Below are 69,882 nucleotides of genomic sequence, written 5' to 3' on the forward strand. Positions count from 1 at the left end.
TATACAGTATATCAGTCTAGCAGGCTTCTATCACTGCAGTGCAAATGTATAATGAAAGCGACAGTCAGACATCCCATATTGAAATGTAATCGCTGTCTGACTGTAGGAGGGAGGCGTTCTCTCCCTCACCCACCATGCCCCTCTCCCTCTGTCTCTCTCTAAAAGGTCCTGTGCATTATTGATAGCGCCGCAGTCCGCGGTTTCAGCGCTGACTTCATTCAGGCTGTCATCTCTTTAGACTGGCGTTACTCTTTCATGGGGTGGTTTAAATCTAAGCTCCCCCTTTGCCCCCCTCCCGCCGGTGAACAGGCTGCCTCCATGGACAGTGGGGAAGTGTCTCAATGCCAGCACTCGTTCTGGCCTTGATCCCAGGATTCCAAACAAACGTCTCTATCTGATTTCTTAAATCAGTTGTTTATTTGCTGGTACACAAGGGGGTACTGTTCATACCCACCCACCCCTGCTTACAGCTCATCTTTATTTTTCATACAGAGATACTAATTTAATGCAGGGGCCAAAGCAGTCCCTTCCCGTCCTGGTCTTTGTTCCAACCCTGTTCTAAATATGTTTAATTGAACCAATCAAACCTCCACCCAGACCCTGAAGCAGCTCATTACTGTCTATCATTTTACCTGTTAAACCTGGAGAGGAATAGCCCTGCAGACCCCTGCTCTAATGGCATCTTCATGGATTTCAATCATTTTTCTTATGTTTGCAACCTGCTGCCTCGATACAGAGCTTTATCCATTTCCCTTCGATCTGTCTCTAGCCGTCTTCCAGCTAACTTCACACCTGCTGTCGAATGCTGAGTGCCCAGACTTTGATTTCCTCATGCTGGAACATCATTAGTGACATTTCAACTCCATCTGTTTCACAGAGCAGTATTATAGCAACAGAGCCAGCCCTGCTTTCCGGAATGAGGAACTCAAAGACCACACTCTTAACGCAACGTCACTGAATACAGCACAGCTCTAGTCAGGAAGAGTGCTATCATGAAACGCTAATAAAAAAGAATAATTATAACGGTAGAAATGTTATCTGAAGCTATTTCATCTTTTAATAACGTTTTTGTAGGAAAGGGTGCAAAGGCGAGGGTGGGAGGAGATCTAGAGGTTAGATTAGAGTCTGGGATTCAGCAGAACTGAAAATACGCGGCCAGTTATTTTCTCTGCAAGCCTTTTTTGAGAACAGACTTCCGCCAGCCAGAGTCTGACTCTCAGCAAGGCAGCAGGCGCAACGCACCAGCAAGAGAAACATCACATGGCAAGAACAAACATTCATTCCAGATTACCTTTCGAAATGGATTGATTCGTCTGACGAATGCATTGATTACAATCCAACGTCGTACTGAAAAAAAAAACAACAATGCAAAAAAAAGAATTTATTTTGAAACAAACGCCGATTCCAGAACCCTCTCCCCCTCCCCAGAGCTGTGATGAGACATCACACCCACAGTGCCCCCTGGCCGTGCCCCAGCGATAAGTAAATTAACTTTATAGCAATCCCATTTCACTGTCTCGATCGAAATTGCCTTTATAATTGAGTTTCTGTGCAATTGTACACCCTCCTTGTGCTAATGTGGATGCCATTGACCTGTATAAGACACTGTTAATCTTGTCAAGGATTTCAAAGTACCGGTAACAGTGTCTTTACCAGCGCGAAGGAAACGGGTCTCAACTATTCAGCACAAAACGCTGGCCCGGTGCGTAGCAAACACATCTGATCTTGAGACAGTTTGAAAGCTTGGGTGCAAAATGTAGAGAATTGGACAGTTGCCCCAGCTTCGCATTCAACCACCTTCGACACTGTCCTTGGGCAGCCAGCTGCATCCCCTTCCTTCAAAAGCAATAGCACAGAAGACTCCACTTCGACTGGAGAGAGGCGTTTTGTTGTTATTGCTGCTGCTTGACTGCTGTAGAGAGTGCCTTCCTGCCCTGCTCACCACGGTTTTAGCCATGATTACGATCTTAACTGCAGAGCAATAAACAAGACCAGTGTGCAGTCCCTATTGCCACAGTCGCACAGGAGAGCATTCAGTTTCGAAGGGAGGTGCAGCATCACCGGTCTGTAAAACAGAGGGCAGCGTTTTCTCAAAGCAGAAACAAATCCAGATTAAAACAAAGCTGTGCTTTTCTAGACTATGAGGGGGTATTTCAATTCCATTTCCAAGAAGCGTGCCCTACATGTGCAGTGTAGCTTTGCGTTCTGCTTTTCCGAAAATAAATTGTGAAACTGGGTCTCGAAGTAATCCTCTCATGAATCTGGATCCGGTTGGTTCACTGATACCTGGCAATGAAACTGGACCAGAACCGCACCGGAGGAGGTTTAGCCCTTAATGAAAAGCAGGGAATTACGTTGTTGAGAAAACAAGCAAACCAGAGTGGTATCGTGTAACCAAGACCCAACCATCCATCCAGCAGAGGCAACGCTATACCCACCGTCGATAGTACTGATCCTTCCTAAAGGACTCCTCTGATTAAAGCAGACTGCTACACGAGAGCTCCCACGATCCTCCCCAGCGTGTGCTTCCACAGACACAGCCGCAGCGCACAGCGATTGCTGAAACAAGGTGTAGCCTCTCACCTGGGACTTTATCCGGGGTCCCTGTGAGGCTCTGTTATCCCAACAAAGTGGTTTGGAGATGGGGCCCCTCCCTCTGCCCCCCCGTCCCCCCATCCCCGTCCCACCTCGCCGCGTCTCTTTGAAACCCTGATGACGTCTGTTTACTGTTTTGGAGTGGCAAGAGGGCTTAAGCAGAAACAAAACAGTGGCCAGTAGATGACATTTGACAAGCAAGCAAACAAACAAACCTGGCTCTGACCCTCGCTGCAGGAGCCCCCAGCTTGTCACCTGAGTTGACAACACAGACGAAGGTGTCCCCCAAAACATTTGTCTACTTTAAAGTTTTATTGCAGGTTTATAGGTGGTCAGGCTCTGTTCTGGGAACTATCAGGAAAAGTGTCAATTCGGAATCGATCTGCCGTATGCTTTCACTGGGGTTCCAAATGCTGTTATCTTGTCACAACAGTACCCTGTACAGACACAGACAGCGGCGAAGGCATGTCATGAAATAAACGACGCTGTATATTGGACCCGGAGCAGTTAGCTGTGAGTCAGTAAACAATGCTTCCAAGAGTTCTGGCAGTTTAGTAGGTAGGGGAGGCTTATATCTGCAGTGGTGCTGCAGGTGTGAGTTTAGATCACACATTGCTGCCTGTGTGTTTTCTCGTCTTCCCCATGTTATTAACAGTAGCTGAAGTCTGATTGCACACAGAGTCTCACTTCAAAAACGCACAGACCTGTAGGATTTGAAAAACCATGTTTACATAAATAACCCTGTGTTTGTTCACAGCCCAGTGGGGGTGTGTCTTGAAAGCTAATCCGGCCGAGGGCTCGGACCCATCCACACCCACCCTGCAGGGATGCCCGGAGAACAATCGCACTGCAACACCACCATTGCTTTATATGTTTATTTGAGGAATATGTATCCAGCGCATTGTGTTAACATGATATGGAATCTAGAAGTGGTAGTAAGCACCAGAAATTAGCTTGCAGGGGTGGAAAATTCATTTGGGAGAATTGCGCCAGTATGCAACATAATAGCATCTAACGCCTGACAAATGTGGCAAACTTCTATTCAGAAAATATACCTAGATTTTATACTTAAAAATGCATGTAAATGAGCGACTTCTTCAGTGGCGTCCGTCGTCCACTCGCGGTATGAGGGGGCTTTGAGAAAAACAGCAAGTGGAGCGTCCTGCTTTCCTGCCACTGTGAATCTGCACGGGAAGAGCCCTGATAAGTCAGCTGAAAGAACCGCGATTCCTGAGTGTCTGTCAGACAGCATCTGAGAGCTAGGCTGAAGCAGTGAAAGCTACAGCCCCGATCGCCCATTCAGATGAGCCACTCTCATTGCACAGCCAAGCAGCTAACAAACAACATACATCATACCAACACGCTTCCAATAGAAACGAGCTAACAGGACATCCATCTGGAGCTCCCCAGGACCAGGATTCTAGCATGCAAATATACAGTATATACAGCATAATATAATACAGCGCCCTGCAAACTGCAAACTACCTTCATTTCACACCAATCTGTCACTCTGTCCTGGTGCTTATTAGCATGAGGCCCCTCTGTGTAGGCCTGCACTGTGTTATTGTTGATTATTTTGTCTTTGCTAACTGGAATTCCATCTCTCCGTTGCCAGGCTGCAACGCTCCCACATACGGTGCCCCGTTCCATACAAAAAGCGTTCCAGTGGTGGCTGACTGCTTGATGCACCTGCGTGGCCAAAAGGAAAGCCCTGGAAGGGCTGTGTATCTGTTCAACGCTACCCAGTCAGTCTGTGAAAGGAAGCGTTTTTAAAAGCACGCCCCAGTCGAGGCGTTTCTCTTAACTTTGTTTCTTGTTCCGTGTGATTGAGTCCCTGGGGTTAGCTGTGCTGGTTACTGCCGCACTGCCAGCCTCCTTCACCTGTTACCAGCAGTTCCATTAAAAACAGCCTCTGCTTCTCAGAACTGAACCCTCCCCTGAAGGCGTGCCCTTACTTCTAACAACGCCCAAAAAACAAATGGGTGGGTTTGTTATACACAGCAGCTGAGAAAGAACAAAGACAGCTTCATCCAGAGAGAGTACACAGCTATTCAAGCAAATACAGATCCTATTAACCACTTACTGGCCGGTCTGGAGGTCAGCTGCTTAAATCATTTACACAACGGACCGCAGACCTCTTTGTTCTGTATTTGGAACTAGGGCCACACACTGCCTCCCAGTCCCACAGCTCGGCCACTAGGCCGCATCGCTTTCCTATGCTAGTCCCTTAGCTCTAATCGCAAAGCCACATTGCTTCCCTCTCCCAGTCTTAGCTCTAACCGCTATGCCACACTGCCTCCCTCTCTCCCAGTCTCTCAGCTCTAACCGCTATGCCACACTGCCTCCCTCCCTCCAGTCCCTCAGCCCTAACCGCTATGCCACACTGCCTGCCTCCCTCACTCCTGGTCCCTCAGTCCAAGCCTCTCGGACACACACAGCCTCCCCCTCTCCCTGCCAGTGCCTGAGCGCCTCCATCACTGATCTAATATAAAGCTGCTGTCCACTCCCCCACCATCAATCACTGTGGTCTCAGTTAATGTGGTGGGAACAGTTTCTCGGTTACAGAGAGCATTTGTATTATTTTTAAACACCCTTGTCATGAGCTTGTAAAAGCCACAGCTTCCTGCAGCAGTGTGCCAGCGAGAGCGGGGTCCGATCACATGCAAATATAAACGTCACGTTCTTTAATGTATACCTTCTCTCCGCACTGGAGAGATACAGGGTTTACTGGAAAACAACAACAACTCAAAGTCTCAAAGGCAGCCCTGTGCGATGTGAGCGTGGGTGTAAACCTCACTGTGCCGCAGCATGGAAAAAAAAAAAACTGAAAAGGGGTCCCTGAGTGGCTCACCTGGTATAAGCATGGTCATGTGGTGTGCAGAGTGAGTCATGCAGTCAGGGGAGCGCAGGATCACGTTCTGGCTGTGCCCAGTCTCTGGCATTGCTATAGGTTTCTTCACATTGCGCTACACTATACCAGCCTGGCACCTAGTGAACTTTGAGCGGGCACCTGCAGGGCTGGCCTTTGCCCTCCAGAGGCTGGTAGCTCGCTCTCAAGTTCCTGGGTGTCGAAGAGGAGGCTGGCTCGGTCGTGGGATTGGAGGACGCCCGCTGAACCTTCAGTTCTCCTGAGCGGTTTGGTGAGGGGAGCAAATAATGAGGCATTCTAAATTGAGATATGGGATACTTAGAAACATGTCTATAATCGCAGGTTCGTATAATACCTTCTGTGTTGTATATGCAGGTTATATTGCTTCAGTATAATGCAAAAAGAACACAAACATATTTTTTCCTTCCTTAAATACTAATAAAAATGAGAACATTCATTTTACCCCTGAATGTTCTGTGTTTGCATACAAAGAGATTAGAGCTGCATGCAGCCCCTGGGCTGAACATGGATCCTATTGTCCAGAAAAAAAAAGAGGAAGCACTTTCAGAAATGTACCTCTGTAAATTTGCATTGCGATGGTGCAGTTCACAAGCTCTCTGTGTGCTAAAGGAGCGAAAAAGCAAGGCTTCAGAATCCACAGTGTAAACCTTACCACTGACCCAGTGCAAAACCACGCAGGGCCAGGGAGAATGTTTCCCTGTTCACGAGAGTCCAGAGCGTGCTTTTAAAAAGCCGTGGTTAGCACTTCTGTCAGCAGGGCTGTAGAGATTCACTGCCTATCGATGAACTACCATCCTTTCTTTACTTGATCGCTCGTATCAGAACAGTGTATCGTTTGCATAGCAATACCTGACCAACAGCACAGCAGAGCTGTTTGTAATTCACCAGATGATTCTTAAATATAGAGCAAGTGTGTTTTATAGTTGGGATGAATGCAAACTCTCCCTCTCTCGTTTTAATTTTTAACCAAATGGTCCATCATTAAAATGATCATTTGATCTTATTACGCGTGCACACATGTAGCACACCAGGACCATCACGTGCATCGTGATGCATATCGTATCGCGACCTGCATATCGCGATACGTGTCGTGTCGTGACGGGAGTGTATCCTTACACCACTCTGTAACATGCATTTGTAGCATCCTTCGGACCCACCTGTGGGAGCTCCTGACTGCCTTTGGCTCACACAGTGACGCACAGCAGTAGGAACGGAGAGAAGCGTGTGTCCCTGCTTCCTTTGGGATAATGTAAACAAACAGTACTGTCAACAAGGCCCGTATCCAGGCATTACAGCAAGCAGACCCCCCAGGCATTATATTGCAGTGTACAATTAGATATGAGTGTGGGACACATCCGCAGGTCAATAATCAGGGGAAAGGAGAAAAGAGGAAGAGAGAAAATGTACTCTTCCAAGGGAATTCTCTCTCCAAACAATTCAGATCTTACTGTAGCGGGGAACGGAAAACTATTACTGGAAAACAAACAGCATCCTGCTTCACAGAACTTTGAGCCATTCCAGACTTTAAAAGGAATGTTCTGATTCCTAAGCTCTGTTCCATTACCCGCCCCCTCCACTCACACACACACACACACACACACACACACACACACACAATTCCTGTGTGACAAACACATTGACAAAATTGAACATCACCCGTCTGAGCAGGGCTACATTATTCCAACATCTCAGAGACAGCGAAGAGCAACGCTTTATCTAACAGGGCGGTCGAAATCAGCAGCTCTGCTATGTTATTTTCTAATAATCAACGCTGTCAAGGCTGAAATATCGCTGGCAGGAAGGTCAGTTCCTGGTTAACACGGACAGCAAAGCCAGCTTCAAATTTCCGATCTAAAAAAACGAAAACAAAACAATGTTTTGGTATATGAAGATCTCATCTGTTCCTCCAGATAAAAACTCCTTTAATGAAAAATACATGACTTTGCAGCAAAGAAATGGATTAGAATCTCTGACAGACACCTGGTCATTGATTGATTAGAACCCATGGTTTTTGCAATAAGCGACTCTCGTGGAAATGTGCTGTTGCAGATTGTTTTACTCCCTTTTGAAAAGCAATATTCAGTAACGAGTCACACAAAACACTTAAAGTACCTGCTTCTGCTTCTTATATATAATTACACATAGAAAAAATAAATGTGTTGCAGGAGACCAGGCCTCGTGTTTGAAGGAGGAGGAACAACACAAGTTTGTTGCAAACAGTATAATCATTTTGGGAGAACCAAATCAACTCAGTCATCCGCTACCCACCAACATGCAATGTGACAGAGGAATGGAATGGGTAGCTCAGAACCCTTCTGCACTGTGTGTGTGTGTGTGTGTGTGTGTGTGTGTGTGTGTGTGTGTGTGTGTGTGTGTGTGTGTGTGTGTGTGTGTGTGTGTGTGTGTGTAGCATGTCTTAGGACAAATCCATCAAACCCATCTTCAAATGCATGCAAAATACTGTAATGAGCAATCTTCTACCAGTGCAGAATGACTGGGTGGGACATTTGATCTTTGTTTAACCTCAAAATTGGGGGTGATATTTGGGGTACCACTACAGGTCAACGGAGTTGGATTCCTCATTGAAATATCTGGGGTAAAACCACAATATATAACAGCCCCACATCTTGTCCTTCTGCATTCACTGTTTCCCATTCAGTTGCATGCACCTCTGCAGTTTCCTATCTCAATATCCATCACTGAAAAGTACAGCTATGCTATATATTTATCATTATTATTTTTTAAATTCCTGTATCTTTTAAATGCGTATGAATGCACAACTCGTTTAAATACAACACTCATCATATTCATTGTTATGTTAATCACACACAGATCCCTACATCCTTACGCTACAGATGTGCTCGTCCTTACTATCGTGTATTGCATTATTAGAATTATTATTTTTCCAGCACAGTATTTGATCACGAATAGCGCAATAGAGAATACGGTATTTTTGCGGGATGCTAAAAGACTATATTCTAGATTGTTTTACTAAACGGGAAAGACGAGAATAAAAATATAAACACAGCACACATTTAGTAAATATTACTAAGCAGTACATAATAGCGCGTTTAGCTTACTATAGTGTAGTGTAAGAGCTATTGCAACCTTTTAATCCACCATCGACTCCCCCGCCTAGATGAAAAAATAGCGAGTACCAATGTGTTATTAACACGAACGACTCTAGCACCGACAGATCGACATCCGTACGGGACGAACACGCATATTCCAGAACAAAATAGCAACACAAATATCTATAAAATATATATCTTGGTTCATGTGACAATTGTAATACAAATTAGACAAATGCAAACTAGCATACTGTATACAGACTGCCGTGCGTGTTTCTCGAATAAAGGACAGCGCGTATAGTGTCATGGGTACGAATACAACACATCGAAACAAAGTAATGGCATATCATTGTAAAACAGAACACTTAAACCGCATTAATAATTGGCGCAGGTATGAATGGCAGTCTGTTGCACCCAATTGCGGGTGCAGCTCGGCTATGCTGTGTCGGATTGCAGCCAGTGTGATACTTGGCGTGGTGTAGTGTAGTATTCAGCATATGGATAGTAATAATGCTATTAAGATGTGTATTTACTTGAATTGCTCTAGCACTGACGATTTCATCAGTTCCTCGGATCTTCCCTTCTCGTTTAAGCGGACAGGCAAGCCCGGAGCGTGTTTTTGCAGCGCCGCTGCCAAGCCCCAGCCTGTCAAAGCGCGCTGGTATAATGCACCGTGCCACATACCTGCTCTGCAGCGGCCAGGCGCTTCTCAAGCTGCCCGGGTCTGTTAGTCCACACCAGGGAGTGCAGCGGGTGCTTACTTTCCAGAGTTGTCTTAGCAGAAATCATCTTCTATTCATGGTCTGGGCTCTTCTTCTGTTAAAATGTACGCACAGCACCTCGCATGCACACGAGTAAAAATAAATACATCAACGAATCAACCAGCTATAATGTTAATAAATGCATGTGTGTTAAAATAGACTCCGGGGCTGGTCCGTCTGACGTGCCTGCCTTTCTGTCTTCTTCTCAGACTCCCCTCTCTTTCTCTTTCACTACTATCTCTCTCTACTCCGCTCCACTCCTTCCCTATAGCTGTATGCCAGTGCCTGCCTCGCCTCGCCTCTCTCTCTCTCTCTCTCTCTCTCTCTCTCTCTCTCTCTCTCTCTCTCTCTCTCTCTCTCTCTCTCTCTCTCTCTCTCTCTCTCTCTCTCTCTCTCTCTCTCTCAACCAGCAGAGGCGAGTCCCAGCTAAACACACACATCACATACAAATGATAACAATAAGAGACGGTTTGGAGGTGGCACTGACAGTACGGGACAGAACAGCGCATCTATACAGGCAGAAGCCTCAGGCGTGTGTTTGATGCAGAACAACTGGAGCGGGGTGGGGGAGTTCCGCTGACACCTTTGTTAGCTGTCAAGCGCCAGGGGACCCCAGTCCAAATAATTATCAATACTGTAATAATTATACATACATCTATTAACTGGTTTGAATTTAGACACACACACACACACACACACACACACACACACACACACACAACACGTGTTAATGAAATGACATTACAGTTTAAAAAGATATATATATAAATATATATAAATACATTGTAAATGATATGGCGATTGAACAATAGCATTGTGATTGTCAGCTAACAATGCTGCTGTTCATTGTAATTGCTGGTGAGTGCGCTGGCTGCACACCTGCAAAGCAGACAGGTACTCGGGTGTTGCATTGTGCTGTGCGGAGAGTGAGCTAGGGGAGCTGTGGATAAGTGCACTGGAAAACCCGTCAGCCTGAGTGTGAGAGTGGGGGGTGTGCAGTGAGATCACTGCTTGCTCGAGTTTATTTTCACACCCCCAGGTGGAGCCGCTGTGCTGCAGAGAGGAGACTGGGAGGAAAAAAAACCACACACACCGTGACAGGAGAACACATCCCCCCCCCCCCCTACTTGAATTGCAGGAGCTTCGGTTCTCCTTTCCCTGTCCCTCCTCGATATACGCCGATTATAAAACACTAAACAATCTTTCACGTTGGAATACCAGGGAATATTCGCTATTAAACCGGAGGGGAAAGGCGAGGTCCACCGCGCCGCAGTCGGCAGGCAGTCTTCCGGAGGATAGCGGGTGGATTCGGGGGACTCTCCGCAATCAGGAGCCGCGGATACGGGCTGGGGGAAGGAGGGATGTCTCGGAAGTTGCAGAGGAGCGAGGTTTGCGCAGACTGTAGCGCTCCAGGTAAGCTAGTTTCATAATAACCACGGTGGGTTGTTTACCGTGTAAAAACCGGGGTATCAGTAGAGGTACTGTTTTGGGAAGGGAGGGTGGTCTGCGGGATTCCGTGTCACACGCCCGGGAGGAGGGCAGCAGGAAAGTGCCGGGGGTTGCGAGGAGCTCCGTGCGGCCTGCTGTATCTCTCTGCGGTTAAGGCTGCGGATTGCTATCTGCCTCTATCTTCTAGGAAAGGGTTTTGCATCCAAATTATTTCCTGTTTTATAAAGTGTTCTCCTTGAAAGTGTAAATACGTTTACACGCGTCGTTACCCGTATTGTCAATGGAAGGAGTGATGTTGTTAAAAATAACAAAAATAACAAATACAGTATTTAAGCATCAAATGAATCGCTGCTACTGTGGTGCCATTATTAAAATCCTGCCAACCCACTTGTATATTTACCAAACTCGCAATTGTATTATTTTAAAATTAAGAATTTGTATGTGTTGTTTTGTTTTTGTTGCTAATTTTGAAAAGCAACCAACTTTGAAATAATGTTATTAGATTTATGCAGTTTTATTTTCTCCACCGTGGGCCTGACTTAAAACCCGTAGCTTGCACAACCGACACACACACACACACTCCCCGTGCCTTCATTCTGCACATGTCGGTACATGCGTTTTAAATCGGCTTTTTAGCTTTTTCTGCGTTTTGTTTTAGCAGTTTGTATTACCTGGAAGTCGCTTCGCTTGATTAGTTGCACACGATACAGTTTGTAGCTGCAAAACGCCAAGTGATGTAAGTTTTCCTATATATAAGTTATATGTATATATATCTCCTATTAGTGTTTTTTTTGGGGGGGGGTCGAGGCGAGTGACGGATAGTTCCCCCTCAGTCAATACCATTTAAGTTTATTTCTAGTCAACTTCCTTAAATAAAACACTAATAATAAAACGGTGTCTTTTTAAAGATAATAAAGAACATTACTTTAAATACATTGAGTTTGAAGCTGGGGATTTCAAATGTTTCGTAACTGTATTTGGGGGGGGGGCTGACCCTACCCCTACCCCTACCCCTACCCCTGACCCATGGCTTAACACCTGCGTCGCTTCTCAATCTTTAAACCACATGTTCATGCTGTTGAATTTTCTTCTGGTTTCTTCCTCCTCTTCCCTGTATGGCATCACCTGTTTGTGGGGAGAGGAGAGAGACCCAGGGCAGCTGCAGGCTGCAGTGCAGCATGTAGGCTGCACTCTCCGCTGTCAATGCAGGGAGCTGCAGCGCAGAGCTGCATTAGAGTGTGTGCTGGGCAGGGCGGCCCCTCCTCCTGTCTGAGATACCGGCACATTTAATACAGTTGTATCTGGATGTATCCCAAGTTCAGCTCGAGCCGTGATGATGTATGAAAGGGAGGGAGTGATTCTGTTTCAGTTTACAAGCCCTGCCAAATGATACAACAGGGAAGAAAATAAGAGTCCAATTGCATTCCAGGTTTTACCTGGTAGATCAGCCACAGTGTGCAGGTAGCCAGCTCAGGTGTGTCCTTATTAAGCTGAACCAGTAGTGGATCAAGCCGCTGTGTAATGGGAGTCTTTTATTTTCATCGCTGTGCGTGTTTATTGTCGTTTTTAGTAATAGTTTCATTATCTAACTGTCCTCGATCGCACACTAAATTCACATGTTGAGCTACATCATTAAATGTTGCGGAAATGAAAGCAGGTTCTCTTCACACTCGAGCGCTAATGAAAGAAAAGGAGCGGAGCTGCTTGATCTGGAGATTACAGGCTCCAGCCCCGAGGCTCTGGTAATTTTCATTTGAACACGTCGGACGTCTCTTGCACCGAGCTGCTTGCCTTGTTTTAATGGGCGTCAGTCTCGAGGTTACATCTCTGCGCATCCCTCGACCCCCCTGGGGACTAATTCAGCCTCCCCCCCGCTCAGACTGTGACCCCTGGACTCAGAGTGTGAGGATGCAGATCTGCATCACGTGCAAAGCAGCAGCTATGCGCTGATGCTGTTAAAATGCATTAGTAACGGCTGCAAAAGACAGCATATCAGCAGCTAGCAGAAAGAAAAAACCAAACCATCAAATAGGTTGTCAGTTTTCCGTTTGGCTAAAGCAGAATAACAAGTACTGCCTAGTTTTGAAAGGGAAATAATATTCTAGTTACCTGGACCTGCTGGAGGCAGTGCACACTGAGTAATGGTCTCCATGTGCCCCTTCTGAATACTTAAACACCTTGCAGGCTCCCTGTTGCTTCCCGGCTGCTCCTGTGTGCCCTATTGACAGTGTTTTGGCAGGTGTTTCTAATATTCTGTCCAGCATAATACTTCAGGTGTGTTCCAGTCCAAAGCCCTTCCTGAGCTGTGTAGAAAGAAGGGCTTTTGTCTGAAACGTCCACAAATAAATAATATTTTAATCGTTTAAACCTTTAGTGTGCGTTGAAAAAACACTTAATTTTCATTCATTTTTGAACGCTGCAGCCGTACCCCCTCCTAATGTTTGAAATGCGTGGTGTTTGTTTGTGGAGCCTCTGTTAAAGTGTCAAATCCCTGTAAAGTAAACAGATGAAAAATGCTAAACCGTTTCTGTGAGAATTCCCTGGATAGGTCCTGGCTGGAAGCTGTCTGGCCCTGTCCTGGGAATGCTGGAGAAACTGGCTCCTGCTTCCCTGGGAGAGGCAGGTGGGCAGGGCTGACAGGAAGCCTCTGACACCGCAGAGGAAACTGGAACAAACGTCGTTATTTTTAACTTTGCTGGAGGTGAAAATGATTTGTTGTGATTCCAGATAAATAATGTACAGCCGCAGATTGAGGTAATTTCTGGTGAATTCTGGTCCAGTAAAATATATATGAAATTCTTACACAACCTGCAAGACATGACAAAGGTGCGTGCGGGAGCTCTTCTGAGTTACTGATTTTAATAATAAAAAAATAAAAAAAAATAATGAATATCAGCACAAACATTGAACCATAAAATGCTCCAGGAGCCAGAGTAAATGCCTTGTGAATATGGGCTTTAGATACGGTGCATTACACCCACACACTGACACACACACCAACACACACGCACACCCACACAGTGACACACACACTGACACGCACACTGTCACACTGACACACACCCACACGCACACACACACTGACACACACACACACTGACGCATACGCACACGCACTCACGCACACACACACTGACACACAAACACTTGCAAACAGCACTCTAATTAAGCCATGCGGGGATTAGCAGCAGCACCCTCCTCTCTCTCTCTCTCTTGTGTTTTGCTCCCTTGTCTCGCCGGCTGCCTCGGTAACGGCCCTTCTCCCCTGAGCACATCTGGACCAGGCCTGTAAACATCTGTCCCTGGTGGGTCCCCAGACCTGGGCGTTAACCCCTTCCTGACCGCAGGGAACGTCAGTGCGCTGTACTGTGCAGAGGGACGCTGCTCACAGAGGGGCATGTGGCAGTAATGCGTCTCCCAGCCGAGTGCCAGCCATCCGCTCTCCACCAAAGTCTGACCGATGCGGCCAGTCATGACTAAGGATGTAATGATACACCAGTGTCGTGATGCGTGTCACGATATGCTGGTCCTGATGGGCGCCTTTTGAGATGTACAAGAAGTGAAATGATCATTTAATGATATGCTGTGCTATTTTTTTAAAAGATGAAAATGAAATGTGTTCGGGAGAGTATGAATTCATACCAGCTGTAAAGCACGCTGACGTTTCTGGTCTTGTATGATGATACAAGGGATACGTACCGCTGTCACGATCCGATATGTCATGTGAGGAAAGCATCACTGATTCATCGATATATTGTCCCTGATCGGGACTGAAATTAAGCTGCAGCTTGTCTGTGGCGTATGACAGAATACAGGAATTCCGTGTTTTGAGTGTGGAAATGTGTGCGTGCGCTACGATGGCTGGCAGTGAGTAGCTGTGCTGTACATGTGGCAGTGCCAATCTTTTTTTTTTTTTTTCCCTTTGGACTGGCACAGAGCCACGCTCCAGCTGAACCGTGTGGAAGTCACGAGGAGACAGCTGGGGTCCTGGGGGCAGCAGGGGACTGGGATACATCGCCTCCAAAACGGACACACCCACACACTGCAATACTGACTCAGCGAGGCGATGCTCACGCGACTCACAGCGAGGCTACTCAGTAAACACCTCGGAGCTAGTGCTGCTGTGGAAAACATTCCTGCGCAATCCCAGGAATGCGCTTTACGAGAGCGGTGCGCTGTCACTGTCGGGGTCGCTCTGGCGAGATTCCAGCGTTTTCCCCGACAGTGTTTCCTGTCTGCCCCCTCGTGGTGGTGGCGGCGGCGGTGGTTCTGATCTGCTGTCTCTTTCATTTCTTCTTTTAATTTGGGACCGCGAGGGCGCTGCTGGGTAAGCGCACAGCGGCACGCTCCTCTCGGTCCCTCTCTGAGATAAGCTGAGATGCTATCTCTCCCAGTGTTTGGCGGCGGTAATTGAGTCTGAAATGACTGTGGTTTTGTCGGCTTTCATCCGTCCTTTCTTCCTCGCTTTCGCTCTCAAGCTGCCGTCCTGCTATCCACATCAGCAGCTCGTTTTCCTTTATATATCTGTGTGCAGGGACGGAAATGTGACTCCTATTGTGTAGCACTTTCACCTGTTCCAGGTTTTAGTATGTACTCGATTACAAGGTAACTTTTACAGGTAACAAGTTCTTAACAAGTGTGTCTTTTTAAACTCATAGAAAAAACAGTAATGGATCAAACTGCTATATAATGGGAGCGATTGTATATGTATATATAGGGAGCCTTATCCTCTGTGTGTGTGTGTGTATATAATATAAAATCTCACATTATCCTGCAACCCCCAATACAAAGGGCATTCTGTAGGCACTCGGTGTCGCAAGACGATACAGTCAGATAGATCTGTGCTGTAGTTTTGTTCAGCGTGTCTGTGTGTGTGTGTCAGTAACCCCCTGCCTCCTGTTGGTTCCAGACCCCGGCTGGGCCTCTATTAACAGAGGTGTGCTGATCTGTGATGAGTGCTGCTCCGTGCATCGCAGCCTGGGGAGGCACATCTCCATCGTCAAGCACCTCCGGCACAGCGGCTGGCCTGCCTCCCTGCTGCAGGTACTGGGGGGGGAGTGGGAGAGGCTGGGAGGGAGCTGGAACTGCGAGGGCTTGTGTATAAGCGAGGGGGATGGGAAAGGGGGGATACTGGGAGCGAGCAGTGTGTCTCTGACCGTGTTCTCTGTGCTGTTTCAGATGGTGCAGACCCTGGCCAGTAACGGAGCGAACTCCATTTGGGAGCACTCCCTCCTGGACCCCGCGCAGGTGCAGAGCGGCCGCAGGAAACCCAACCCCCAGGACAAGGTCCAGTAAGTGTCCGCCACCAATAACCTTCCCCTGGGTCCGGCACTCCCCCGATTTCTGTCAACCCGAACATGTGAAGTCTTTTGTTAATTCACTGTAATTCCATTTTATTTTATTTGACAAAGCGTTTTACATGATGGTGCAATATCAAGAAGTAGTAAAATTTAACAGTAAATAATAATAATATCATCAACACATAACAAGAGAGTAATACAGTAGTTAGCTGATTGCAAAGCTCTTCTGCTCTGACATGTTGTGCAGCAGATTAGAAGAGACAGCTAAGATGTTTGTATATTAGCAGCCTGCTAAGTGCCTGTCTGTCTGTGTGTCCCACAGCCCCACCAAGTCTGAGTTTATCCGTGCCAAGTACCAGATGCTGGCCTTCGTTCACAAGCTGCCCTGCCGTGACGATGACGGAGTCACAACCAAGGACTTGAGCAAGGTGAGGGACTGGGGGGGGTCATGGTGAGGGGGGAGGTGCGATTTAGGGGAAAAAAAAAACCCCGATAAGGAATCGTAATGGTTCTCCAGCTGTGTCTCCACACAGACAATTTGAAGCCAGAAGTTTTTGAACCCGTTTTCTGTGTATCCTAGGACTGAGAAGAATAAGCTAGTATTTTTAATTAACCTGTGTGGAGGAGAGATCCTATGGTTTCAAACGTATTATTATTATTATTATTATTATAATAACAATAAGCACTTATAGAATGCAGCGAGAGAGCAGGCAGATGAGAATGGATAATTACCGCACAAAAAGCAATTAAAAAAAAGAGGATTTTTGATAATTAACTTTTTCTTTCCAGAATGTGCATTAACACTAGCATGTTCAATTGCTTTGTGCATTCATCTTCTGCAAAATCACAAATTGGGTGATATAGGTTGTGTCACGTTCGCTACGCTGCTGTCGGGTAGTGCGATTCCCTGGAATTAAGTTTCATTACTGTGCGATTTTGTTCATCGGTTTTTCTGTTTGTTTCTCCAGCAACTGCACTCGAGCGTCCGCACTGGAAACCTGGAGACCTGCCTGCGACTGCTGTCCCTCGGCGCCCAGGCCAACTTCTTTCACCCGGTGAATACAAACTGAATGAGGACTGTGCTGTACAGGGGTGGAGACGAGGCTCCCGTTGCACAGCAGTTTGGTCTAGTGCTGGTTTTACTAGGAGTCTTATAAGACACACCTGAGCTAATCAAGCTAATGGTAAAACCTGGAATGGGTGAAACTGCTAAGCAATAGGAGTCTAATTCCCATCCTTGCTATCTCTCTCTCTCTCCCCCTCTAGGAGAAGGGCACCACTCCCCTGCATGTTGCTGCGAAGGCTGGTCAGGTGCTGCAGGCTGAGCTGCTGGTGGTGTATGGGGCGGACCCCGGGGCCCCTGATATCAATGGCCGGACCCCCATGGACTACGCCAGGTGAGTCAGTCAGTCCCCCGTCCCGCCCCGTCCCGTCCCGTCCCCATCGCGCTCTCACACCTTCCATATCCTGTACCACTTTTACAAACAGGGCTGGGGTCAGTTCCTTCTTAAAATCGATTCCCAATTCTGATTTCCCCTTCCTTTTTAAAATCAATTCCAATTCCTTTTGAAGGGCCAGGAATGAGAATGGGAATTGGGAACTTTCCCACTGCTCTGTCGTCACGTTGTACTGCTGTGTTAAAAGCCCAAGTTCAATCCCAGCCCTGGATCTCTCCAGGGCCTGTCTAACTTGGCCTCTGTTTACAAGGAACTTTAATTCTTTGCAGAGGGCAGTGTAAGAGTTTTGTACCTCAGGGATGGGAATAAGACTCCTGTTGCACAGCAGTTTCACCTATTCCAGATTTTACTACAAGCTTGATGAGCCACGTTTTGTATGGAACAAGCTCAGATGGGTCTTGTTAAACTCCTAGCAAAATTAGGCATGGATCAAGCCGGTATGCAGTGGGAGTCTTATTTCCAACCCTGCACCCTTCATTGACTGGGTGGTTGTGCATCCTGCATGATCAGTAGCGCAGCAGCCAGAATCACGACAAACCTGCAGCCAAGGCAGATGCTGCACGGGAGGCAAGGGGGTTGGGATATGATCAACAGGTACTCTGCTAGCATAAGACGCAGCTGGGTTTGTTAAAGCATTTTGCAGAACCAGGGATGCATTCGGGGTAATCTTAGGTTAACACTTCTGCTTTATTAACCTCTAAAGGTGTCCTTTAACCTCTCACCTTCACACCCCCCCCTCCCCGGCAGGCAAGCGGGTCACGTGGAGCTGGTGGAGCGGCTGGTGGAGTGTCAGTACGAGCTGACGGACAGGCTGGCTTTCTACCTGTGTGGACGCAGGCCAGGTGAGGCTCTGATTCTACAGTCTCTACATGTGTGGGTTGAGGCCAGGTTAGTCTCTGGTTCTATAGTCTCTACCTGTAGAGGTACCCAAGAAAAAAACAAATCAATTCGTACAGGTAAATCAGACTGGCAAACCTATCTTAATCAGCCAATCAAAAGGCTCTTCGGAATTGTTTTGCAGTAAGTGTCGCCTCGTACAGGGTATGCTGTCAGCTTGCCAAGAATTCTAAAGACCTGGATATGCTGACTGTGGCTCATGATGAGTTACTGTGTACAGCTGACCCTGTCTCTTGCAGAGTAAGAGTATCATCTTCACTGGTTTGTTTTTGTTTTTTCAGATCATAAAAATGGGCATTACATTATTCCTCAAATGGCAGACAGGTAAGCCTGGGAACTGATTGATCAAAGTAGATAAACTGTGGTGCCTGGGATATACAAAGAAAATAAAGCAAACCCTGCAACATCAAGAAATACTTCATTGGTTTAAAAAAAAAACCAAGATATGCGAGTTGCAGGGTTTGCTTGAACTGATTAGAAAGTGTGCCTTCCTGATCGCTTGCATGCTGATGGGAGCCCGTCTCCATCTGACATCCTGAACTGATCTGAACGTGACCCGAAATCCTTGTCACAACTCTGCAGACATGAATACAGGCAAAGGACAATCCCCACTCAAAACTGCAGACCGATAAACTAATCGAATGTACTTACTGATGTGCACAGCGGTTCCCATTTCTGTGTATTTTTCAGCATTGTGACACTGGAAGCTGAAAAATAAACGTTACTAACATGCTTCTTGGCTTTGAAATGGGATTGAGTTTTACAGCCAGTTTTGTATAGCGCACGTGGAAACACAGGGTCTGCCAGTGTTAAGAGATTACAATTACCCCATATGACCACACGAGAGAGCTGTTTACATTGTCTGGAGACTGCGGCTCCATTCACATCCTACCAGCAGAGAAGCCTGTGTAATAGATTTGAATGTGCTGCTGCATGTTTTACCACAAGGGGGAGCTGTGTAATCACAGATCACAATGCTGCCTGTCTGGTTTAAAAGTAGCTCCTGTCTAACTGGCAGCTATGTGCACTGTAGAACTTCTCTGCTTCTCGAGGAAGAGCTGCAAGAGAGGGTTAAGATGCATTCCTAGTGAAAGGTTATTAAGGTGCCTGAAATGGATTGTGACCTGTGTAAAGAACTGTACAGCGCTCCCTGTTGATTGAAAGCTGTGAACTAGTGAAGAGCATGTATTCTGTATTCCTGTAGCACATGGCAACTGACCATCAGCATGACCTAACCGTGGATTAATATCGAATTGAGAAGTAACGAGGGATCGAAGGTTTTTTTAAATGTTGTATGGTGAGGGTTGGGGTGGCGGGTTGTGTAGATGCTGGGTCTCTCTCCCTCCTTCCCTCCCTCTCTCACTCACTTGTTTCCTGTTCTCTCCGTCTTGCTGCGCTGGAGTCAGAGCTCGGCCTAAGTGCCCAACACAGAGGTACCTCCACACTGACTCACTCGCACCCTCCTCCTCCTTTGTCTTTGTCTCTCGCTCCCCTTCCTCCTGTTTTTATCTCTTGCACTGCAGTGTAACCAGCACACACCAGGCTTGAGTCCTACCCTGGGCTCTCCTGTGGCCTCTATGTTATGATTGTGGCCTGGTCGTGTGATGAGGATCTTTTTAATGTGCACAAACTGTTCCGCATCTCCCAGCCTCCTAGCGTTGTGTGTGCTTCTTTTATGTTTTATGTTTTTATTTAATGTCATATTTTTATTTGTAATGTGGAAGAAAAGCCCCATTCCCCGAACACATCTCCCCTTAGAGTACCTGCAACCCCCTTTCCACCCATTCCACGCTCCAGTGTGACAGACTTGCTGTTTATCTCACTCTCTCCCACAGCCTAGACCTCTCAGAGTTGGCTAAGGCAGCTAAGAAGAAACTACAAGCGGTGAGTCTGTAGCTTGAGAGGGGTGGAGTGGAGAGGGGTAGAGAGGAGAGGAGAGGGGTGGAGTGGAGTGGAGATGTGGGAGGGGAGGAAAGGTGGTAGAGTTAAGAGAAGGGGATGGGGTGGTGTTGAGAGATGGGAAGGGTAAATGAGAGAAGGGGGAAGTGGATGCTCAGAGGGGTGCTGGTGAAAGAGAGAGGGGAGGGGTGTGTGTGTTTTCCGAGCGGTGTTCCTAGCCTGCTCTGCTGTATAATAATCCTCCTCTCTCTCTCTCTCTCTCTCTCTCTGCGACTCCGCAGCTCAGTAACCGTCTCTTCGAGGAGCTCGCCATGGACGTGTATGACGAGGTGGACCGGCGGGAGAACGACGCCGGTGAGTCTGAGCTCTTCTGCGTTCATCGCAACGCTGAGCGCTCGAGGAATACTCGCAGGAACTGAATTCAATGTCAAGCACTTCGACACTTGAAGACACTGAAAAAGACTTGAAACGTTTATCATTGATTTGAAGTTTCTTTCAGTATTTTTTTAATTTTTTTTTTAATGCAGCACTGTTGTGTTTCTTAGTTGTGGAAGAATACCTTGACATTCGTGTTTTGATGGAGTCTTTAACTGGGCTTTATTACATTTTTAGCTTTTTCTTGTAGATTTCGAACGAATAGAAATATGAAAGGGGCAGTGGGGGTGGGGTGGGGGATTCATTTCCCAGAGTTCTTTCCAAATCAGACTGGCTAACCATGTAACAGATACTGTCAGTCTGTGTGGGTTTTTATTCTTGACCGACGTGCTCACACTCCTGGAAGGGTTGCTGTTCCTCTTTGCTTTCTCAGGTCTGAGTAGATCACAGCACAGCGAGTTGCTGCGGCTCCTGGTGTCCTCCTGCCCACGCACATTTTTTTCCATTTTTAGTCGACAGGAAATAAAAAAACTAAGCTGTGGTGGAGCAGCTTGTAACAGAGGGAGGAATGGAAGAGGAGGGGCTGAGACGAGGGAGTGAATTCCACTGGAGGCTTCCTCCCATCTCCCTTCCCTCTGCGTCTGCTCCCTCCCCTCTCTCTGCGTTAGTCTCACAGATCAGTGCAGGACTTCATTTTGACAGGCAGGGCTGCTTCTGTTGAGGAGCACATCTCGCTGCAGAGCTGCCGTTCGGCGTGTTAATCACTGAGGTAGGAGAGATCTCAATATTCATCAGCACTGTACTGCGACACTCAATATAGTATCGTCTAGAGAGCTAGTATAGGGAACTCAGTGCTGTACTGGGGATCTGAGAGCCAGCTAATTCAGTACTGTCTAATCTTATACTAAACTTGCAGACTGCCTCCTTCTGGTGATTTTCAGTAACCACCCAGTTAAGTCATGTGAAGCAGCAGTTTATTTTGTCATCAGGAAGAGGGGTCAGTAATGTTTGTTTCTTTTCCCCATGTGTGAAACGCCAGTTTGAACGATCAGATCGACTTGAAACGCTGCAGCGTGTTTGGCTGGCTTGCTCTGTGCCTTGGTTTAGGCAGAGATTTAGAAAGAAAGCAGTTCCACCCATAACTGTAAAACACTCGATAGACAGTGCGGGGAATTTAGCAATACTGAAAGAAAATTGAATTACAGACGTTTTGATCCAAAGTGTTTCTCACTGTCTTTTTGATAGGCTGGGAGATGCGTTACTGTGTGTTGGTGTCTTTGGCGATGAAGACGGCAACGTCGTGTTTTGTGTTGTCGAGAGGCAGATAGTTGAGTGCGTTCACACAAGTTAATATACAGTGAGCTCCAGCTGGAGAGATGAGGCGGGTGACCTTGTTCTCCCTCCGCTAGAATCACACAGACACAGGAATGTCCAGCTGGGATCAGGGTCCCAGTGCCTGCAAGCACGGCATTGCACCGTGCTTGCAGAGCAGTTACAGGGAGAATGACAGCACTGTGATATTCTACTTCTGGACTGGCAATGGTCCATATAGAGGACCACGTGCTAACATCAAACTAGCTGGGTGCTCAACAGAACCATTGTCTGGCTGCCAAAAACAACTGGGGATTAGGCTCTGGACAGGACTGGCTGATCTGCACGGTAGTGACCAATCCTTCTGTTAAAAATGGGAATGGTTATTAGTTAAACAGGAGAGGTCAGTGTGCACGATGCAGACTGGGAACCATGATCCACACACACACACACACACACACACACACATCCATATGTGTCATTATGGAGAGATGCAGCTCTGCTGATTTTATCAGGACCAGCAGACGCTTGAGGAATGAATGCAGGTAGGCAGGTGAGCCACACTAGCAGTCCACACTGGGCGAGACGCGCAGATAATTCCGATACTCTAGAGCTGTGCAGAGATGTGTGTGTGTGTGTCATCCTCCACCCCCCTCTCTCCTCAGTCTGGCTGACCACTCAGAACCACAGCACTCTGGTGACGGAGCGCAGTGCTGTCCCCTTCCTGCCGGTCAATCCAGAGTACTCTGCCACCAGGAACCAGGTACGCAAACGCATGTGAAATATACAGGGGTCCACAGCACAGCTTGCACAGCAGGGCAGGACAGTGGAAGAGTCTCGTTTGAAATCGTGTTCACCTCAGGCAGACAGTTTAGAATTACATTAGTTTATAGTTGGTCTGTTTATTTAAAAAAATATATAAAAGTACACAAAGGGGATTGGAGATGAAAAAGAGAAAGAGGATCGGGGATGGATAGAAGGAAGCTTATTATGGAGAGAGAGGGTAGAGAGAAAATGGAATAAAAAAGGGGAGAGAGAGAGGTATATAAATAGATGGAGAATGTTGCCACATTTCAGGAAGTCGTGTAGCTGCCAGACGAGGGAGGGGGGGCTGGGTACAGTTTATCTAACAGCTGTAAGCATCTGGAGACAAACCCCCACCCTCATTTAAACTTGACCCGTTTCCAGAAACGATTGGTGTAGAGAAGTGGTGCCTTTGCGAAGTTTAAAAGCCATTGCTGTGGAGACGAGGCTTCGTTTAAGAGCATTCATCTCATTTCTGTCGTTTCTTCATGGCTGTGTAACATTAGCATTTAGTTTTTTTCTTTTTCTTTTACACAAATAAAAAAAGACCCACAGTATTTGAAACAGGCATTATAACCCCACAGATCTTGTCAAAGAAACTGATTCTAATTTTGTCTGTAATGTTGTAGAGTATGTCCTGATCTGTGTGTGTGTTTCTCTCTGTGTGTGTCGTCTCGCAGGGGCGTCAGAAACTCGCCCGATTCAACGCCCGCGAGTTCGCCACGCTGATCATCGATATCCTGAGTGACGCCAAGCGGAGACAACATGGCAAGGGCCTGACCAGCCCCACAGGTGAGGAGGGCAGGGGGGGAAGGAGCAGGTTGGTAGCGGTAGTGTGTTTTGAGGTGGCGGGGGTGGTAGTTGTGTGGCGAGTTGCAAGGATACAGTAATGCATGTGGTAGATGTCTGAAGGCCAGAGATGGGAAATAAGACTCCCATTGCATAGCAGTTCTGGTTTTACCACGCACCTGAGTTTGTTACCTGTACATTCAAGCTGGTAGTAAAACCTGGAATGGGTGAAGCTGATATGCAATAGGAATAGATCCAGGAGTGTGAAGAGACTTCTTGGTTCAGAAGACAAACCTCTTTGCCAGGATACTTCACTGAATAAAGACAGGAAGCCTAAACATTCCTTCCAAGTTGTAGTTACAATTTCTGAGCGTTTTAAAATGTAAGGACGGGGGGGAACTAATTGCGTCTCGTCAGCAGTCAAGATAAAGCAAATATTCATACCAATTAAAACCCTAAACCTTCCTTGCTTTGACATCAGTTCACTCAACGCAGAGCAAAGACCAAAAAAAAAAAAAAAAAAGTGAAAGAACTGCTTATATGGTAAAATGGGAATGTAATGACCAGCTGGAATGTTTCGGGTGTTTTATGATCTATTTCCAGCAAGGCGAGTCTATCCGCTTCTCTCCTTGAATTCTGTTGACTCGTTTCCAATTCAGGGTTAGAGTTTGTTTTTCCAGAATCGTTCTGCCCCATGAAACTGCTTCCTCGTGACTTTCTCCTTTTGTAGAATTTTGAATTTCTCCCATTCCGTATCCCCGTCAGTCAGTGCGTGCACAGTGCTGCCCAGTTCACTTTCCTAGCTATGGCTCTATTTTATAATGCGTAATTTTCTTTTTCAATGTTTTGGCAAGGCAACTTCTCAAACCCCCCCCAAGAGTTCACACAAACTTATACAGTTATAGAGTTCTCCCCTGTCTGTAGTAATATATCTGAGTTCAGGCAGAAAGTCTGCTGCTGCTGCAGTTGCAATCAGTTTGCTGTGTGTGCGAATGGAGGGTCGGCGAGTGAGTTTGATCTGGAAGCTGGTTTCTGTAGTCTGGGCCACTGCAGGTGGCTCTGTTGTATTCCAGTTACTTGAGTTTAGAATATAGGGGTACTTTTGCTGTCTGGAACTGTTCTCGAGGTTGTCAGGGTAACGGTGGCTGTTCTGTGTAGATAACCTTGACTACAGCCTGCGTAACCATGGCGATGCGGACGACCAGCACGATTACGACAGCGTAGCGTCGGATGAGGATACAGACCAGGAGCTGCTGAGGAGCAACAACTCTGGGAGGAACAACCGGGCCAAGGTGAGGGGAGAGAACTGAGAGGGGACCGGGGAGAACAGGGACCAGGGGGGAGAACAGAGCAGAGAGGGGGCCGGGGAGAACTGGGACCAGGGGAGAGAACCAAGCAGAGAGGGGGCAGGGGAGAACTGGGACCAGGGGAGAGAACCGAGCAGAGAGGGGGCCGGGGAGAACTGGGACCAGGGGAGAGAACAGAGCAGAGGGGGGGCCGGGGAGAACTGGGACCAGGGGAGAGAACAGAGCAGAGGGGGGGCCGGGGAGAACTGGGACCAGGGGAGAGAACAGAGCAGAGAGGGGGCAGGGGAGAACTGGGACCAGGGGAGAGAACCGAGCAGAGAGGGGGCAGGGGAGAACTGGGACCAGGGGAGAGAACCGAGCAGAGAGGGGGCAGGGGAGAGAACCGAGCCGAGAGGGGGCAGCAGAGAACTGGGACCAGGGGAGAGAACCGAGCCGAGAGGGAGCAGGGGAGAGAACCAAGCAGAGAGGGGGCAGGGGAGAGAACCGAGCCCAGGGGAGAGAACTGAGCTGAGAGGGGGCAGGGGAGAGAACTGAGCCGAGAGGGGGCCGGAAGAGAACTGGGACCAGGGGAGAGAACCGAGTGTGAGAGGGCAGGGGAGGAGAACTGGGACCAGGGGAGAGAACAGAGCCGAGAGGGACCAGGGGAGAGAACCGAGCCGAGAGGTGGCAGGGGAGAGCACTGGGACCTAGAGGAAGAAAAGCGTGATGAAGGAGAACTGGGATGGTTTGTTTAAAATATAGAAATGCGTTGTTGACTCTTGGGTTTAGCTCTGTGTGTCTGTCAGCCTGCCTGCCTGTCTGTCTACATGTTTTTTCCATGACCAGAGAGTTTTCTGTAACTACACAGAGCAAGCGAGAAGCCAAAACACACTGTATTCAAATTCCTGTTCTCCACATTCCTCGTGGTCTCCGACTGCGGCCGTGTGACAGGCTCTGCTCTTGAAGGAGCCGGTGGCCCATGCATATTTTATCCCTGATGTCAGATGTTATTTTGGGATTTGAAGGCTGGCTGTGTGCTGCCGGGACTGAGCAGGGTGGGGGAAGTGACCAGTTAACATCCAGTCCCTCCGTTCTAAACATGAGAGACCCGGACCGCTTCCTCCCTCTCTCCCAGAACTTCTGCTCTAACCACCAGGCTACCCTGAAGTTGAGAGGAGAGGTGGAGGGGGGGATCGAGTTCTCATGCTGAAGGAGAGCTGGGGAGGGTTGGGAATGCCAGTAGGTTAGCTTGGGGGTGGTTTTAGGGGTTTGAAACATTACAGAAACATTTTTAGAAATTAATACTAGACTGTCATGTGATTTTAAAAAATAAATACATTTTAAAAATCACGATTAATCTTGATTTTAAAGAAAATAATCTCAATTAATCTTATGCTATTGTAATGTTGGGATGTATTTTCAGTAGTTTTGGCCAGGTTACAGTATTTGCACTGTTCAGATTATTGTATTAATGTTGTTACTGTAGAATTAATACTGCAGGAATGATGTTTTGCACTGCGCAGCTAATGCTACTGTAGCTTTAACTGGAAGACCTTCGGCACTGTGACAGGGCTGCTGAACTGTGGGCAGTTTGCTGGTGTCTTGGGACGAGGAGGGGGGATCGTTACCACGGGCCACTTTGAGCAAGTTTCACTGAGCTCTGTATTCTAATGCTGTAACTAAAAGCAGCGACCCTGTGCCAGTGAAATACAGAGTACTACTAAGAGGGACAAGACAGGAGTGCGAGTAACGTGCGCTAGAAAACAAATCTCCCAATAAGTGAACGCGTTAATCACAGACTGAGATTAATTGGCAGCCCTAATTACATCTGCAGAAATCTCCATCAACCCCCCTTTCCTCTCCAAAACAAAATCCTGGCACACGCCACTGGGGAGCACCCTGCTATTGATGTGGGCATGGGTGTGTATCTTTCAACCTCTCAACCAAATGCAGGATTTCAAAGAAACGTGACTCATAAGCAGAAAATGTGTTTGCTCAGGTTTACAGTTCAAGTTCGTGCATGCAGGGTAAGAAGGGGGTTTTCAAACCACCTGCAATTTTTTCTTGATCAGTGTTTGAGAAGGTCTCTCTCTCTCTTTGAGTCGGTTTTAAAGAGCAGAAAAAGGCCACTAGGATTAGGCTGGAAGAGTTTCTTTTAAAAAAAAAAAAAAAAAAACAGTTTCTTGGTTGTGTTGTTGACGCTCCTCCCTGTGTCGTCCTCCCCCTCTCAGAGCATGGACTCCTCGGACCTGTCTGACGGGCCCATCACTCTGCAGGAGTACCTGGAGGTGAAGAAGGCCCTCGTTTCCTCCGAGAGCAAAGTGCAGCAGCTGATGAAGGTGAACAACAACCTGAGTGAGGAGCTGCGCCGGCTGCAGAGGGAGGTAGGGGGCGCCACTCAACTGCCCGTGGGATTGGAGAGCACTTTTAAATGAGCTCACATGACCTCCAGGGCACCTGCGGGAATGTAATGTGAACTTGGTGAAGAAAGGGTTGTATAGTGTCTGTGTTTTTATCACTTTTTGTCTTTTTATAATATTAAAATATATATATATTTTTTTTGTTGTCACCCGAAGATTTCATTTCCCATGGTTCTCTTTCATTTTTTGGGGGGGGGATTTCACATTTCAGTTTTTAATCAGTGACCCCACACCCCCCTCCAACAGAAATGAGACTTATATGCGTTTTGAATAATGAAACATGTTCATTAAAGTCACCGCACAGGTGCTCTGACTGATGCACCCATGAGAAATGGGACTTCTGGAACGGAAAGTCAGTAAACTCTGTAAAAAATAAAACCCGTGCTTTACAGATCTGAAACTTGTCGGCAGCTCCTGGAGTCCTGGGGTTCCCTCTGCACTAATCATGGACCCCCTTCCCTAAGGGAGTCAGTGAAACCAGATGTGTGTGTTTTCAGGACCTGGTCAAGGGTTTAACTGATTCAGTGCCAAGGCTGCCCGCACCCTTATAGAAAGCTGACCCCCCCCCCCTTCCCCTCTCCCCCAGATCCACAAGCTGCAGACGGAGAACACCGCCATCAGGGGTCAGACAGGGGCCGGGCCGTCGCAGGGGTCCGGGGTCGCAGGCGAGCATTTGGATCAGGGGGGCGCGCCGGCACCCCCCCGCAGAGACAGGCAGGCCTTCTCCATGTATGAGCCGGGCGCCCCCCCCAAACCCTTCGGCCACCAGGGCATGGACGAGCTGGTCAGCCGGCTGCAGCCGCTACACTCCAACGTAAGACACCCCATAGTGTGAGCACAGCCAGACCGGGAGTCAACTCCAGCAGCAATTAATTACAACTCCAGCAGCAATTAATTACAACTCCAGCAGCAATTACAACTCCAGCAGTAATTACAATTACAATTCCATTAGTTGCTGGAAAATGCCCTCATTGCAACTAGCTGCCATAAAAAGTGGCTGCAATGAAATCAGCAAAACGTTGATCAGCCACAGCTGTTGCAGGGCGGTACTGAAGCTATAAATCCACCTTTTAGCCAGTTCTGATGCCAGGATATGTTGAGCTATAAACAACTTTCCCGTTTGTTCCATGTTCCTGAACTTGTGTATTTTAAAGTATTTATTTTCTTTGCGTGTACAACGTGGGTGTGTGTGCGGGTGTGCGCATAGCTTGCCACTGACAAAAATTGTGCAAACTAAGAGACTCTTTTTGTAGTATTACTCTGGAATAATTAAACAAAAAAATGTCGTTATGGGGACCAAAACCCAACAACCTAACCAGTCTCTTCCTCCCTCCTCCTCCTCTCAGATCCGGAAGGGTGTCTACAGTGCCCTACACCTCTCGGGGACGCCAGAAGGTGGCAGCAGATACATGGTAAAGTAACCCTCTCTCTGCCTGTCAGGTGTCACTCTTTCTCAGCCTTGCTTTCTGTTCTCAAGTTTGCCTGCGTGGCTGCTGCTCCTGCTGCCTGGTCCTGGAGTGAGGATATAGCCTGGCAAACAAGTCCTGTGTTACTGGGTCTATTAATTGTCCTGGTCCTTAGCTGGGTATCCTGTCGGGGTTCCTGTGCCATACTGATCCAAGCAGTCTGTTAATAAAGTAAAATCTCTGTTTCCTGGGTAGGGGCTGGCTGTCATTAAACGTTGTTCAAAGTTTGAGAAGGTCTCTCTCTCAATCTCTTATCTATCTAGGTGCCCAAAGGGGACAAACACAGCAGCGGCACGGACAGCGATTACGACAACACTCAGACACAGGAGCCCTCGCTCAGGTGAGGGTGTGAGAACACAAGTCAAGGCAAACACTGAAATTGTTCTTGTTTTACCCTGAGCTTGTGAACCCTGTGTTATTGCTGTGTCTACTGACCCTGTGTATGTGTGCGCTGCAGTGCGTCAGAGGGCCGGTTTGCCCGCGGGGGGATGGAGGATGACCCCCGCGCCGAGCTGGATGAGGGGGACAGTGACCCCGACCCCACCCTGCCCTGCACAGAGGACGTCATCCTCAAGACGGAGCAGGTGACCAAGAACATCCAGGAGCTGCTGAGAGCCGCCCAGGAGTTCAAACACGACAGGTGAGGAGAGAGACAGGTGAACAGTACACCTGAGAGAGACAGACAGGTAAACAGTACACCTGAGAGAAACAGACAGACAGGTGAGGAGAGAGACAGGTGAACAGTACACCTGAGAGAGACAGACAGACAGGTGAGGAGAGACGGGTGAACAGTACAACTGAGACAGACAGACAGGTAAACAGTACACCTGAGAGAAACAGACAGTTGAAGAGAGAGACAGGTGGGGAGAAATGTCTGTAGCTTCACAATGCTTTTTTTTTTTGGTCTGTGATCACTGTGCCTGTCCCTGCAGCTTCGTGCCCTGTTCTGAGAAGATCCACACTGCCGTCACTGAGATGGCATCGCTCTTCCCCAAGGTGAGAAAGAGACACTCCCATTCTAGTTGGGGTTGTTTCTGTAAGAAAACCCCAAAAGGCAAATAAAAAAATAAGCATTACTTTAAACTTCAGTAGCACTGGGTTTTGTTTGGGACGAATGCAGTGTAATTGTGTTCATTACTGTATTTAAGTAGATGTATACCTGGCCGGTCTTTAGTGATATAAACTAGGGTCCCTGCTGACAGGCTGTGCTTTGTCTCTGTCCTGTCAGAGGCCTGTGCTGGACGCGGTGCGGAACTCCCTGCGGTTGCTAAGCGCCAGCGCGTACCGCCTGCAGAGCGAGTGCAGGAAGACTGTACCCCCTGAGCCGGGGGCCCCTGTGGACTTCCAGCTCCTCACCCAGCAGGTCATCCAGTGCGCCTACGACATCGCCAAGGCAGCCAAGCAGCTGGTGACCATCACCACCCGTGAGAAGAAGCAGTGAGAGCAGGGAGCAGGGCAGGGGAGAGGACCGTCACCACCCTGAAACTGAAACACTGCAAGAACACGGAGCGATCCCTCCTGCACACACCTGCAAACTAAACTACTGACAGCGTCCAGAGGGCCGGAGAAGTATGTTGTCATGGAAACCTGTGAGCTACATTGCCATGGAGACCTGGCCAAGCCAGTCTCTGAACCCTGAATTAAGATTTAAGACTGACTAACACTGGAATTTAATGTTTTTTTGTTTTTTACATGTTATATAAATATATATAATTTTTTTTGTTAAACAGGCATTAATTCTGCTATTTTATTTTGTTGAGCGTTTAACTACGGTGGCTCATTAAGGACAAGTGGGTAAAAAAAAAAAAAAAGTTAAATTTTTAAAGAGATCATTTTCAAATAATCTCTCAATATTTCCAGTTGGTTGTGTTGAGATCCTCAGCTTGTTTGTTTATTGCTTGAACGCTTTTACTTTGTCCCTGGTGAGCTGCCGTAGTTTAGCGTACACACCCTCTCTTGACCGTGCTTGTGGCCTCCCCAGTGTAACTTGTGAGAAAGAAGGGAGACCTAACTGGGACACTAGCTGGTTCCCTAGCCATAGAACACACACTCCCCACAGTGCAAGAGATCCCAAACCACTTCCACGGGCTCTGGAGCTTCCCCTTGGCCAGGAGCTGCCTGGATACAACCCCAGCTTACATTTCACTTTTATTACCCCCCTCAGTTTTCACCCTTACAGGCCCAGCAGTTTTGGCACGTTGTTCATCTGAAGTCTCCACCCCTGTGGAGTGACCTGCGGGGCTTGGAGTGGCTGTGACCTACATTAGCGTGCCTCTACATTAGTGGTGTCTCTGAGGAAGTGCCCAGCTCCTTCAATAGCTGCACTGCACGGGGCTCGGGAGCACAGTGCTTCCCCCCTCTGTTACTGGTGACACACCGCAGTGGCACTTCAGAGCCTGGGAACGATGGGGCTTTCCCGTTGTAATGCAAGACAGCGGAGACCATCTTACTAATATCAAATACAGGGGATTTGTTCATTTTTCTTCAAGATCTGCTTTTTGGAGTGAACAGCAGGTACCTGTGATGTGCTTGTGGTAATTTGCAACTACATTGCGACAGGCATACGAGAGACAGTGACCCCTCTCACCTGGGCACCTACCAACACCTCGGAAGCAGTACCTTCCTCACTGAAACTGCAATACACAGCCTGATGCAGGAGACCTGTGAAAGGACTTTTAATAACAGGTAAGAAGTGCAACATGAAATGAAGTGTACTGTAGACTCCAGCACTGACACCACCCTCCCTCCTAACTTCAACACTTCACCTTTCCAGCGAGCAACAAATACTGCTGCTACCTTCTCTTGCCTGCTTCTGACACCTGCCTCATGCACACAGATGCTCACTCTGATAGATAACCAGCTGGCAGTGATCATCAACTTGGGGAGGCGGGGGCGATGCAGGCTCCAGGTCCTGGACTGGTTTTGTTTTTTTGATAAATGACGTTCAGGTCAGCTCAGGTGGCAGTTGGAAACACAGCTTTGCCTAACCAGTACCGTAACTGTCTCCACTGGTACGGGGTTGAGCGCGCACGCCGACTTAAAAGCCCCCCTGTCTCCCTTTGTGCACACACAAGCTCATGCACGCCCCCTGGTGTTGTGAGATAAGTACTGCATTGTAACAAGCCCTGTATCCCACCTGCACTTGCATAGCTAACCTGTGGGAAGACCGATGGTGGGGATTTCAAATTTAAAAAAAAACAAAGTGTAAAAAAAAATAAATAAATAAACTCAATTGTACATTTGTAATAAAATGAATAACGTTGCACTGCGGGGTTGTGTTTCAGGGTGGATGCAGGTGTGTCTGTTGAATGGAAGACGTGTGTTTGTGTGTAAATTGGAGATTGAGGACACCAGCGTGGAACTGGAGGAGAACGACAAGGAACAACCCTCCACTTCAGATAAAGAGCGTTTGAATGTAAAACAAGCTATGTTATTGTCTTCACACACGACATGCAACTAACTTGGCACAAAAAAAACTACTTTTTAATCAGTTAAATCAACAATGTCCTTGACAAATCTGTTGCACTACTGAAAAAACACTGAAGCACATGGCTGCTGCTGGCACAGTGGCATCTAGTAAAAAAAATATTCATTCTGGTTACAATATTGTGCACATCCTCTATCAAGCTGGGGAGAGAACTGCCGGCTTGAATCGGCAAACACACAAGCAGGCGACACTGGCTCCGACCAGGCAGGTAGTGTTTCTATTAAACATTACAAAAATAGTAGAATATCTTTAAAAAATAAAAACTATATATAGAGTACCATCTAAAAAAGCTAATTACAGTTCTATAAAATAAACTACAGCCCCCTGTATAAAGTTAGTCAGTACCTATGTCCAGTTTCCGAGTTCCATTCAGGGCGGTTTGCTTTGGGTACAGTTCCGGTCCACTTTATCTGCATTTCCACTGTCCAAACCCAGTCAGCCTTTGTTGTGCAGTTCCTATGACGGTCTTACGGGTCACCTACATCGTCTGGTCCAGGAGAAGATTGAGAGACCTAGAACTGCAAGTGCTTTTAAAATACCCCAAATAAATATGTTTCAAAACAATCACACTTGAGTTTTTGTAGGTTTTTTTGGTACCTTTTGATAGAGGGGAAAAAGGTGTAGGATTTAGACCCATAACATCAGAATGAACACCGATAATAAAATTGCATTCTGTAGCAGATCCACTTTAGGAAAGTCTTGTCAGCGACCCGGAAAGCAGGAGTGTAATCCCTACAGACCCCGATTTAAAAACATCCAGTCAAGATCCTGGCTTCCTCTTTGGATACCCATCAACGAAGGCACTGGAGGAGGGGAGGGAGGGAGACAGAGCTGTGGAGTCGGACTGGACGGCACATCGGAGGGAAGGGGGGGTGGGTCTGTCAGTCGGACTCTTCGCTGCTGAAGGCTCTCAGTAGCGCACGCTTCTCCTCCTCCTCCTCCCTCTTCCTGGGCTTGTAAACCCGTCTCTTCCTCTTTCCTCCCCTCTTCAGCCTTTTCTTGATCACTTCTGAAACACAAAAGACAGACATCAGGGACTGCATTCCAGAGACAGGCAGACTCACCAATGAGGCAGCAGAGTGGTTGGTGGAGTGAGACTGAGTAGGGAGTGTATGGTGGACTGAGATGTGAGAGTGAGTGAAGGCAGTGGTTTGGTGGAGGTCTGTCTGAGTGCCAGTGCAGCGGTGTGTGCGTGTGTGGTGCTCTACCTGCCACAGTGTCGTATCCCTGGAAGCTGGGCGATGACCAGTACAGACTGGGTCCCCTCTGGCATCTCCTGTAGAGCCGGGTGTGCAGGACGGACAGCGTGAGCACCACCAGCAGGAAGCCCAGGGCAGCTGCAGCCCAGGCAGCCTCCTCTGTGCGGAGAGTGGGGTCTTGCATGCCCCTCAACCTGCTCCCTACTACTGCAGCGCCACCCTGAGAGTGATCCCTGCCACTGCAGTCACAGTGCCCAGGGGGGGCCGCGCTGTGAGGGCACACAGGAGTCCTCTCTGACGCTTCATCAGGCTCTCCCTTCTCACCTCTTTTTGAGTCCGCTGCCTTCCCTTCTTCACTTTTCACTCCTTTGATTATCATCTTCCCAGCATCAATGCGTTTCTTTTCCACTCCTTGCATGCTTCCTGCCTTCTCTCCTGTTGCTGCTGCATTATCTTCTCCGTGTGAGTGAGTCTCGTTCCCTTCTTCCCTTCCCCTCTCGTCTCCTGGCTGGTTCTGGGTTTGGATTTGCTCTCCTGTAGAGGGCTTTCTCACTCCCTCGGTTCCCCCGACGGTCTCGTTAGTTCCTCTTCTCTTCACCTCCGCGCCGGGCGGAGCAGGGGAGGGGAGGAGGAGGTGGTTTGGGGTTTTTTCATCCTTTTTTGTTTCGTTCATCCTGGCGCTTCTCCTCCCTAGCACACTCCTCCTCACTCTTCTCTTCCTCACCCAGCCCCCTCTCTCCTCTGTCCATTCTCTCTCTCTTCCCTCCCTCCATGGTGGCAGTCTCTCTATAAACAGCTGCTGCCTCTGAGCCTAATGATGGGGAAAAAAAGAAACTAATATTTTTCAGCATCCTTCAAAATCCTCACTGGTTTATATTTATCATACAAGATTACTGGTCTAAAAAGTAAATAGTGTTAGTTTTGTAAAGAGGCTTTGCACAGATTAAAACCAAATTTTACAAAACTGAGCAGAGACAAAACTATATATAACGTTTCATGAAAGGTTTGCGTTGAACCAAGTACTGCCGGCCAGCAAAGAAAATAATTCTTCATTATTTTTTTATATGAAACACTTTGCAGTAAGCTTTTAGTGTTGCATGAAAAAAGGTGTGACTCTACAAGGAGTGGATAGGTGTACAATTCACATCACGAAACGAACTCCAATTCAGAACCCCCCCAGTATTCCCCCTCCCTCCTTCCCTTTCTCTCTCCCTCACCTGCACCTCTGCTCGGGGACACACGTCTCTGTCAGTCTCGTCAGACACGACCTTCGACCCCCGGATCAGCAGGAGGTTGTACAGCCCGTCCTCTCTCATCCCTGACTCGTGAGCCCTGGTCACACTGCTCCGCAGCCAATCAGCAGCCTCCATCAGGGTCACATGGGACATCTCCAGCGTGCGGCCCCAGGCGGCCAGGGCAAGGGGCTGGCAGGAGGAGAGAGGTTGTGAGTAGACAGATACATACCTGGAAATAACTGGAAAACACCCATTACGAAGTGAAGTGTCATAGCCCTACTACTACACTACCTCCACCTTCAATTAATTATTACTGATGAAACAAGCGCCAATCCTTCCTAAATCGCCAGAGCTCTCTGCTGTTTAGGTGTCAACAAGCCTTAGCATGACTCGGGCGCTGGTGACCGAAGCAGAAAAATGGCCTTGATTGATTGTCTTTGCAGGAGTGAAGTGAGCTGTGTCAACACTTTCCTTTTCTTTCTGCGACGTGGATTGAGAAAGGGGTCTCGAGAGTCAGGGAAAGGAAATGGAAGATCATCATGGAAAGCTCAAGGACAGGTGGACCATGAAAAGACTAACGATGGCTTAAAATATAAAGCTGTACAGCATGCTTCTGTATTTGTACCTGCGACTACTGCTGGGTTATTTAGAATAAATAGAGTAAGCATGTTAGTGTGACTCGTTGTGTATATGTGTGTATATATATATATATATATATTATACCCATGTGGGGCTTGTTATTGTTATGGCTACTGTGATATAAACATAAATATTTAAAGAAATAGAAAATGTGCTCATTGCTTTCTCTATCTTAGTATTTGTTGAGCTGGGGCGTACCGTGTGGTTTGTCTCACCAAACACATGCAATGCTCCAGTCCAAACTGTTGAAGAATAGCCAGTAAATGTTTAGCGTTATTGTGAAATGGCGCCCCTAGTGGTAGGATCTTTGGCTGCTAAATCCCTTGCTCAGTGGGTGTGGTGCTGGTAATAAACTGGCGTGTGCGGAGGGTTTAGTATTTAAACGCAGGTGGTGCTGGCAAACAGCACTGGAGCCAAGACTGACTGACTGACTGCTCAATTCATGAAGTAGAAACACTAGCAGGGCAAGGAGGTTCTTCAGAGAATGATTTACACCGAGGTCTTGGGCACTCACCCGCGCGCGTGTCAGCCCGGGGAATGGCGTGACGATGTGCTTGAAGAGGCAGGAGCGTGCCAGAGCAGACAGGCTCGCCCGCAGGGAGGGAGGGGCACACGGGTGGTACAGGAACGCTACCCCGCCGTGCTGCAGACACACAGAGAGAGGGTGAGACGCTGACGGGCAGGAGTGTAGGCACACACACACACAGAGGAGGGGGTACTGTCTTACCTCCAGATTGTGCACCCAGCGCTGGGGAGGGCAGTACAGGTACTCTCCATAATGAGCCCACTGCGGACGGTGCCTCCCACTGAAACACAGCAGAGACACAGTGAGACAGAACACAGCCAGCTCACAGTAACAATAATAATAATAATAATAATGACAGCAGGGACACAAAAACTATTACAAGTAGCAGCAGCACGTGAACTATGGAAATGAATCGTTTTTATACCAGTTTAAAAAAAAAAAGTTTAAAATGACATTACCCCCCTCTGACTGCTTTGAAATGGACTCACCCCGGGAAGCAGATTACAACAACAACTACAAGAGTCAAACCCTTTTAATATCACTTCAAAAAGACTGAGCAGAAATGCAGAGAATAAGTAGCGTTTCCTTAGCAGGGGTTCAACAATAACCCTGTTAAAGCAGCAGCACTAGGTATTGCAGCAACTGCAACAGTGAACATAAATCAAACTTACAGTCTATCAATACGCAGCCTATCACACTAATTATGGGCTGCAACATCTCAAAACTCTTCATCGAGCCAGCGCATGACCAGGGGCAGTGACAGCAGTAGGGCGTGAAGATGCCATTGGCTGCGTCTGGTTTAAGCCCCGCCTCCCCTCCCCAGATCTATTGGTCGCCTACCTGTTGGGGATGGTCTCGTTGTACTTGATTGGCTTGCCCATGCAGATGTGCGAGGAGCGCTATGAGAGAGCAGAGGTAAGACTAGACTTCTATTATAACAGCCCGGCAAAATGAATACACCTTTGCAAAAAGGGTTGTTTTTACTGTCTAATACATAGCAGGTTCCCATAAAAATGAAAACAATCATAATAAAAGCAGCTGCATGATATTACTGTATATATTGTGCAGAAACAACATCAAGATACAATATATTTATCAGCAAAGTGTAAATATGACCACTTCATTATAAATATTTAAATGAAAAGCATGACAGATTTCCAGTCCTGTAAATGTATTACCTGTATGGGATATTTTTTGTCCACGCTGGAAAGTTCCTGCAATGAAGAAGCGTGGCTTTAGCACAGTGGAAAAGTGGAATTGAAACACTCCCACAGGTACCTCGCACTTCAATATCCTCTCTCTTACCTTGTCTGGGAGGGGCCAGTGAGGCCCGGGACACTGGTATGCTTCTGGGGGAGGCAGGTCCACTTCCAGAAAGCTCTGTCCTCAGAAAAAAACACACACGAGCATTTAATGGGACAAACACACACCTTCCTAGCAACCAAAACCAGAACACACTTCAGGGTCTGTGGAGGTTTCTCATTACACTCTTTGGAACAGTTTTGGCACGAAGAGCAGCAGTGGAAGGGTCAGCTTTGGCCGTCCCTGCGTTTTCACTCCGACTCGGGTGAAGCCCACCCGTCCGGCCACAGGGACGCCACGGGGTGAGGCAGGGAACGAAGCGCATTCAGAGCGGGGATCTGCGCATCACCCCAGGCAGCTTCCTCGGGAGCAGCGGCTGGAAACCTGGTTCCAGGAGACCTAGTCTGAGGCAACCCTGCTGTATCAAACCCCAAGCCCCCCTGAGCTTAGTCTCCTGAAACCAAGCGCCAAGCCACTGTTAGTGTGTGTTCCCTTAGCAAGAGAGTGGCTTACATACAGGGCAGCATAATAATAATAATAATAATAATAATAATAATAATAATACGGTTCTGGCGCTTACCTTCCCGTTATCACAGATATCCAGCGGTTTTGAATTTGCCACCGAAAGCAGTAGGACCAGAACCCAGGGATGGCGCACCCCCGCCCCGCCCCTCTGAACTGCAGGACCCGGTACCGGCGACATCGGGGCGGCTCCGAGGCGTCAGTGCGGAGCTCCAGAACTCTTCCGAAACCGACTTCAAACTGAACAGACCCCCGGCTTTATTTACAGCAGCGATGTCGCGTTTTAATTAATTAATAAATAAATAAATAAATAAATAAATATTCAGAACAAAAAAAAACAAAAAATTGTGTTAAAAACAAAAATCTTCCGTATTTCAATACACCGCACCCACCACTCAACCAGAACCGAGTTATGACGCACAAACCATAAAATATTAGATGGTATATTTTCACAAGTCGTGTACAAAACTAAAGGTTTATATTAAAGCCGGATCGCTTTTAAAATAGCTCCTTCTTTTGTTTGTTTGTTTCCCCCGCGTTGTTATTATCTCAGTAATCTGTTAAACTGGTTTCCTCGCAGTATCAGCTGTGCGGTGCACAGGTACACAGTTTGCCTTTTCAACGATAATATTAAAAAAAATAAAAAACGTAAACGCAACTTTGGCCCTTAATAATACACGCGAACTCTGTCTGTACACACCGCAGTGACAGTTAGATTGATTTATTTACTTTTTAGACTAAAACTTCGCAGCTCAACGTGCAGAGAGCCGCGCCACGCAGACTCAATGCTGTCAACATTATTAAACACACACTGCCCAATGTACTGCAGAAACTACAGCGGCGCCAGAGGGACAAAACGGACAGAAACACAACGCCCTCAGAATCGCCCTGCATTTCTCACGAAGCTAAAGCGCAGCCCGCAGTAGTAGGGCACTCCAATAAGAACAGGGTGCTGGCTTGCTGCAGTCTGCTAACACGACTGGGTACTGCGTGTTGCCACTGCTGAATTGTTTCTACAGTATTTACAATGACTTGGCTGTCATTCAACCCTTTCAAATTATCGCTATGGTTTAGTTAGTATAGGCCAGGGCTTCTCAAACCCAGTCCTGGGGACCCCCTGTGGCTGTTGGTTTTCATTCCAACCCAGCTCTCAGTTACTTGACTAGACCCTTAATTGAACTGATAATCTGCTTAATTACACCTTTTTACTTGTTTTCAGCTCTTAAAACAGTTTAAGTTTAAGAAGCCCCGGTATAGTCCAAGCATGCCTTGAAAAGCATGGTAAACAATTGATAAATTGCTTGCCAATTTGAAAACGTCTCTCTTACTTTTACAGGGTAATTAAACATGGAAAAGCTTCACATGTGTGATTTGGCTGCTCCCATCTCTTAAACAGCATGCTTGTACTCGCCTTTGCACTTTATTGATCTGCTACACAGACACTGATTAACCCTGGAGGGAGCCCGTGCGCACATCACTGCAGACAGGACGGTCCGAGGAGACCTGTCTGTAAGGCAGGCTGTAACTCCCGCTGCACAGAGGAGAAAATTTCAGAGAGCTCGCTGCTCATTCGAACAACAGTGGTTCAACTAAATAATAATACAGAACTGAATACGTCACCGCTCTTTCTGGTGGCAGAAGACAATCGACAGAATGCTTTAAAAGCAAGCTGGTATACAAATGTGGAGATTACCAGTATCTTAAACTTGAGACCTGGAGAGGACTGATGCTTTGAAGTTTGGACGAAAGGACATCTGGGCAGTTGGGTTATTGCAAGTCAGTGGATATTAAAATACTGTAGTACTACAGGGCTGAGTTTGGGGTGGTGTTATATATCTCAGTGGATATACAGTATCATGAATGACTAAAGGGATTGAGAGCAGCATGGTTTGAGCACGGCTGGGGGTCAGTGCTGAACCTGTGTTTCCATTACCTACTGTTAACCAGGCTCAAGCAGCAGCATACTTCTGTTCAGCTCACACACAGACACACTGGCCAGCACGAGGGTGAAAGCTAAAACTACCTTTAGAGAATGCAAACTAAACGGACAGTCAACGTTGTTATAATGTATTGTGGAACACTGCAGTTTATTAACATACAGAACAAATGGCAGCCCTAACCTGCTTGAAAAGGGATGGAGGGAGACCCTAGAAAACACATCCGTACAGCAAGCGGATTTTCGTTTATACAGTGACTGACCTTTGTTCTGACAGCATACTGTAGGTCTACAACACCAGGTGGGAATCCATTGCAAACAAACTTCTGTTGAGCTCCAGACCAGTTGGACTTGCTACCCACCTGCTTCCTGTTGCAAGATCAGTTCGGGCAGGGGGGGGGTGGGGGCACCAAGATTTCACTTTGAAGGGAAGTTTGTTTAACGGACGTGCATCGCCTGTGGACTGTGTGTCTCTCTGCGTGAACAAAGCTGGATTTACACAGCAGCAGGTCAGGGGTTTGTATTGCTAATCTGTTACATAAAGGTTGCTTTGAGATTTATTTCCCAAGCCTTGCTCTTTGTCATTTCATTGAAATTATGTTGAGCCTGGTCTTCTGCAGCAAAATCAAGATTCTAACTGCTTGAGCTGTAAATTCAGAACAAGAGAGATTCCTATAGGAGGATCGACCAGGTCTGCGCTAATCTTACTGGACCAGCTCCTGTCTGTAGCTGTAATGTGGGGATCGGTGATATTCCTACTGCTGTCTCTGATTCTGCTCATTGCGATTCTCCTACTGAGCTGTTTCCGGGACAGAACCACAGCAGCTCTGGGGCACCTGGGCTGGAGGAGCCGGCGTCGATTGCGCTTCTTGTTCTATCCCCCCCAGGGTGGGTCGGAGAGACCGCAGCTGATCTGCAAGCCCTCGACCCTGGCACGCTACCTACTACAACACTGCGGCTCTTTGGGCGGGCCCTGTACCCCAGATTGGCCCTGGGTGGACCCCCATTTACAGACCCTGCACAGTCTGGTTTGGCCTTTACAAGGCAGGGCAATAGATTTTGCCCGGGACCACCTGCAGCTGCGGGACGGGGGGATAGTGGCCCTGGACTGGGCCGTGGGGGTCACGATACGGAACTGGAAAGCCACAGGACCTTCCTCATCCTCCTCTCCACCTGTGCTGATCATAATCCCCAACTCGTGGGGCAGGCTGACCCCGCATGTGCTGGAGCTGTGCAGGCTGGCTCTGGAGCAGGGGTTCTACCCAGTGGTCTTCAACAGGCGAGGGCAGGGGGGCTGTCCCCTGGTCACCCCGAGTGTGCAGCAGTTTGGGGACCCCTCTGACCTGATGGAAGCGGTCTCCTACATCCGGTTCCGTCACCCCTCTGCGGCGCTGCTGGCTGTGAGTGAGGGCTCGGGCTCAGGGCTGCTCCTGTCCTACCTGGGCGAGTGTGGCTCCTCCTCCTACCTTACCTGTGCCGCCTGCATCTCACCTGTTTTCAGAGGGCAGCAGTGGTTCGAGTCTCGCCTGCCCTGGCTGTACAGGTGGGCACTACTGCTCTACCAGAAACTCAACCTGTGCAGGTAAAGGAAGTTACATGGTTCTGATTTGTTCTTTTTACTTTAGAAATAAATTATATATATATATATATAATATATTATTTTTTTCTGGTCATGTTATGGGGGAAAAAAAGCATTTCAAACATTTTTTCACAAAGCAAGAACATAAGCATTATAAAAAAGATATATACACACACAAATATATATTGTGGATAAACACGTTTGTGTCTTCACAAGAGTTTCTGGACCACATTTAAAAAACATAAAATAAAATAAACACGTAATTGTCATCCTTTTGCGTGGATCTTCACTCCTGTTCCCACAGGTACTCCACGGCTCTCAGCGAGGCGATGGACACAGACCGGCTGTTCAGCTGCACCTCCCTGCAGCAGTTCGAGGAGCTCCAGTTCTGTACTGGTGGCACTAGAACGCAGTCCCCGCTGAACTGGGAGTCTTACTGGGAGCGGAACGAGCCCCTTCGGGATGCAGACGAGGTGGCGGTGCCGGTTCTGTGCCTGTGCAGCTGGGACGACCCGATCCGAGGAGACCCCAGAACCACGCTGCCTCTGGAGCTGTTCGAGACCAGCCCCTTCTTCCTGCTGGCGCTGACACACTGGGGAGGGCACTGCGGGTTTCAGAAAGAGTCCGCCGACGAGGACAGCGGCACCCACTGCTGGAGCCAGGCGGTACTGATCGAGTACTTCAGGGTGGTGGCGGAATTCTTCCGGGCCGAGGAGAGGCGGAGCCAGGGTAGGGGCACACCCCCTCGCAGGCGAACCAGCACGCTGTTGCCACGACGACGGAGAGGTACCCTGCAGAGAGATCCACCAGCCACAGATGACATCTTCAACTGGCACAGATCTTACACACGGTGACCCAGGGACGTGGCTGCCCAGCAGCGTTTAATACCTACTGTAATAATCTACCAGCTTCTCTTTGATGACCGCATGCACCCATTTACAACTGGACGATTTTAGTTAAAACAAAACATATTCAAAAGGGTGGTTATGGAAATCACCAGGCCAGTGTGCACTACTGCTGGGTGCTGTGGAGATATAAAAAAAACTAAAATAAAATCCTTCAACCAAATCTAAGGTGTGCATCGTAAAGCATACACTGTCACCCTTTCTGGCTCTGTGCTGGAGTTTCTAGATTTCTGTTGCCCATCATTTGGTGCCTCTATCTGCTGCATTTTACTGCTCTGTAAGAATGTAACCCCCCCCCCCCCATACCCAGTGATGCTGGTAAATGTTAGATTTCTTTCTGTGTAATATTGTTTAACTCGTGCTGCTGTCCTGAACAAACTCCTCTGGTCACTCATGAGTGGAATGAACTTGTACCAGGGTTTACTCGACTAGTATTAAAAAAAAAAAAAAAAAAAAGATTAACTGAAGAATCACCACTCAAATCCGCACGCCCATAAACTGGTCCCTTCTTAGTTATCAGAGCTGACAAACCTTAGATTGTTCAGGGTTTCTATGCTCAGGTTTAAATGCTATTACGGGTTATAAGATTTAGGTATAATATAATAATAATGTATTATGTACTGGTAGTAGTTGTTGTACATGCTTCCTCTTTCTCGCTGCAGGGTAAGCGGCCCCTATAAGGGATGGAAAGATACTGACTACCAGCTCAAAAGAAGTTCTCTGAAGTTTTCTTTATTTGGCAACCGCAAGCTGCACCCGTGACATTTCACAGAAATGTCACCGGCTCAGTCAGAATAGGAATAATTTTAGGATGTCTGCAATTCAGATAAGTTGTTATTGTTGCATATGATTGGTCTCATCGTACTCTTCCAAGCTGTTGCTATCCGCGAATATTGAGTTAAGCCTCTGTGATTGGCTCGCAATAACCGCAGGTTACAAGGTATATATTATGCTTACTGACTCTGTGAAGTCAGAACACTGCTTGGTCTTCCTAACACCTACGTGTGTCGAGTGTGCTCTCAGGTTTGCAAACTATTAAACTCGTTTACTCAATCTTGTTTGTTCTACCGAGCCTCTATTAGAGAGTTGATATCAAAACTCCCACGACACTACATTTGCTGAGATTGTATTTTTCACTTCAGAATGCTTGGAGGTGCACAAACATGAACTTTGCACCATGGAGTAACACATGCTTAAACAAACCTCCAGTTTACTCAGAAACAACAGAAAAAAAAGCAAAGCTTGAGCTCTCTTTCCTGATTTTAAACACATACCCTAAATGAAGGCACAGTCCAGAGCTTGTACTAAAATTACTTTATTACAGTTGATTTTTTGTCCAGTATCCCCTCGTAAATGATGCAAAGGATAATTACATGACCCTAAAGAAGTTGTTTTTCTTTCTGACAATCAGCTTCACAATCTATACAATTAATACAGGTTATATATGAATTGTAATGCATGTTGAGCCAGGAGAATCACAGAATACTGACAAATATGCTGTGCAGAAGCCCCGCACTGGTGGAGAAGTGGGGTACAGAGTCAGGGGGAGGCACACAGCTGGCACAGGGGTCTCAGCTTTAGGGACGGGCAATTGATGTTGCATTCCAAGTTGGTTCTAGCAAACAAACTTGGTATTTTTTTTTTTTTAAACCTGAATCTGGACCAGTATGGCACAATGTGTAACAGGAATCAGGCACCAGATCTAACTGGGAATGATGGAATATTCAAGAAACTCAAAGACTAGGTTTCAATGCATTTGGCCATTCTTACTGGAAAGTGGGTTCAGCTGTCCGGTTGCATTTACACGTGGTTAAAACACCACCAAATGGTCAAATCGTTAAAAAAAAAAAAAAAAAAAAAAAATCTTTAAGTAAATTCTGTCTTTGCCACTGTGACAGCAGCAGAAAAGTATAAAATCATAAATAAAAATTATACATTTATTAAAATAATTTAATATGTACATGCAATACACAGGTTTGTTTACCCCATGATTCCCTGCATCGACATCAATAAAACTGCTTCAGTGAGAATGGTCAAGTCAGACAAACCTGGTTAAAAGACCCATCAGATCCTGTTCAGTACAGAGGTACACCTGGAATTAAAAGATCTTTAAATGCACATTACACACTGGGTAAGGATATAATTGGAGACTACAATTACAGCTATGGGATTTTAGATGGACAGGAGAAGGATGCCTTCTCCATACACAGTAGTAGACTGTACGTTCTAAGCAACAGTATATAAAATTGGTCACTTCCTTGGGAAACAAACAGTTGCCTCAAGAGAATTAAATGAGTCACTAAGGTGGGGAATCTAAACTGTTCATTTTAAAATCAGAAACAGTCTGGTGGTTTTGGCAAGCCCGTAACTCCGACTGGCAGGGCCCCCTTTGAACTTTAACCTTTGTGCCACACTCTGACTCCCTCGCCACTCTCTCTGGTGAGGGGAAAGATGTTTCAATTTTTTTTTTTTTCTTTCTCAACTGGAAATAATAATAAAAAAAAAACTAGAGCAACAACAAGAAATAGGCAGTTAAAACATTCTTTTCTTTACTGGCAAAAAAATAAATCTTATGCCTTATTTTTTACATTTTCTTTGTCTTGTGATGGCGTTTTTTTTTTTTTGGTGCACGGAGGCAACAACAAAAACAATCAGCGAACGAAAGAAAATGAGAAAAAAGAACAAAAGTGAAATTGGGCCATGAAGGAAGAACGAAAGCAAGAGCAGCAGTTACATTTAAAATGGTGCAACTAGCACAGTATGTGTGCAAACAAAACCAGAGGCATACCGAGACAGCGCGAGAAAGAAAGAGAAAGGATGAGGAAGAGAAAGGGAAACAGTGGAGGAGTGAAGTGCAAAGCAAAGCAAATGACTGGCAGGTATGCAGCCAGCCACCTCTGGGTTAGATCTCCGGACAGCTCTGTGTGTCTCTCCCCAACCCAGCGCTGACTACATGTTCACATACAATAATTAGGTTATTTTTTCCTTTTATACTTTTTTTTTTTTTTTATGTTAAGAAACCAAGTTTTTTTTTTTTTCTTGTTTAATTTCTTCACAATACAAGCAGTTATTTCAATGTATTTTTGTGTTTTTTTTAAATTCTAAAATGTACAATATAAACATTTTCCTATACACCCACCCCAAAAGTGTTCCCAACTTTAAATCCACACATTTGCAACGTTTTTTTTTGTCATATAGTTCCTGTCCCCGTAGTCACAGAGGAGGGTCCGTCACTGTCCGAAAACAGCAGGGACACCACAGGGGCACAGCAACAAACCCCACCCACCCAAAAAGAAGCACTGTACACCCACACAGCCTGCACCTCGTGGGACCAGAGGACCTGCATGGACCGAGGGGGCGGAGCCCTGGTAAGAAGCCACAGCAAAGAGAGTCACACAGGAATGAGCTCGGAGTGTCCTTTCACTAAACTGCCTGCAACTACATCTGTCATTGAATAAACTGCTCAAGTCATTAAGCAATTTGTTACATGACAGATAACGCTGTTTTTTGTTTGTATTCTCTGACCTGCATCCCTAGAATCAGAATGCCACATACATGCATATATTTTATGATCCTTAAACACGTTACCTTCTGTAATCTGTGCCACTTTGACCCTTCATAATGTCATGTGCTTGCAGACACCGTCCATCTCCCCAGACAAGAGACTAAATCAAGGTTTGCATCACTGTCCTGCTCATTTAACATGCCTTACCTACTTTCAAAATCCATTCTGGAAAAAAGATATTCCATGAAAATATACCATGCTTGTGGGAATGTGTAATTATGGCTAGATAGCACATACCTGGTTAGCAGGGTCTCTCTCATATCTCGTGTTCGTACGACACCTACCCCAAAACTAGCGGTTTAGATAAAAATCAACTGTGAAAATAAAAACGACTGCACGAGCGTAAGAACATATACTCAGAATGAGCGCATAAGAGGTGAAGATGTGCTTGTGTGTATATTTATGTGCTGTCAGTATTCCGGTCATGTGTAGTGCTGGTAAACACCATCAAGCATCTCCCGACCACCACTTCAACCAACACTCATTATATACATGAGCTACTCCTATATGGCCTTTTGAGGACAGAAAACTTTCCTTTTGCGCAGTTTAGACAGGACACAGCTTGACTGCGTGAATAGTTAAGTGTAGCTATCCTACAGTTAGGGTCTTACTAGGTTTTGCGTTGCATTAACGCAAAAAAAACATCAGATGTTCAAGCATTAGCGCTCAGTACTGCCTACCTCCAGTTCATCTGTTTGGCGTCTGGACAGTCATCATTCCCCAGCTTTCCTTCAACCTCTTGAAATGAGATAATGAGATGTGCGACCCTCATGAAGGGTATGGCCAGATATTTACATATCATTACATATCATTTATTTATATATATATATATATATATATATATATATATATATATATATATATATATATATATATATATATATATATATACATGTTTGGCTTTAACACAATTAATATAATTGCACACATATATAAGATTGGTAGAGGAACGTGCCCCTGCAACCTGCTGCTATTTTGCAGAACCGACATGGCTTGGCAACTCTTTGGCACACACAGGCAAACATTGTGCTTTCCTGTAATCACGCGTGGAAACACAGGTAGACGCCATCCTATAAAAACGTGAATCCTGGTTATCCGGAGCCTTACATAATTCCTCTCTCTCACTCTCTAAACTTAGCTCTTCTGGTCACACACATGGGTGCACTGCAAGCATGCGAATGTATTAATGGCAATTCTTAATTTGTGCTGTTCATTCAAAAGCAGAGCAAACAGCTGTAGTGTTTTATTGCTAATAAAAATGTATGACAGAAGCAATGCTGACAGCCAAGAATGGAGTATTATTTAGAGCTTACTAAAGTGCAGGGCAACAGCAATGCAGAGCTTAAAATAGTGCTTTAGATCAGAGATCATTATTTAAATGTTGTGACAGTGCTGAAGAGCCAAGAACAGAGCATTTTAGTGTTTCTAAAGATACAAGAGCTGACAATAGACTAGTGTTTTGCACCATGCTTGTTATAAGAAGTACAGTGTAATGACACAGTAAGTGCTGGAGACAAATGAGCTAAGAACAGAGTGTTTTAGTGCTAATGACTCAGGTGGTACGGTTTTCTGAAGCAAAACAAAGAGAGACACCGAGAAGAGTGTGCATTTAAATTTGGCATGAGGTGGCGGGGCAGTGGAATTGGGGCTACACCTAGTGGCATCACTCAGACTGGCAGTGCCAGGAAGGGAACTCCTATACACTGGTTTGGCAGATGTGACATGGCAACAAATCTACTGCAAACTTGGCATCCGTCTGTGTAAATAGTGTAGATGGGCTTTATTATTATTATTTATTATTATAATTTTTTTTTTTTTTTTTTTTTTTTTTTTTTTAATTAGCACCGAAGTTTAGCATTGCCTAAACAAACAGTATTGTTGTATTTTGGTGTATCATTTTTAAATGTATAGCATTTCTAGTGCAATTAAATTAAATGAGATTAAACGCTCTAGGCAGCCGAAACAGCCATTTTATGAACATGCCCTACGATGGGAAGTTTGAAGCGGACATAATGAAAGTCGTTCTCTAGATTAGCATTAACTGCTACAACAGTTGTTGCATCCAAGCATTGCCTTTTCTATTCACATGCTTACAACCTACTACTGAAACTGGCTTAGTGTCCAAACCGACACCCTCCCCCAACTTACTAATGCAACCCTAAAAACACCACGGGCCCTCAACTCCATTCCTCCAGGGTTCTGTTCCAGCTGCTCCCAATAAAAGCAATGCAGTCTCAAATGGATTTTGGGCTTGCTTGCTTTTTTAAATGCACGTATTTTAAATATTGAAGATAGTCTCAACAATGAGGGGGGAAAAAAAAAATCAAATAAAATCGGGACATTGCTGGAATAAAATCCTGGAGTGGAGCGGCTTAAGGAGTGGATTTGGACTCCTGTGAAACACTCGCACCCTCCTTACAGAGAACAACTTCCTGCATTTTCAACTTCCGCTCTGTATTTAAACCCTTCCATTGAACAAAAACTTGCATATATAAAACCGGGCTGTTGATACCGAAACGCACACACCTACTCGCTCAATCCTCAAGACTGACCAGGCAGGTTTGGATGAACGCAACAGGACCTGACGTTCAGGCACCAAAACCAGTTAATTTAAAAGAATACATTGAGATAGACCGCACTGACATTTCGATATTGATTAGATGCATGTCTCTTAGTAGGAGGCATCAGCACTTTTGAATAGTTAACTTTCCACACCCCTCCCCTAAAAACCTCTGTAGATCAATCAGAAACTATTGCTGTAACTTATTTTAGAATTTTTTTTTAAAATGTACTTTAGCGATACACAGGAAATTTTAATTTGACTTTCCCTTTAAGTGAACCTTTGAAAGGTGTGGTTTAACACAATTCAAAAGGTGTTAATGCCATATTAAAAAAGAAAGTTGACATCATAAAAAAGTTCCTTAAAATAGGCAATTCACAATATTCAGTTAAAAGCCAATCAGAAGAAACACACCACCTTTAAAAAGGGTAATTAAGCCACAATATAAAAAAAAAAAATTAAAAAAGATCTAGATGACTCTTCTTTTTGGTTTGTTCTTGTCTGTAAAAAATATTTAATTATTCCATTCAACCCAATACTCAAAACCTGGTTGGCATGTGTGTTTATCAGAGATACAAGGTACAATATCATCTCTCCTATAGGGAAACTATGAAACCCGAGTTTTCTACAAGACTTAAGAAGGCTACAAAATATACCAGTGGACCCCAACCCTCAACCTCAAGTACTTCCAACAGTCCAGGTACCCACGTGTTTTAAATGTGCATTGGTTTTCCAGTGTACCTCTATCAACGCCCAGATCTGAGACGATACTGTGATGTAATGGAAGCAGCTAATTTTGGGTTAATCAATGGGTCTCTATAGCCAATGCTTGGAATGTTAAAGGGGTGAAGCTACAGTGTGGCTACAATGAGCACTCTGTGATCTGCGAGCGCTGTACAGATTTAAACAACAAAAACTGAACTTGAAGGAAACGGAGGGCTTAGTTTGAGAATTACTGAGATCACATATATGATCTAACAATAATGGCTATCATATTAACCATTTAATAAACAGCAATGAAAAACTTACAGAACTACCACCACGCTTTGTAAATTATATTTTCACAGCAGCACTGGAAAGAGGCCCCAGTGACTCCATACTGTTTCAATAATAATAATAAAACAGAAGTGGCACTGCCCTAACCTACCTGTGGACTCAGACAAAGCTGATACACAATCACCTGTGGCTTCATAAGCGAGGGAACGAGACACAAGCCTCTTCCACTTCACCACCATAACCCCGACCCCTCATGCGCCTTACTACCACGGCTGATGTATGTGTGTGCGTGTGTGTGTATATACACATACACAAACAGAGGGTGATTAGAAAGGAAGAACACCACATCAACACACCATATCATTGATGTGGTAAACTTACTTTCCAGTCGTGTGTGTGGGTATAATATATATATATATATATATATATATATATATATATATATATATATATATATATATATATATATATATATATATATATATATATATAAAAATGACACACACACACTTTGCTCTGCTACGTATAATTTACGTGTAGGACAGGTGCGAACCGTTGGATATTTGTGAGGTGATGCTTGTGCTCCTGCTCATGCCCTGCTCAGTGCGCCCCCCGGAGGCAGTTCGCCGCAACGCCTGAGGGCTGTTCCGCACACCCATGCCACCCCCGCCCCTCGGCACGGCACCTAAGGGCCCCGAGGAGGGATGTCCCCAAGGCTGGGGGCCTCCTCCCTGCACGGAGTGTCCCCAGGCCTGCGTGGACCCCCCCGGCCCCTGCATGGGGTGATGGTGGTGGTGGTGGTGGTGGGGGGGCCCCTGGGAGCCGGCCAGGTGGTGGGGGTGGTGGTGGTGGGCCCAGCTGCTCGTGGCCCCCGGGAAGCTGTGGCTGAAGGCCTCAGGAGACAGGTTGGACAGCACCATGTTGCTGAAGCCCAGACGCATGCTCTCCGAGTCGAAGGCTTCAATCTCCCGCGCCTGGCGCTCCAGCAGGCTGCGGATCCGCTCCGAGCGCTCACTCTGCAGAGACATCATCTCCTCCTCGATCTGGGGAAAGGGGGTTACAGGGAGAAGCTGTACTTAGAGAAACTGGTAACAAAATGGAGGGTCACTTCCTTTGCTTTTTGGTTTTTGTCAGTGTCTTTTTGTGTTGTCACCCAGTCACAGACTTACTTTCAATGATTTTGAGACAAAACACATGATATGTATGCTACAGAAAAGGTGGCAGAAGTTGGCGAATTCTTGTAAAACAAAAACTATATATATTTGAAAGGAGGTATAACGGCAGTGTACAAGAATGAAAACAATTCTGTGGATGACGTTATGATTACATCGGAACAGAATTCTATTAAAAGAGGAAACACTGGTGTGTGGAGCTGCTACCTTCTGCTCGAGCAGCGCTCGGCGCAGGGACACTCTCTGCTCCAGCTCCTTGCGCTCCCGATCGTGCTGGGCGTCCGTCTGCATCTTGATCTTGCTCTGGTAGGCATTGAGCAGCTCCAGCTCCTGCTGCAACTGCATCTTCAGCACCTGACATTCCGCCTCCTGAGCCTCGTCCAGACGCAGCTGCAACCAGACCAGGGAACAGACACTCAAAACTACACGCTTTCAACTTCACCCAGACTTGCAGCATAACCTTTCTAGATATAAAACAGTCATTAAATATGGCTGTAATCAGAGGATTGGAATTGGACTCCTATTGCAAAGCTGTTTGATCCATTCCTGGTTTTCAAGAAGACTTCTGTGCAACAGGAGTCTTCTCTCCATCCCTGGTAATACAAACTTTTAGCTGCTGCTGAAGAAAACCCTTTGAAGGTCAGTCAAGAGGCTTTGCATGTTTAATGTTGTATCACTCACCCATGATACGTTTTGAACCCTGCAAATATGAAGTCTGCATCTACAGAGGCGAGAGGGCGTGTGTTTAAATGAACACACTATCTTGTGTGACTCACCGCCTGCGTAGAGAGCATCTCGTTGATGCTGTGGTCGTACTGCTCCGCCAGTATAGCCAGCTTGCGAGTCTGCTCCTCCTTCAGCCTCTTGAGCACTGCCTTGTGGTCACACTTGGGAGTAGTCTCCAGTAGGTGGTTCCGCAGGGCCTTGTACTGCCGGGTCTGGATCTTACAGGTGTCCTGGAACTGCTTCTTAATCTGCAGCTCCTTCGACTGCAAACACAACAGAGGAACCATCAGCTGAGGCAGGCAGATCAGATAAATACAGAGCACAGTTCTACCAACACTGTGCAAGCACCGCTAGCACACTTTTTACCAACTCCAGTGTTCCCCCCAGTATTCCTGTGTGCCTCCAGACAGACCACACACAAACTTTTGGGGAACGTAACCTTGGCTCTATTTAGTGCTCTAGTTGGATAGAACTCCCCCCCCACCCACCCCCCCAAAAAAACACACCCACCTGCCACATTAACAGGGATCAGAGCTATACAAACTCCCTGTATTTACTGTAGCTCGCCAGCGGTCTCACCTTGAGGCTCTTGGGCTGCTGCCGCACCTCCATGACATGCTTCCTGCGCAGCTCCCTCTCGCGCCGCTTGTTGTACTCCAGCTGGTTGGTGAGCTCTGTCTGGTGCTGCAGGCGGATCAGCTCGCAGCGCATCTTCTGGATGGTGTTGAGGTGCCGGAACTCCAGCTCCTGCATGGACTCGTGGTGCCGCAGCAGCATGGCGTGCTCAAGGTCCTTCTGCGTCTGACGCTTGTTCAGCTCCTGAGAGAGGGAGAGGGGGAGAGGGAGAGACAGACACAGGGAAAGAGGGTTGAGGCACAGTGTCCTCAACTTCATGCCACCAGTCCTGAAGGAGTCATTTGCTCAGCCAAACTGAAGCCACAACTCCTTGTGCAAAAAGTAGGGCACCAAAACCTCCACAACTTGAGGTAAGGGACGACCACGAGTGATATTAGCCAAAAGCAAAAAGCTTAACACCTCTGTTCTAGATTTCCATCCCCACTATAATGCAGTCACAGTAAGAGAAACTGGGATAAACTAATTCAACATCTCTACTGAAAACAGAAAATGTGAACTTCAGGGCAGGAGAAAAAACAAAACAAAACAAAAAAAACAGGAAAGAATTTCAAAGTATGCATTTAAAAAAATATATATGACTAGTATTCTTAATATCTTACTCACTCAAACAAGTCCAGTGGAAACACGAGACTTACTGTACAGCAGTTCCACCCATTTCAGGTTTTAATACAAGCTTTATTAGTCACAAGCTCATAGGTAACAAGCTCAGGTGCGTTTGTCCTAGTAAACTCCTAGTGAAACAGAGAGTGGATCAAACTGCTGTGCAATGGGAGTCTTCTTCCCATCCCTGGAGTCTGGAGCGCTGCCTACCTCCCTGACGAGGTCCTGCTCCACATTGTGTCGTGCAATGAGGATGCGCCTCTTAAAGCGCCGGCACTCCAGCTCCAGGTACTGTCTCTGCCGCCGCAGCAGGTTGGCCTCCTCCTCAGCCTGGAAGTGCTGGAAGTTCTCCTTCTGCTTGGAGAGCCACTCCTGCTTCTCTTTCTTAGGGGTGCTCTGGTTCTCGTTCAGCTCCTGAGACGCACAAAAAGAACCATCAGACGGGTTGAAGAAAGCAAGCCAAACAAAACAGCCAGCTGTATCTCCTACTGATTAGCATTGCCCATCATGAATGAGAGACAGACAGTCGCATTCACATTGCAAACCACAGAGACCTTATAAATAAAAAACTGCTGATGTTAATCCCTGTTAAGAGTTCTTAATTATACCCCAGCAATGCATCATTTGTTTTTCATCTTAGAAGCAAACATCTGTTTAATTAGCACTGTGGTAAATGCTTTGGTAATGTGGCCCAGTCTGTGTGCGAGTCACTGTACTTCACTAAGGCGTGTGTAGATTTCTTTCTATTCCTCATATCATGAGGCAGTTGCTCAGTGTGCAGTGTGCACGACAGCGTCAGTCTGTTTCTTTTTTGCGTCTTGTTAAGTCTGACCTCTTTGAGCTGCTCTTTGCGCAGTCTGTACTCTCGTTTCTGGGATTCCAGGAAGCTGTTCAGTTCTTTCTTCTGTTGGGTCTGGATGTGCTGTTGGAATTTCTTCTCATCGTTTGCAAACGTCTTTGCCTGCAGAGAGGAGGAGAAAAAAACAAAAAAACTAAACACTTTAGGATGATGAAACTGGGTTCGGGGAAAGTGGATTTGTTCAGGGAAATTTACTATGTACATAGTGTGTAAAATAACTGGGCAGTTAGGCTAGTGCAGTCTTCTTTTGAAATCTTAACCCTTGCAACTTATTCAGTAAAACATGGATCTCCCTGTCTTGGCTGTGTGTGTGTGCGAGCCTGAGCCTGTGAGTGCAGTGCTTGGTACGCAGTACAGTACATCTTTCTCCATGGCAGCCTGGTGCTTCTTGACGAGCTTCTCCATCTCGGCAGCAAAGTTGTTGCGCTGCGTCTCCAGCTCCTTGTCCAGTCTCAGCCGGTGCTCGTCCATCTCTGCCTTCAGCTTGTTCTCCAAGGCCATCAGGTGCTTCTGGTGCTGCCGACGCATGCGCTTGTACCCGGACATCTGCTCCCTGAGCTCAGAGTCCTGTTCATGCTCCTGGATCTGACGAGTCACCTGCGGGGGAGCGAGAGAGAGAGAGAGAGAGAGAGAGAGAGAGATACAAGAGACCGTGAGCTTCATTTCATATTCACACAACTATTTAACACTTTTGCCAATATATTTTAATGACTACTTTATTGTATTATTTTGTTGTTGTAAACAACTGCTTAAATAAGTACCTTACTAACATGTTGATTACATTTATTTTTTGATAATATTTGCAAGGTGTCCCAATAAGTCAGGCATCATAAGCAATAGCATACAGTATGTAAATTCACATTTATCCTGTGTCTTGGTTTTGCTATGTTTTAAATGGACATGTTTACATTTTTCAGTGCCAGAGACCCCAGTGCTCACCAATGAGGCTGTGCGGATGGTTGCAAAGTGCTCTCTGTTGCGGTAGTGTGATTTGTGCCGTGGGGTCTGAGGTGGGGGAGACTGTGGTTCAGGCGGCCTGCCTTGGGGGTCTGGATCATCCCTGTAGCACTCCTCATCCTGACACAAAACAAAAGGCAGAGAATTAAAATACTGTAAAATAAGAAAGGCAGAGTGAGCAGTCCCACGCCCCTCTCCTGTGTCACTGACCGGTCTGAGGTGTATGACAGAGCTGTTGGACATCACAGTGTGGTCTCCCTCCATCATGTCCAGCTCGCTCTTGTCGTCCGAGGCGTCTGGCAGGCTGTTGACGCTGCTGCTCTGGCTGCTGGCGCTGATGGACATGCTGGGGATGGACTGGTTGCTGCCCACGCTGTTCACTGTGCCGGTCCGTCCCACACTGTGCTCGGGCTCCTACGAATCAATCAATCAATTGGATTGAACTATTTAACTGACATTTTTCATGGTAAACTTTGAAGTTTGATATGTCACACAGAGGAGAGCTGGCCTCCACCAGGGCACTACATCATACTTTTACCAAAGTTACGAAACTGTGTGGTGCAGGGATGGAAAGAATACTCCCATTGCATAGCAGTTTGAAACATTCCTGATTTACTATGAGATTAATAAAACACACCTGATTTTGTTACCTATACACTGTGGCTAAACCAAGCTTGTATTAAAACCAGAAAAGGGTGAAACTGCTGTCCAAACAGAAATCTTATTTCCATCCCTGAACTATCGATATAAAAACCGGAGAGCAAAGTCAACCTCCACCCAGGCACTAAATTATTTACGAATGCTACCGATGAACTTTTACCAAAGAACTCTCCAGTTATAAAACTACGGGGGGGTGTAGCAGCTAGCTGTGGATCCAAAACACAAACAGAGGCGCAGGGGCAGTGCCTGACCTCCTCCTCGTCGGGGGCCTCTGCGGCCGGCCCGTTGTGTGCCTCCTGGAACAGGATCTTCTTCATCTTGCGGTACTGCAGGTTGTCCAGCTCCCGCACCGCGTCCTTGGTGCGCAGGATCAGGTCAATCAGCACCGTCTCCGGACGCTCCCGCTGGACAAAGGCATGCTGTGGACCACAAGAGGGAGACAGTGAGCTCAGACAGACAGTGAGCTCAGACCGACTACTGACCCCGACGCGGTCCAACTGGCCTAGGAGGAGACAAAATAGGTCAAGTTCCTTGTCTATTCTGGGCCGCACAAGACAGAGACCAGACTTGAATCAGCAATGTCTGACAAACAGAAAAATACAGGCAACAGAAACTGGCACAGTCAAATCAGATAAACTAAGCAAAACTAAGAACACTAATGGCATTCTCCAATTATACATATACATACACAATTTTTACCAAGCAGGAGAAAAAGTAGCATTTTTGTGATAGTGCCTGTAACTGCCTCCTAGGAGAGGAGCGAGTGTCTCTATCTGCTTCCGTTCAGGCTTCCTCACCTTCAGGAGCTCCTCAGAGTTGGGTCTGTCCTGGGGAATTTTCTGAAGGCAGGAGTCGACAAAGTTTCGAAAATATTCTGACCTGGGGTTGGACACAAAACAAAATCATGACTGCAGGTTAATATACGATAGGCCCTAGTGTTAACCATTGATCCAAGCATTAGCCTATTAGAAATCTCACTGACCCCTATTTAACAGACTTGTAAATCTAGAGTGTCCCAGAATCATGAATAGTTTTTAGTATATAATTCAACTACAGTCATGTCTTGAGTCCTTTACTATACCATAAAGCAGACCTTGTTGACAGTCCAGTTTGTTTACAGTGAACAAAGAATCCAACAGACGTTGCAAATTTTTATTCTACAAAAAAATCAGAACAGTTTGACCAACTATAAAAACTAATCCTGAAATGGTGCCTTTATCACCGGGATTAAGAAAAAAAAAACACATTTAAAATATTATAGTTTTTTGTTCATGCTGCTAAACAAGATACACACACCAAATGAAATAAAACCCTTTATACCAACCATTCATTGGACTGCAGTGTTGGAGACTCATTCTGAGCTATGTGATATAAGGCACTCATTGCATTCATATTAAACAAGGGAGGCTTCCTCTCCGCTGAAACCAGAACAGAAAGAGAGAATTAAAACCAGGAAGACATGCAGCACTGACCTAGTGCTCAACAGGACTGGTCAATCACAAAACAGACCCTCTTCAGCCCTCTGCCTCAGTCCCTGCCCTAGCGCTCAACAGGTCTAGTCAATCACAAAACAGACCCTCTTCAGCCCTCTGCCTCAGTCCCTGCCCTAGCGCTCAACAGGTCTAGTCAATCACAAAACAGACCCTCTTCACCCTCTGCCTCAGCCCCCTGTCCGGTGTTGAAAAAAGGAACCTCAGTTCCCTTATTCTACGAGGGGGGGGGGTCAGTCTTTAAAACACGTCAGCATTGTGCACACAGACAACAGGAAAATAAAAAAAGTATCAAATAAAAACCAGCAACTGGCCTGATTCAAGCCAAGTAACCTCAGGTTCTTGATTAAGAAAAATACTCCTAATAATAAAATGAAACAGTAAGCAGATCTCACAGGACCTACGCTCACAGCACGTGGAGTCCTCAGTGTAAAGAATGCCCATGCCGTCCTGGGGCACTTGCAAGAGGACAGAAACATGACTAATGCACACAGGCACCCCCTCACGTGGGAGAGAGAAAGAGAAAGGAGAGAACAAGAGAAAGATCTACCTCAGAGACAGCGGCGTCCCTCTCTAATAAACACACCTGATGTTTGCAGCCCCTACGGGAGACAGAGACCTCACCTAATTCAATGCATGTAATCCCAAGAGACCAGACATCCACCTTCCCATCATACTGCCCTTCATCCATGGCAAGAATCACCTCGGGGGCCATCCTGTCAGAGGAGGGAATTGGACACACAGACACAATCACTACGTTTACAACAGAAACAGGGTGAGGATTAATCCAGCCCGCTGAAAATCTAGAGCACAGCACAGCTCACAAGATGTGTTAAAACTACTGGGGGAGCAGGTGTGCAACAACAGGTGTGCAAGAACATAACACCTGGTTTATTCCACAGTAGATTTAAATACCAGTTCCATTTAGTGCTGGGACGAACACTGGATTTTCATGTTTGGATATCCACTTATAATTTAAATAGTCATTTGTTTTCAAAAAGTAATAAGCCATTATAAATTGCTCAGAATGCAGGCAGAGACAGCATAGCAGCAGGGGCAGGGGGCTTGGCCTGTGTGTGTGTGCCTTTATTTTACAGCAAGACGTTACAATATGAACACGTTAAAGCAGAAAAATATCCCAGGAGTGAAGAATAAGTTGTGTTGGACTTACTTTACCCCAGTGAATTCGCTACAAAACAAAGGATGCCAAATAGCAGTTCAAGTTAAATGTTGTTTTGTTTATTCCTGAGATAAACAGCACAATTACCACATTTTATTTTTTCACTATTTTTTCATTCCTTGCTGTTTCTTCATAGTAAACAGTGGCCATTGACACGTTTTCAGAAAGTAATAACATGAGGTTTACTTGTCCCTTTTTGTAGCTGAACAAGCAAACGATACAAGCAGGTCTAATGTAATGTTTTCAATTCCTGAGGAACTGATCCCAATCGTTCGGCTGATCAGATCAACTCAACCCATCCGTGCATGCAAGGACCTGATAACATCAGCTGTAAGCACAAACTTCAAAAACCGCTGCAAGCACGGCTTCAACTGAATGTGTCTCTCTCTGCTGTGCCCTGTGGACAAGCTCCTCTTGCCCTTACCAATATGGAGTCCCCACGAAGGAATTGGCAGGAGAGGCGATGGAGGCGGAGCCGAAGTCAGCAAGCTTCACCTGGCCAGGCTCCGTCAGCAGGATGTTCCCAGCCTTGATATCTCTAAGGAAGACAGAGGAGAGTGTCAGTGCCCAGCACAGCTTTAATAAAATGACTCAACCACGCACTCTGAACGGTGAAACTGTTTGAAAAGCGGTACAGGACCCAGCTTGTCAAAAGAATGCAACTAACTGAAGTGCTATCAAGCTTTTCAACTTGGTCAATTCAAAGAATAGTTTTGAGGGAACTCCAAGGTGTAATATTGATAACCATTTATACAGCGTGAAATCTCCCTAAACCCCCCAGCCAAACTTTGCAGCCACTAATGCATTTTAGTATTTTGTACCTCATATGGTTTCCCAGTGTGTAGTTTTGCCCGCTATAACAGTTTACTAATGTGGCAAAACTACTGAAATACAAAATATTACATTTGGTTGAATCATCATCATCACTGTACTGTCATCATTACAAAAAACAGCACCAAGCAAGCATGCGTCAGACAGCACATGTACGCCGTTCATCTGGCTGTTGATTCCTAGCTTCTCTGAGTAATCCACTCTTGCACACAACCCTGGCGTCAGTGTGTGAGGCGGCCCTCTGCTCCAGCACGGGCTCACACAGCACTTGCCTGTGAATCATGTTGTGGGAATGAAGGTAGGCTAATCCCTGCAAAGCACCATGGGTTATGGCTGCTATCTCCACTTCCTGCAGAGGTTTTTTGTGAACTAAAAGACAGACAAGGAAAGGGAAAACACATTGTCAGAAAAAAACAGCGTGATGGAGCCACCAAGGTGGATAACTCCAAACACTCCCCCATAAATACAGAGGTAAGACTTATAAAGAAACTAAGACATGCAGACAATGCTTCTGCAAATGCATTCATCAGTGGGAACATCCCACTGACAAGGTGCAGCTTGCGCATTTAGATTCTGATAAGTTTAAATTTGAGTTACACAGCATAACAAAACCACCACAATTCAGCACAACCCAGGCCAGGACTGAATGTAAGAGAAATATATTGGTATAGACCAAAATATAGACTGCATTGAGAGGACCCTTATTGCTTGTGTCCTAGTGGAGTGTGCACTGGAGACTGTTTAAACTGTAGCACACTAGACATAGAACTCGGTCAACATAAATTGAACCAAAAGATGCACTCAAACTGGTTAACATTTTTTGGGGGGTGGGGACACTTGAGTTGCTGGCCAATATAAGTATTATTAGCATCCTGTTATGAAATTTCACTTCAATTATGAATATTGCCGACATCTGAAATGAGTGTTATTCTGGCACTGTCCACAAGGGAGCGCACAGCTTTTAAAGCACACAGTCTGCAAAAGTAAAATGTCCTAAAATCATATTCTGGACTTGATTACGCAAGAGTAAAACAGAACTGCAGAGAAATACTACTCTGGTCTGCCAGACCAGCAGAAGCGACAAGGTAGCAGAAAGGACCGGTGGAATCAGGGAGAAGGCCGCTTATGCCAAAAAGGTCTTGTTATTCATTAAAGTTATTCACAGTAAGTATAAACATAAAACAACATTTTATTGTGATATAATTTTTTTTTTTTTTTTTTTTTTTTTTATCTGAAAATTAATGAAGTTTATTAACTTACCTGTTTGGCTCCCGTTTCGGGCATTCAGTGCTATTGAAGTCGCTGGAAGAGATATCAAAATCGGGTTTCCATCTATGTTTTCATCGCTGTCAGTACACGCATCACTTGACCGAGGGAGTGTCAGTATTTACATGATATTTTCCATTTTTTCCTCTATTGTATGAATATTTCTGTTCAATTGTCACTCTTGTTGCAATAACCACGGTACAATTTAAACTTTCAGTGAACAAAAATTAGCCACTGCAATTTGACGTCGTTGTTTTCACACCAAACTCCAAAAACAACGACTTTCCCTCTGCAAACTTCTTTATTTCGACTGCTTCGAAATGGACACACCCCTAGCTTAGGCTTACTGTCCACCCTCAAGCACGGGTCAATTTATGTTGAACCGACTGCAGCACACTTCAAAAGGACCTCCTAAATATTTTGGTCTATTGGAGTTGCTTTATGGGGAAGCTTTCGTCAACCTCTGCCCACACTGTCTGTAACCAGTGCTGTTAGTCCCTCTCCTTTCACCAGCAGTAAATGCCTTGATTTTTACAATGGCCTGCGATTACGTTTTCGAAAACAGAAAAGCAAGAAACAAGCTTACCCTCCAGCAGGTCTGAAGCGGACCCCAGACAGTATTCCATCACAAGCTGCAATAGAAAGAGCGACACGGAGATCACAAACCAATACGCAGTGCGCACGCTGCCTCCCCAGCCATGCACCCTGCACACCTCGGACCAGCCCTGCTCTCTCACTGAAGCCCGCCCATGCCTTACCCATGCCGTGTGTTCCCGCAGATAGCAGCCTTTGTACTCTATACTGTTGGGGTGTTGTACCCTCTGCAGAAACTTCACCTCTTTGATTATGTCTTGCCATTTCTGTAAAAATAAAAACACAGGCACCATCAGCACAGCAGTTTATTTCACTTCATCCACTTTAATTCATGATTCAACTCCACCCTCAGTAGACAAGGTTGAGAAACTCGCCTCATTGGACTGCTTGCCACTGTAGGACATCTTCTTGATAGCCACCACCTCTGTAGTGCGCACGTCGCGTGCCTGTTGAGGAAACAGACAGAAAAGGAAAAATGACATTATTAAAAAAAAACAGAAAGTCAAACAATTGAGCCTACACACCGAGATCATCAAAACTCAGTTTCACATCATTGTACAGATTTGAAAACAAAACGTTTGTCGAAGCAAATACACCTTCAATAGTCAACGAATGCACATATTATGCAAACATGGATACAGAGGCATAATCTGTAACAAGCTGGTATAAATCTGGCTCTGATGAAAAGTTGCAACAAGTTGAACATACAAAGTAGACGGCCCCGAAGCTGCCATGGCCGATCTCCCGCAGGTCTGTGAAGAGTTTCTCTGGGTCCTCCTTGAAGAATAGCTCAGAGATATCGGGATCCTTGAGGCTCCCCGCTCGGCTGGTGGACGGCATCCTCCCTCCTCCCTGCCCGGCAGAGCACAGCTATCTGGGTGTGCGACTGCGCTGCCGCCCCGACCGCTGGCTCATCTGCAGGAGCGAGGCCTCTTCAGCATGGGCACCTGATAGCGAGAGAGAGAGAGAGAGAGATGTAAGCAACAGTAGGGGGGGCGGGGGGACAACAAAAATTATTCAGAAAAAAACATTTATTAAAAGACCAAATGGCATTGTCCTCTTAGTTTCAGGAAAACAGAAGAGTTTCTCAAATATGGCCACCATGTGATTTTGTGCAGCCACCCCCAAACATTCCAGCAAACCCTGTTTTAAATCAAAGGTTACCACATGCACATCACTTATACATCCCATTGCATTGTGTATAAAGATTGTTTTCTTTGTTTATTTTTAAAAGTAGAAGTTTAGATTGCTGCCAGCAGTTCTGGTCACCAAGCTTAGCTTGGAAATACTGCAGTGTGTTTGTCATTCATACAAAAATAAATACCACTCCAACTCAACTCCTCCCTTACACCCCTCTGTTAAATTACTATTTTTAGTGAGTGCAGAAAAAAAAAAAAACTACTTTAAAAGCACCACATTTATCCCCCACCATCCCTGTATCACATCCTGAAGCCAGATGACTAAATAAGGAATTAATCTGATCGTCACCCCCAGTTGAACGCCTATGTCTGAAACTAATGCTTTTAGAACAAATGCGCAAAACAAAACTCTCAATAAGTATACAATGCCGCTTCGGTTCAGAAAACAGATGCCAGCCGCTCTCTTGCACTGTGCTTGTGGAAATCAGCTCCCAGACACAACCCTGCAACTTCAGTAAAAGCTGAAATCAGGAAGGAAGGCGCGACCGTCGAGAGGGGAAAACAAGAGGGTGCTGTGAGGCTGGGGCTGTGCAGCCGCTTAAACTGCTCACTGCCTAGACCACAAAATATTCATTAAAGACCACTTTCATTTTTGCTTTCAAACTGGATTCCTAAAGCATGACAAATTAATTATTTTGACGTTCGAAATGCAAGCCAGGGAAGCTTAAACAAAGAAGTTAATCTTCAGACAAACACTGCTTGAAATGTACTGAGAGGCGACAACATTCATAGCAATTAATAAACGATTGTACCAAAAAGATGCAGGCGACTCCTGTAATAAATAGAGTAGCCTACTAGAGTACTTTCAGCTACATCATATTTAAAGAATTCCTCAATCTTGGTTTGAATTTTGAAACAAAAATATCCAAAACAAACAAAATAAAAATGGTTCGCTCCAGCTCAAGTGTTTGATTTTACTCTTGAGGTACGCAATGGTTTGTCCCAGCACTAATTACTAATGCAATAAAAATAAACACAAAAACAGGTCTGGGTGGGTGGGTTCGACAGTAAAAACACAAACATAATGAAACAAGTGTTGTGCTTTAGCTGCACACACACACACACACACACACACACACACACACACACACACACACACACAGACAATGCTCTTGCAACAACAGCAGTGCTAGGCAGGGCAAAGGGAGGCTGCTCTTGCTAAGCTATTCTATTCCAGCCAGTGAGCTCACAAGAGAACAGGCCCCTGCCCTGGCAGCTCTGTGCGGTGCTGAAGGAATGCTCTGGGAGGACCAGGGATGATCTCATGCTGCTGCTCTAGCAGGGTCCCACAAAAAGGACATTGTCTGCAGCAGAGGCAACTGCAACCCTCCCCACAGGCAGGGCTCTGTGCATCTGTTCATGAGAGGGGGTGGGGTGGGGTGGGGAGGGTCACATGTGACAGGCTTTGGGAAAGAAACAAGGAGCAAGAGGACAGAGCGAGCAGCAAGACGAGAGGAAAGAAATGAATACAAACGAAAGACAGTTTAACTAAACATTAGGATACATATTCCTCAGAAGTTTTGAATGAACAAATGGCTTAATGACTCGCACACTACAAATACCATTCAAAATGCAATTAAGATTACAGCATTACAAAACAGTCCTACAACTGGAAGCCTGGCTGCCAAAAAGTCCTAGAAAACCACAACAGTACACAACCTACTGTACGTGAAAACTAACAAAAAGCAAAAAAAAAAAACAAGTGATGGATTGAAACACAAATATTGCAACATGCAGAGGTGGCTTGATACACACTCGTTAAACACGGCTGGCTTAGTTTCAATAATCTTACATTGTTCTAATGAAATTGGCACGTGGACCTTGGCACCACTAGTGTAGGCATTAGTTCTGCAACACTGCTGTTCAGACAGCAAAAACAGGCTGTTCATGACAAAAGGGGGTACACCTCTGCTGGAAGCTGTTTAAGACTTAAAAATAAAATTTTAAAAAGCTCCAGGATTCAAATCTTCTGGATTCCAGAGACTGACAACAAGCCCCAAAAATGTACCACTTCATCATGCATGTCTGCTGCTTTCTAATTTCTATTTCTTTAAGTAGCATGAGGATTACATTGAAGATAGCACAGCACTGAGCCACTGCAAGTCTTACTATGAGCCGAGTTAATCACAATCCACAGAGGTCATCGGTTCAGGTCTGATGCGTTGAAGTCCCTTCTGTTAATGATGATTGAAAAACTCTCCGCAGTCTCTGTGTAATGCGCCAATTTATAATTAAAAGTGTGAGAGAGTACAACAGAGAGAAATATGGGGCAGGAACTCAAAAGATTAAGGAAGTGCGCTGGTGCCTTACTGGGGCTGTAGCCAAAACAGAGATGCAGAAGCAGGGGAGTGGAGAGAGGGACAATAAGTGAAGTGCAGCTTTACAGAGGTCACAAGAAAAACACTGTGAGAAAGATAGTGTGGGAGAGGAGAGAAAGAGAAACAATGGGGGGGTTGCCCATAGAGGAAGCAGCCAAAACATGGAGAGGGGGAGTCCTACAGTGAAAGAATACATGTTTGCCGTGCATTTAGATTTTCTTCAGCAGTAAATCCCTGGTTTTCCACTTTACAACAGCAGCAGGTGGGTGAGCAGAAGCACAGCAGCAGCAAGTGTCAGGTGCAAGTGTACGTGTGGGAGAGAGTGAGAGTGACTGTGTGGACTATATACAGCAGCAGCAGGAAGCCAATGCAGACACAACACCCTTCCATTTCAATGACACAGCACACTGGTTGCACAACAAAACAAGACAATTGCATGTGGGTTTTTGTATTCCTTAAAAGAGAAGAAAAATAGAGTAATAAAAGCACACCTTTCACGGCATGGAGTATTGAGATCCGCCTCGGTTTAGATCTTTAAAACAGACAACAGTGTGTAAACTCCTGAGTAAAATGACATGCAATAACTAGGGTAAGTGTTAAGGCTTTGCACGTGTATGGCTGTTGGCTGATTAAATGATCGTACATGTGTTCAGTGTTAAAGAGATAAGATTAAAAGCTCTAAAAACCACAAATGCAGATGAGCCAGCCATCTGCATTGAGGTTCAGATGCCCTCTTGGGTTCGCAGAGTCACCGGTTCGTGCCCAGCCTCCGCCCTGTTACATTAGTTATCTCAGTGCAAAGTCTGACTGCTTGTAAGAGGTGAGTGTGAAATGAAGTAACATGCAGCCCTCCAGTAAACAGACACACAGCTCCACGTGGGTCTCACTGCTGGCTGACTATTGAGAGGGGCTGAATGCCAGACAACTCTCCAACACACCTCTACTGCCTCATTTCCATGCAACACAATCCCAGGAGATTCCCCTGGCTGGTCTCCCTTGAAACTGTGCCTGTCTGTTTCCATCACAATCTCTGCAAGTCTTTCATGTGTTGGGATTTATTTACTAAAATCAAGTGCCGCTAGATCTCCTTTGTTTGAGTTAGTCCCTGTTCCCTTAAGGCAGTCCCAGCTGCAGAGACACAAGCTTCTCACTCACTAACCTCACTCATACCTACTGTCTTTAGCAGCGGCTGGCTATGAATGTTATCCGCAAGCTTCCTCATATAATTCAGGGAAACTAACAAAAAAGCTAAATAAATCCTAACAAAAAAATGATTTCTGAAATATCTACCTTGTATTGTTGCCTGAGCCCTTTTCCCTTCCGTAGTAAGGGAGAGAAGTTTGCTGGCGAGTCAGGAGAAATGTTTTCAAGCTGGCTGCCAAGCCCAGCCAGAGGGAGGGAGATAAGGAGAATGCAGAGAGAGGATGAGTGAACAGAGCACCGACTGACTCCACTCTGCTTCAGCACAACTGCAGTGCTCGCCTCCCAAGACCAGACCAGCCCCCAAATACAAGAAAACACCCAGCTGAATTCACTGTGCATTTACTCTAAATGTACACCTAACATGAAAAACACAAAACGTCATTTTAAATAGCACGCTTGGTAGTAATATCTCTGTAAATACAAAATTGGAGTTACCAGTACAGTGAAAAGGTAGGACCCCCATACCCGACCGTACACGCCACTGAGTACATAACCTACATATTGACATGGTCCTTTAAATATCTCCAGATTCTGACACTCATTAGCTGGCGATAAAGAATGGAATAACAATTAATCACAAATGCATACTAACTGTCTCTCTAGAAACAGTGTGACTTATTCCCTTCAGTGGATTTTAACATGCAAGATTAAAAATTAAACACAGGACTAAATGGATATGCAGGACATAATAACTGAACTCAGTTGCTTCTTGCAAGTTCTGCAACATTTCCATATCATTTTTAATAGAACATGGTGTAAACTTTGCATGGGAGTAAATGCTAGTATATTTGGTCATTTGTCTTTTTAGTAATGTGTGTTTAAAATGTACGTATGCTACTTTCTGCTAGCGTTCCCCGAAGAACCAAAATAAAAGTGGTTTTGTGAATAGGAGAACTGCAGACTGTCAGCATTTGTTTAGGTTCATGTCCTAAAGATAAGGACGGTACAGATTTTCAGCTTCCCAGATATTATAAAAAGTCCTGTAAATTGACTATTGTTCCCAACTTAAATGAAAGACATTCTCCATTGAAGGAAAGTTCAGTTTAAAGGGTGGGTTTCCATTTCACTGCCACAGCTCGCCTCGCACAAAAAGGAGTCACGAAGGTCACTACTGAAAGGAAGGAACAAATCAGGACATAAACAATACCCCATCCCCAGTGGAGTGACCGAATGCAGCGGGCTCATACTGCTACAGCTGAATTCCTTGGAAAGTTTCGCTCTAGATAGTACAGACCAGGGGAGACCAAAGCTGGCTCTTCCAGTCCTGGTCTTTGTTTCAAACCTGTTCTAAAGTGTTTAATTGAACCAATTAAACCTACACCCAGACCCTCAAGTAGTTAATTATATCATCTGAACTCTTAGATCAGAGTGGAATGGCCCACCAGGACCGTGACTGGGCAACCCTGGTATAGACCGATCATTTAGATTAGGGGTCTCCAATCCTGGTCCTGGAGGGCTGTTGTCCCTCCTGGTATTTGTTCCAACTATACCCTAAATTACTTAATTGCTTATTGGAAACACCTGCCCTCCAGGAGCAGGACTGGAGACCCCTGATTTAGACAGTACTACATACAGCAGTGCCTTAAAACTTACCCAGCTTGCTTGTACTGCGAACATATTACTGGCAACACCAATAGAGATGACACTGTCTACATGGGCTTATACAGTAACGACTTTCTAGGTAAACAAACGAAAAACCTTCTAGAAACGGTTGTGGGAAACACCTTGAAGCTGCTTCACGCGTGTTTCAGCATGACTAAGCCTGCACAGGGCCGTGTTTGTGATTGACGCACAGCGCTGCTGCCAGGGTTTGATTTACACGCTGTCTTAAACAAGGTGGCATCACGAGGACTGCAGGGTACGGTCAGGAGCGGCTGATAGAAGAGAGAAGGGAGCGGGGAACAGAGACACAGAATACAGGAGGAATGGAAGTTTAGCACTAGGTCTATCATTACCATAAGCATTCAAATAAAGTGCATTTATCAACATGTACTTTGGTATTGGTCCTAAAGAATGAGTAGGGTCAATTAATATCTTTTATTTGACCAATAAGAAAAAAAATGTAATTTCCAAAAACCACAAGACGCCGCTCACTTTTAGCATATATAGACCAGCATTATATTTCTGTACTCTGTTGATTTACTCACTCAGATGTTTGTAAATCCTCTGCGAGTTTCATGGGTTAACTCAGCCTGTTGATCCTCAGATGATGACATGCACATGACTGTCTGCAGTACAATCTGCACAACGTGACTCGCACAACCAGACCCCATTGTTATCCACTGTAGCGCTTCATGGTCTTGAGAAATTTCCAGGAAGTGCTGCAAGTGGACACATGACTCCTGCAGTCCTGGACAGAACACGCTTTGACTTGCCAGTTCCTACATGTTTTATTTATTACAATAACGAAAGTTTTGTATGAAGTGTTCTTAAGCACTGCAGCCTGACACTATCAGCTGATCTACTCAACTCCAACCTTTCACACAGCAGCCCCATGCTCTCACCACTGAGCTACTCCAACCCACTACATTTCACACTGCAGTCCAGCACACTAACAGATTCAACCCCAATACCTTTCACACAGCGGCCCCATGCTCTCACCACTGAGCTACTCAAAACCAGATGCTCTGAGCCAGCCAGGTGAAGTGTCAAACCAGCTAGCTTCCACTCTCCAGCCTATTCGGACGAGCGGTACTGCAATTTCTCATCATCAATGATCCCCTGGACTGCATGAGTCAGCCTGCTGTGCTAGGAGCCCGCCTGCCTGTGTGGTGAGTCAGTGTAGGAGAGGGGAGGATGTGAAGCAGGTCTCTGGGGCTTTGAACACAGGGCTGCTGGGAAAGGTCTTCTAAGCACACGGAGCTTGTTCCTCAGTACTACACTTTCACTTCATTCACAGAAGGGGAGGAGGCAGGGACAGGATCACACCCCCAACCAAGATTACACTACTAAGGTACAAACAAACTAACCGAGAACTAAAAAACTGACAAAATGAACAACATAAAAAAATATGCATGCCATCTGCAAGCATCAGAGCATGCACAAGCAGCGGCTCAAACAACCTAGAGTATTGCACACCGACTATACGGCAGTACAATGTTTGCCTCCCTCCAAATCTGAGATGGGCTGGGTGTCACTTGAACTGCTGTGGTTAGCCTGCACTAATCAATTTGTTTAATAGTAAAAACTACTGTAACCCACTCAGTGAAGCAGAACACACACAAAAAAAAGGAGCAGACCATTTTTGCAGGCTGTCTCTCTCAGAGGGAGCCTGTGACTAATCCCAGCTGGGCTGACAATGCACAATAAAAAAAAAAATGTAGTAAATGTACACCCTACATTGCTAACAGTGTACCCCTTAGAGTGAGCAATACAGAACATACTAAAATCAACTGATCCAGAAGCAAATTAATAATGTACCGAACAAATGTAGCAGCAGATATCTTACGAGTTTAGTTCAAACATTTAATAAATGGCTGAACATTTCGAAGGATTAAACTAAACCTTTTAAACTTGAAACATATCCTAACGCTTCAAATCTCATATTGCATGTAGGGCTGCAGCCTGTTTCAGAGTGAATCAAATGGCCATTATCTCTTAAGCCAGGCAACTGGTGGCTATGCTGTAGACCAGCGTCCTGCAGCAGGGTAAACAGTTGCTCCTGCATCCTACTGCAGACAGCCAGTTGTCAAGAAGCTGCCTTGTGCGTGGGGGCCGGAAGAGACTGTGGTCAGCTGCAAAGCCCAGAAACATGAAAGGTTTAATAAAGAAGGGTGTTTTACATTAAATCAACCAACTGCACTACCCTGACCACCTTATCATTTAGCATTAGAAAAAAAAAGTTCTCTTAACTGGGTTATGATCAAGCAGCACAACAGCAAGGTATTCAAACTAATAAAAGCATAGGGACGTGGATTTCAAAATCTTTAGCTGTACTTTTCCTAAACCTGCCTGGCTGCCGCTTCCAGCTTTGCACTGCACTATGGAAGCTAAAATTAGAGGCAGACTGTAGAGTTGGGTGGGAGTGGGAGTGGGAGAGCTGCTCCAGTGAGCCCTGACTGACAGAATGGGCCACTGACAGCCTGTACTTAAGCTGCAGGCAGGAGGCAAATTACGAGTACAATTTTAGAACCATTTGTCTCAACAAAATTGATTCAGGATAATCAGCGTTCAATAGAGTGGACTGCAGTCGCTAAATAAAGTTTCATTACATTATACACAGGAGAAGGCAAACCTTCGCCCTTTCTTTCCCAGGTTGTCAAACATCAGCTCACTACTTGACTTTCTAATAACAAAATCCAGCCTACACCCGACCCCTGCCCAGGAGGTAAAACTAGAACAGAAACTGTCTCTGCTTTCTAGCTAGAACTCAACGCATCACTAAGACAGGCATTTACCCAAACTTTTGCCTGCCTGATAAAAGGTATAGTTTTAGCCATGGGAAAAATCAGGTGAGGGTGAAGTTGGCACTTCCAGTGAAGGTCTTTGTTTCAACCATGTTCTTGCATCCAGATAGTAGAGTAGTAGATTAATGCATTACACGTATTAACCCTCCTGGACTGGCACTGCCCACGCCTGAGCTAGTTAGATACAGGAACGGAGTGGGGCGAAGCACTAAACTAGGAGGAGACAGGAGATGGGACTAGCAGATGAAGGACCGTCAGTCAGTGTGTGACAGTGAGGGTTAGCTCAGTGCTGTCACTGCTGCCTGGTATAAATATAGAACTCAGCCTCAACTGACGGCAGTCACTCCCCTGGAGAAAAGCCATTTATAGTTCAGGTTCTTGCACAGCATGATGTCATAACTTTGCAGACTGTCGCCAAGGCAACAACATCCTACCACTGCAGTACCAGACAGGAGTTACGTCATTAACTTAACAACCACTACAGTGCTAGCCAGCAAGTGCTGGTACCCTCTTCAGAATCAGCAGTTACTTCTGCATGTTATTTCACTGTTCTACTTTTATTCA

The 69,882-nt window shown here is 46.1% G+C and overlaps 5 protein-coding genes across 9 annotated transcripts in view; 2 read left to right on the top strand and 3 right to left on the bottom strand.

Annotated features, from left to right (window-relative positions):
* ankrd13b (ankyrin repeat domain 13B) overlaps positions 1-9,624 on the bottom strand; it is a 25,428-nt gene extending 15,804 nt beyond the window's left edge. Inside the window, exon 1 of the mRNA XM_041241122.1 lies at positions 9,241-9,624. Coding sequence (XP_041097056.1) covers positions 9,241-9,345 — 105 coding nt within the window. The 5' untranslated portion in view covers positions 9,346-9,624. The remainder of the gene's footprint in view (positions 1-9,240) is intronic.
* A 785-nt stretch (positions 9,625-10,409) lies between these two features.
* git1 (G protein-coupled receptor kinase interacting ArfGAP 1) lies at positions 10,410-31,820 on the top strand. 3 transcript variants are annotated; one of them, XM_041241264.1, is made up of 21 exons: positions 10,417-10,730; positions 15,676-15,809; positions 15,945-16,057; positions 16,389-16,494; positions 17,035-17,121; positions 17,333-17,463; positions 18,271-18,365; positions 18,702-18,744; positions 19,827-19,853; positions 20,256-20,304; positions 20,601-20,673; positions 22,671-22,768; positions 23,490-23,601; positions 24,757-24,890; positions 27,116-27,268; positions 27,891-28,118; positions 28,651-28,716; positions 29,034-29,110; positions 29,228-29,410; positions 29,703-29,766; positions 29,999-31,820. In XM_041241264.1, exons 1-21 carry the CDS (start codon positions 10,679-10,681, stop codon positions 30,209-30,211), a joined length of 2,238 nt encoding a protein of 745 aa, XP_041097198.1. In that variant the 5' UTR covers positions 10,417-10,678; the 3' UTR covers positions 30,212-31,820. The 3 variants fall into 3 exon arrangements, with proteins under 3 accessions (XP_041097200.1, XP_041097198.1, XP_041097199.1); XM_041241266.1 differs by lacking the exon at positions 27,891-28,118 and having other exon boundaries at positions 10,410-10,730; XM_041241265.1 differs by lacking the exon at positions 19,827-19,853 and having other exon boundaries at positions 10,419-10,730.
* Positions 31,821-32,178: 358 nt separating this feature from the next.
* Positions 32,179-38,553, bottom strand: tp53i13 (tumor protein p53 inducible protein 13). Its single transcript, XM_041241267.1, has 9 exons — positions 37,739-38,553; positions 37,162-37,236; positions 37,035-37,070; positions 36,697-36,755; positions 36,058-36,136; positions 35,845-35,973; positions 34,674-34,880; positions 33,466-34,267; positions 32,179-33,266 (listed from the first exon to the last, which is right to left on the bottom strand). The coding sequence occupies exons 1-9, from the start codon at positions 37,859-37,861 to the stop codon at positions 33,139-33,141; spliced, it is 1,638 nt and encodes a 545-aa protein (XP_041097201.1). The 5' UTR covers positions 37,862-38,553; the 3' UTR covers positions 32,179-33,138.
* Positions 38,554-38,914: 361 nt separating this feature from the next.
* Positions 38,915-43,742, top strand: LOC121308648 (protein ABHD15-like). Its single transcript, XM_041241168.1, has 2 exons — positions 38,915-41,198; positions 41,500-43,742. The coding sequence occupies exons 1-2, from the start codon at positions 40,351-40,353 to the stop codon at positions 42,047-42,049; spliced, it is 1,398 nt and encodes a 465-aa protein (XP_041097102.1). The 5' UTR covers positions 38,915-40,350; the 3' UTR covers positions 42,050-43,742.
* A 5,955-nt stretch (positions 43,743-49,697) lies between these two features.
* Positions 49,698-69,882, bottom strand: part of taok1a (TAO kinase 1a) — a 25,527-nt gene continuing 5,342 nt past the window's right edge. For 2 of the 3 annotated variants that reach the window (XM_041241170.1, XM_041241169.1), the window contains exons 2-21: positions 60,901-61,139; positions 60,567-60,638; positions 60,357-60,458; positions 60,185-60,230; positions 59,593-59,634; positions 58,605-58,701; positions 57,926-58,039; positions 56,946-57,037; positions 56,156-56,249; positions 55,629-55,710; positions 55,083-55,250; positions 54,382-54,585; positions 54,154-54,291; positions 53,575-53,811; positions 53,188-53,316; positions 52,566-52,769; positions 51,699-51,938; positions 51,170-51,382; positions 50,601-50,783; positions 49,698-50,264 (exon numbers count right to left, since the gene is read on the bottom strand). In XM_041241170.1, the coding sequence (XP_041097104.1) occupies positions 49,752-50,264; positions 50,601-50,783; positions 51,170-51,382; positions 51,699-51,938; positions 52,566-52,769; positions 53,188-53,316; positions 53,575-53,811; positions 54,154-54,291; positions 54,382-54,585; positions 55,083-55,250; positions 55,629-55,710; positions 56,156-56,249; positions 56,946-57,037; positions 57,926-58,039; positions 58,605-58,701; positions 59,593-59,634; positions 60,185-60,230; positions 60,357-60,458; positions 60,567-60,638; positions 60,901-61,032 (3,102 nt within the window). In that variant the 5' untranslated portion in view covers positions 61,033-61,139 and the 3' untranslated portion in view covers positions 49,698-49,751. The remainder of the gene's footprint in view (positions 50,265-50,600; positions 50,784-51,169; positions 51,383-51,698; positions 51,939-52,565; positions 52,770-53,187; positions 53,317-53,574; positions 53,812-54,153; positions 54,292-54,381; positions 54,586-55,082; positions 55,251-55,628; positions 55,711-56,155; positions 56,250-56,945; positions 57,038-57,925; positions 58,040-58,604; positions 58,702-59,592; positions 59,635-60,184; positions 60,231-60,356; positions 60,459-60,566; positions 60,639-60,900; positions 61,140-69,882) is intronic. The other variant, XM_041241171.1, reaches the window with a different exon arrangement.

The sequence above is a fragment of the Polyodon spathula genome, unplaced genomic scaffold, assembly GCF_017654505.1.
Source record: "Polyodon spathula isolate WHYD16114869_AA unplaced genomic scaffold, ASM1765450v1 scaffolds_764, whole genome shotgun sequence".
NCBI lineage: Eukaryota > Metazoa > Chordata > Actinopteri > Acipenseriformes > Polyodontidae > Polyodon > Polyodon spathula.

Coding starts and splice junctions, on each gene's coding strand:
- git1 (XM_041241264.1), top strand. CDS start 10,679: ATGTCTCGGAAGTTGCAGAGGAGCGAGGTTTGCGCAGACTGTAGCGCT. Junction 10,731..15,675: donor CGCAGACTGTAGCGCTCCAG/GTAAGCTAGTTT, acceptor TGTTGGTTCCAG/ACCCCGGCTGGGCCTCTATT. Junction 23,602..24,756: donor GGGCCTGACCAGCCCCACAG/GTGAGGAGGGCA, acceptor TGTTCTGTGTAG/ATAACCTTGACTACAGCCTG.
- tp53i13 (XM_041241267.1), bottom strand. CDS start 37,861: ATGTCGCCGGTACCGGGTCCTGCAGTTCAGAGGGGCGGGGCGGGGGTG. Junction 37,237..37,738: donor ATATCTGTGATAACGGGAAG/GTAAGCGCCAGA, acceptor TTCTGAGGACAG/AGCTTTCTGGAAGTGGACCT. Junction 34,268..34,673: donor GTCCCCGAGCAGAGGTGCAG/GTGAGGGAGAGA, acceptor CCCCATCATTAG/GCTCAGAGGCAGCAGCTGTT.
- LOC121308648 (XM_041241168.1), top strand. CDS start 40,351: ATGTGGGGATCGGTGATATTCCTACTGCTGTCTCTGATTCTGCTCATT. Junction 41,199..41,499: donor CAGAAACTCAACCTGTGCAG/GTAAAGGAAGTT, acceptor CTGTTCCCACAG/GTACTCCACGGCTCTCAGCG.